This window comes from Acomys minous (genome assembly GCF_964271855.1).
Source record: "Acomys minous genome assembly, chromosome: 7".
NCBI classification, from domain to species: domain Eukaryota; kingdom Metazoa; phylum Chordata; class Mammalia; order Rodentia; family Muridae; genus Acomys; species Acomys minous.
In genome coordinates, this window is record NC_140488.1 from 24476679 (window position 1) to 24548767 (window position 72089).

Consider the following 72089-nt stretch of genomic DNA (forward strand, 5'->3'; position numbering starts at 1 on the left):
AATGATACTTAGTAAGAAGTCATCATTTTTAGAAGATGTTGAAGGGATGTAGGAATAATTGGAGGCAGAAGATGAAGGAGAAATGATGTAATTACAATACTCCTATATGAAATTTTCAAAAATAAATTAAATAATCAAATATCGCTTACTCTTCCACTTTTGGGGCTCCTACTCCTGACATGGCAAAGTTTTCAGTGTATCCTGATGCCATAGCTTTTAAGAAGGATTTAGTAGTCCTATTGGTTAAGCAATAGTCATATATTTCCAACTGTTTCTAGGTATTTATTAGTCAAAAATTCAAGAAGTATGTCTCAATTGAGAAAATCTACCATTTTCCCCATTTATGCTCCCTGCTTCCAAACTACAGGCTCTCCCATTAATGTTTTCTTTTTCCTTACTTCTCCTTTCTTTAACCATTTATCTTATTTTAACTCAAGTCTCTTCATTCAGTCAGAGTAATTCACTTTTTCTCATTTTATTTCCCATCATTACACTTAATCCCACCCTGATTACTTTATGTTATTATTGCTTTTTATCCTATATGATTTTTCTCTTTCATTACAACTTGTTCCATTCCTTTATTCAACCCATACCATTTTCCAAGTTATTCAATACAGCCTAGCCCCCTTCCTCTAGACCTCTTAACCTTCCTAATGCTGTGACCCTTAAATAAGTTCCTCGTGTTGTGGTGACTCTAACCATAAAATTATTCCGTTGCTATTCTATTTTGAGTTTTTGGTTTTTTGAGACAGGGTTTCTCTATGTAGCCCTGGCTGTTTTGCAACTCACTCTGTAGACCAGGCTGGCCTCGAACTCAGAGATCTGCTTGCCTCTGCCTCCCAAGTGCTGGGATTAAAGGCGTGCACCACCACACTCAGCTTGATTTTTTTTTTCATTTTTTATTTTTGTTTTTTAAAGAATTTGTTTAGATTACATCTCAACTGTTGTCCCCTTGTTTGTATCTTCCTGTCCCTCCCTCCCTCTTTAACCCATATTCCCCTCCCCTAGACCTGTTACAAAAGAGACCTCCTCCCCCACCATATAATCACAGCCTATCAGGTCTCATCCATATACCCTGTTTGCCTTCCCCTGAGTGCCACCAGGCCTCCCCACCAAGGGGAAGTGGTCAAATAGGGGCCACCAGAGTTCCTGTCAGAGGCAGTGCCTACTGTCCCCATAGCCATGGAGAAACTGCTGTCCATTGGCTAGATCTGATTGGGGGTTTGGCTTACTGCATACATTGTCCTTGGTTGGTACAGCAGTTTGTGCAGGCCCCAGATCCACCAGCCTTGGTGGTTACTTCTTAACTATAGTTTTGTTACTGTTGTGAATCATAATGTAAATATTTGATATGCAACCCCAACGGGGTTGCAACCCACAGGTTGAGAACCATTGATATTCCTTTATCGTCTCTTTTTTATTCATGTTATCCTTTCCTCTTTACCTTTATCACTTTTTATTCTTTTTCTCTCAACCTTTACTTCATATCTTTTCTTTTATTGCTTATCATTTCACTTATATCATCCTCTTCTATTTATCATACATCATCCTTTCCTATTATCCATGTTGTCTCATTCTCTTTTTACTCTATAACCCTTGCCCTTATATCATCCCTTTCTCTTTATTCTCCATCATTCTTCTTCTTATCTCACATCATACTTTCTCCTCTTATCTCCCTAGTACCCCTCCTTTTTACCCCTTGTCAACCCCTGAACTTTATTCTCCATCATGCCCTCCTCCTTAGCCCATATCATCCTGTCTTTATTGACCACTATTACTCTCCTTTATCCCATGCCATCTCCCTTTTACTCATCATCATGATGCCCCCTTATCCTATATCATTCCCTCCTCTTCATACACTATTATTAATTCCCTTTATCCCATGTTGTACTCTCCTTATGTCCCATCACTCCCTAATCTCACGCCATCACCTCCTGTTTGTCCACCATCTTTTCCTTTTAACCCACATCATTGTCTCCTCTTTATCCACTGATCCTGTTACCTCCTCCCCTTTATTCACCATCACACTTAACTTATGTCATCCCTTCTTCCTTATTCTTGATCACCCCCTTATCCAATGTCATCCCATCTTCTTTGTTTTCTACCATCACACCTCCTAACCCCATACCACCCCCTGTTCTTTATCCACTACAGTCTATCCCCTTTATCCCATGCCATCCTTCTCTTTATCCAAAATCACCCCTTTCCTTTATCCCATGCCATTCCTTCCTCTTTGTTACCTATCCTCCTTCCCTATTATGCCATATCATTCTTCTTCTTTATTCTATCATCCTTGTTATGCAATGTCACCCCTTCTTCATTATTCTCCATCCTCCTTCCTCATTGCCCCATATCAGCCCTCTTCTTTAGCCACTATTCGTGTATCACTTTTATTCCATGCCACCCGTCCTCTTTATCCACCATTATCTTTCCTTTTTATCCCATGGCATCAACTCTTCTTTATCCACCATCACTCTTTCCCCTTATACCATGTCATCTTTTCTTCTTTATTACCATCATTATTTTCCATTACGCTATGTCATCCCCTCTTCTTTACTCCCTGACATCCCTATTATTCAATGGCCTCCCCCTTATTTATTCATCCTCATCTCTCTCCGTTATCTTATGCCATATCCTCTTTATTTCCTATCACGCTTATCCCTTATCCCACATCCTCTTTATTTCATTTCATACCTTCATTATCCCCATCACTCTCTTTATCCCTTCTTATCTCGTGTCATCCACTCCTCCTTTGTATGCCACATCCTTTCTCCCTTTTATATCATGTCACTTCTTTTTCTTTCATTTCATATAAACCCCTCCCCTTTATTCCTCTTTACTCTCTCATTTCCCCCCTTCAGATCTCCTTTTGGAGCTTCCAAACTCACCTCCCCCAAATTCTGAGAAGTGAATAAAAGACACTGTATACCATGAATATGCTGCTGTCACAATACAGATGTTTATTAATGACGAAATGCCAGAGAAGTTTTAACAATCACAAATCTTCGAGCTCTGTGGTTGTTACCCATTTATGATCAATTTCTATCCCTCAATACAATACATTCTTCGTTCTAAGGACCTTAGCCACTGTTATCCATTAATATCAGTTATAATTTGGATGTCATACATAACCCATATCTGTGTTTTACCAAAGCAAGTCCCACAAATTTGTACCGTCCTGCATAGAGAAACTACAGAGACGATAAATAAGAGCATTTGTAATCAGTGACTTTAACTACTTGGAACTATGAGTCTGTGCCTAACTAGTTGTTTTGTTGGCAATGGGGGCATGAACATCATCTGTCTTTAAAACAGGTCCAGGACTGAAATCTCATTTTTCCCCTAACTTTGACCCCAGGGACAGTTAGGCTGACACTTGAGGTTTCCCTGTTGGCATGTCCTGAGCAAAATTGCACAGAATTTTGGGAGTGGCTGTTTGATGAGCCATTGGTCTAAATAATTTGAGGGGGTGTGTGTGAAAATCCTGAGGAGGTGGAGTTGCTGCGGGGACACGGCTATGGGCTATGAGTTGGTGTGACACAGTTTAGCATTAATTGTTTGTCAGCTGTCAGTAGGCTGACCTAACATTCTAACATGCCTCTTGAGGGCCTTTCCAGTGAGCTCTCCGGAGGAGGGTAGGAAAGTCAGGAAAAACATGCAATTCCCTTGGGGGGAGGGAAAGCACCTCGAGATTTGTGAGCTTCTCTGGGACAGATGTTTACCACAAATGTAACACCAATTAAAGGAAGGGGCTGTAGTGAGAGAAAGCCTGGATCAAGGGTAAAAGAGAAGGCAAGGTAGCACCAGGGAGCCTGGGCATGACACAGAAACATTTCTGCTTTTACCAGCTGAAGATACCAAGCATCCCCAGTAATGGGTCTGGCAGTGTAGTTGGAATTCCTATCCTGACCCGAGCATCAGGTGAAACTCCTTCTTTACCTTAGTTCTTAGTCTTCAATACTCCTTAATGCTTCCTGTGACATTCCAGGTCTACCCCCACCGTTTCTCCCTGTCTGGCACCTTATAGAAGGGAAAACATCTAAGGAAAGAGGCTGATGCCGGGTTTGCCCTTCTTTTTCCGGGGCACACGGAACAATGGGCGTTCTTTCTCTGCATTAGGGGGGTTCCCTGCTCCTTCCTCATCATCATGGGAACGGGCAGTGCTGGGAGGCACCTCAGGATCCTCAGAGGAACCTGGAAAATAATAACAGTGTTAATTTATTATGTTTCTAGACTTCATACTTTTTCCACACTGCCCAAGGCACTAAGACCTAGTTTTGAGTTTCAAATATAATATGAAGGGAAAAAAAAGCAGAGTAGGAAAATCAACCCCATCTAACATGTAAGAAAACTTGAGCCTAATAGTAGAACAAAGAGTTTTCAATCTAGGAGCATTGTAGATGGTGGCATAAGGTTTGGGTTAGAAAACGCAAAGATTGAGGTAGAAACCTCATGTTCAAAGCAAATAGACTATGCCACCATGGATCTGGGTGAAAGGGTGAACTCCTAACCAGCACCAGCACCACGCTACAAGTAGTCTGGTTAACTTTTCCAAGTAAATGAGTTAACAGTTGGAGCTGGAAGCTTACAACACTCATGCTGTGGATGGCAGAAAGCAGGTGCTATTCTTTAGTGACTCTTGGAAGGACTTGTAGCCCATGACTGGGCCAGGCAGAGTCTTGTTTTGGTTTTTGTTGTGGTTTTGGTTTTGGTTTTGGTTGTTTGCTTTAACAGGGAAAGTACTATCTGCACCATCTTTTTGGAACCAAATTGCCTTTTGATTCTGAGCTTCCATAGTGTTGGGATCTCTGGCTCAGGGACATCTTCTACATTAAGGATCCCATCAAAATTAACAGCCACCTCTTGTGGAGGATCTGGAATTTCACTAAGAATGGAGACATCTTCCATTTCTGGAGCCTCACTGCTAATTTCACCTCCATCAGAAGCACTCATTTGGTCTTTCTTCAAATCTTGGATCTTGCTGTGAATTTGAACACCCTCAGGCTCAGGCACTCACTACACTAAAAATCAAGTCTGCCTCAAGATCAGAGGCTTTGGTTTGTTTCTTTGTTTTCCCAGAGTTCTGGTTTCAACCAACATTGAGGGTTTCATCATGTCCTTGTATTTCTCCATCATCTTAGGCTTCTTCATTGTTTGAGACATTTACATTATTATCTATGATTTCATTAATGTCTGGGGATTCATCCTTACCTGGGATTTCATCAACATCAGAGTCAGCATCCTCGTTGTTTGGAATTACATCAAGATAGGGAACCTCTGCAAGATCCAAATTGTCCTCGCCTTCAAACTCTGGTCCTTCTTCAAAGTCATAGTTCAGGTCTTCTCCAAGGTTCAACATATCATGCACATCTGGCTCTTCCTCTGGATCTGGAACCACATCAAGATGAGGTAATTCTTCAAAGTTTGGGATCTCAGTGGATTCTGAGATTTTATCATTAAGTCCTAGAATATCCTCAAGGGAAGGTCGATTATCAAAATTTAAGGTGTCATCACCAACCTCACCATCCTCATCCTCATCCTCACCACCATCTTCTTTCTCAAACTCTGGTATGCCCTCAAGATGTAGGCCATTAATATCAAGGTCATGTGGGATTTCAAGACTTTGGACTTCCCCCAAACTCCTCATTCACTGAAATATTTAAGTAGTAACTCTTCATTTATAGACCTATCCTTCTCAGAGGATTCGTTTCCCTCAAGGGGGCTTATTTCAGCAAGGACCTAGCTCTCTGGAGAGGCCTGGCTTTCTGCAAGGCTCTGACCTTTTGCAGGGGTCTGCTCTCTAAAAGGGAACTGACCTTCGTCAAAGGGCTGGCTCTGAGCAAGGATAGCAGCCTGGGCTTCAGCTGAGTTATCCACTGGATCAGAAAGTAAAGCATCTTCTTCCATCTTTATGCGAGCACTCCTAAATGGGAAGGAATTTGAAAAAGTTAATATGTTTGCCCCAGAGTTGGTTAATATCAAGATGGTATGAAACTGTAAGCCCTATAGGCTAAACATAAACAAGCCAGGAAATTAAAAACCACACTCACTGGATCTTCCTCAGATTCCGGCGTCTGATAAAGTCCAGGGCTTCAGGGCTGGACTTCCACACTCGCTTAGCAACCTGCTTCTGAATACGATGAGGCACCTGCAAATAAAAGTCGTAAGCTTAATTACATATCCCTTTTATTTACATTCATCTTTATTAGGTATTCAGGACTGAAGACACTGTGACCTGTAAATGTGGGAGGGATTTCTAGAATAGACTTGGTCACCCACATGGAACTCCCCCTTATTTTGTGAACAGAAGGGGAATGTATGCAATAAGTGTATTCCAAAAAAAAATCCAACTTACCTGGAAGAGAATATCCCAGTTGTCAATCATCGCACGGACCACATTGACAGATGCGACATAATGATCGATCCCCAGTCTCGTCTTCCTGGATTCCCTCTTGGCCAGCTTTCCTTTCTTCAGGAGAGAAGTTCCAAACACCAAGGCTAAGTTGGTAGAAGTCATTCGGTTCCCTGGAACCTAAGTCAAGAAGTATGATTAATCTTGAGGTGGTACTACAAGCTGTATTGTTGGTTTCCCTCTTTACCCACTTTACAACCAACTTGTTTTTACTACCCTTTCCCACAAAATTTTTTTTACCAGCTCTCCGTCAATGCCGATGGAGTCTTCACAGTTCTCAGTGATTTTATGCAGGGCCTGCAGCAGACGCTCAAGGGTATCACTGTGGCAGGGTGGCATCAGGTAGACCAGCAGCTGCAAGGCAGAAACCTGATCCTGGGGCTTCAGAGCTAGAGGAAGAAAAATAGGGAGAGTTTAGAGGGCTAGCCTTGGCAGCAGCCTGATATCAAAGAAGGCATAGATCTGTTTCATGGTTGCTGGCGACTCTAGAAAAAGTACCCAGGCAGCATGCTTTTACTTCCTCCCTAAACATCTGACTGAGATCAGGGTCTCTGAAAGCAAGAAATGCCCTTCTCAACCTCAAAATCAAAATCAAATCTCTATAAAGCCAAGGTTCTTCTTTGCTTTAAGAGGGACATTCAACAACTTCTAGAAGCTTAAGATAAATTTCCAAGTAACAGATTTATAAGGGAACAGCAAGAGACAGGAAAAAAAAAAACAACCTGGAGAGGATTTTATTAATTTTTAATTTTTTTTCATTAACAGATAATGACTGTGTTCTCTGGAGAGGTATGTTTCATATTCTGATGTACATTCTACCCTATATTATTGAGGTTCTGTAGCCTGAGCTCTCTCATTATAGCCTCTAGATTTCCTTCTTTTTCTTGTCCCAACAATGGATGACAGAAGACTCACTCGCAGTCAGGAGGAAGGACATGTACAGATCATCAGGCAGCAGAGAGTCCTTCATTTCATGAAAAAACTCCTTCAGGAGTGCAGCCACATCATGGACATTCACACTGTCATCCAGCACAATATCCAGACCCTTGTCAAATAACTCACGGAGCTGAAAGAGAGGAAAGAAGATGTGAAATGTCTGCTTTGTTCACCATAGGCCAGTTTTGAACAGTCCTTCATGTGTAGTGGTCTCTAAAGAAGACCTTACTCCCCCTCCCCCACCAATCACCACAGTACCCTATGTGTATAAGAGGGCCCTTATTTCTATCTTCTTTTTCTTATCTAAAGAAACAAACATGTAAATACAGCCAGTTTACCTCAAGCACTTTCTGCACAGAGTACTCAATGGTGAAAATCCCCACGGAGCTTAAGCCTGAAAGAAAACACAAGAGATCCTAAGGATCTATGACTTCTGTCCCCCAGTTATGTTTCCCTTGTTTTCCCTTAACAACTGCATTCCAACTTTCACTGGTATTGGGGGAATGTTATTTAAGCCCTCCATCCCATAGCTTCTCTCTCTCTCTCTCTCTCTCTCTCTCTCTCTCTCTCTCTCTCTCTCTGTCTCTCTCTCGCTCTGCTCTCCTTCCCTTCTTCCCTCCCTCCCTCTCTATTTCCCTCTTCTCTTCAGTTCCCTCCTCCCTTGATTTAACCATTGTGGCGTCCTTACCATGCTTCTCAATGAATTTGCAGCAAGTCTCAACAACCTGAGGGATTTGTTGAGCAATTGGATTGAGGCTCATCTTCCTTTTGGATCCCAAAAGTCGCTGCCCAATAGGAAAGGAAACCTGTGAGAGCTGCAGGGTTTGCAGCAGCAGGGCCCCATCCTCCAGTTCAGCCAGGCTATCCACAGATACTGCACCCTGTGGAAAAAATCCAGACTATCTTGAAATGGAGGAGAAGACCATTAAGTCCTTCCAAAGCGCTGAGTGACATTCAAAACCTGACAGTCTCCCTGTGGTATGACAAGCCCACCCCTCTATTTCTGTTCAGTCCCCACACTGTAAGGGCATAGGCCTTGACCCCTCTCCACAAAGGTCACCTTCCTGAAACCTCTAAGACTGCACTCACCCGACGCCCACGGCGAGTGAACTCTCTGGGCAAGGTGGGCTCATTCCTCCTGCGACTGAAAAAGCGCCTCATGCGTCCAAACATCCTTCGCACTACATTTCCCCGGCGACGACGACGACCTGCAGTGGAACCTGTGGCATCTTCAACCTGCATTGAGGCTGTCAGTTCAAGGTGCTTGCGGCGGGTAAGCTCATTCACCAGCACCTCTTCCAGGCGGATGCCAAAAGTCTTGAGAGATGCGGCTGGAAAAGAATGAGCAACATCAAAGACCTAACCCGGAGGCTGCATGGGCTTATAGCACTCTTAGCAATCCTCTATAAACAACCCCACCCCCTCCAGGTCTGTAGCGCCTGTCCTAGGAGAGTGAGACCCTGCAGTAAGTTACATAAAAATGACTTCCTGCCACTCAACTACCAATGTAGCTCAAGGTCCCATCCCTGCTTATGCCTTGCCAGTGCAGGACCACCTTGAAGCAATGAGAAAGATTTCTTCAGGTTGATCTGTCTGGGGTGGGGGTGGGGGTGGGCGTGGGGCATCTACGGGAAGCTAAGGCAGGTCTGGGAGGACCACCCCAAAAGCCAGAGCTATTCCTCTATTTCCTCTAGGGGGTTACTGGGGAGAGGGGAGTCTTCGGGGGCAATCAGCATTGGCTGTCTCCACTTCCCAGGACCATGCTACCAGAGGGGAATTAGTATTTTATTTCTTTTCTAAGGAAAAGAAAAATGTCCCCTCACCCCTCTCTTGTCCTCTCAGAATCAGAAACCACTTCTCCAGGGTGTTTGGACGGTCAACGGGTAGAGCTATGAAAAGGAAAAAAGAAAAGGTATAGACACTCACATACATATAGAAAGTGATAAGTGACTAAAACATCTGCAATGCATTGATATGCAGCCAGGGATGGGGGAAGGGGGAGGGAGAGCTCTGTCCAGGCCAAGAAAAGTGTTTTGCTTTTGCCAGGCCTCAGTTTCTCTTATCTGACAACAAGACTAGTCCTACCTAGCACAGGCAAGATTCCAAGAATTTAACCTAACCAGTTTAATGCACTGGACGGACGCATCTTGCTATGAACCAGTAATTTTTCAGCACACTTAAAACGTCTTATTCAAAAGCTCAGAAGCGCTCTGCTCATGCAACAGGCGAGGGGAGGGGCTCTGCCTGCAGCGCCACCGCAGCTGAGGGTCGTCAAGTTACTGCGGAGGCACTCAAGCGCGGATTTGCCTTGGGCTCCCTGTGCTGCGGTGAAAGAAACTGCAACACCTGGCTGTCTCTCTCCGCCCCAAATCCCGCAGTGGAGATCCCAGCGGGGTCTCCTTGCCCTTAGCTTCACTCAGTTCGGGCTGCACCAGAGGTCTGCTCCTGGGGAACCTGGGTCCCACCACTGCACTTCCCAGTCTTAAGGGAGCGCCTCTGGAGCAGTGCGAAAATCTCCCACCTCCCCTAAACTCCACAGCCAAATCTGTGCGCGCACCCCTAAGATCTCCCAAAGCGCTGGAACCCGGTCCTGTGCCTGGTCCCCTAGTTTCCCCGCAGCCCGGAGCGCACCTCCCGCCGCCAAACCCCAAAGCCTAAAGCCCGCACTGCCCTCCCGCTTTTTGCCCGGGTTGGCGCGTCTCTCTCTGCCTCTTTCTTATTATCTCTATCTCTCTCAGTCATGCAGTCTCTTCCTGTCCCGGTCCTCTTTTTAGAGTTTCCCTTTGAGCCTTAGTCCCTCTTTGCCCAATTCTCCCACCACACCTGATGAGCCCCGTTTCTTCACCTGTCCTAAGTCCTACTGTGCTTACCGTCCCCTCAAAACCCCAGGCTTCTACTCAACTCAACTAATCTTTCACCTTTTCGGAAATTCAACAAACAGTACTTAACTCCTGCTTCCTCCGTTCCTGGGGCACCGGGAGATTAGTCGGGTTCTAAGAATCCCTCTCATCCTCTTGGACCTCCAACCTGCCCAATTCCGCTCGGGGGTCTACTCGCTGGTAGGCGAGGACGCCACACTTCGGGTATAGCTCACCTCTGTCCGGCTTGAATTCAGAGAGGAAATGTCTGGCCAGGAGTTCTTGGTAAGCAGTCTCTTGCAGCTTCAGGCGCTCCAGCTCCGAGAGGCTGTGTATGGATACCATGTCCATCCTGCGGTCCGGGTTCTGTCCTGGGGCTCCTCCCAGGACGCTCACTAAATAAATGAAGGCAGACAACAGCAGCAGAAGGGGCATGATTCTGGGACATCGTGTCCTTGCTGCCTTCAGAATAGGAATGCAGCCACCCATTCTGGAATGGATGATTATCAAGGCTGCATCATCCAATTGTCACTGGACCTGGTGGAGGGAACTGGGGGGGGGGGGGGTTAAAGAGGGAGGGAAAACTGGGAGGAGGTGGCTTCACCCTCAAGCAGAGCAGCCTCTCTGCTTGCTTATTCAGGGGAGAAGAAAAAAAAAACTCGAAAAAACCCAGCTCTGAATAGACAGTCCAGAAAAGAGGGGGAAAAAAACTAACAAAAATTAAAGAAAATGGTTTTTAAAACTAAACAACCTTAGTTTTTTTTTCTTTCATGATAATGCTCTAAGCTATCTGAATTAGGTAAAAAGGAGGCATCTGTCCAAGCCAGGAGCACTGTGAATTTAAATAACTCTTTCAGAAGGCAAACTGGACACATGGATCTGGAGCCAAAATTTGTCCCTAGGCCTTTTGACCTAGTAATTCCCCTTCTAGGAATCTATCCTAATGAAATCTTGCTACAGACAGGAAACTTCACATATAAATGAACTAATAACAAAAACCAGCCCAGAACTTAGTTATAGAGATTATGTAATAAATAGTATGGAGAACGATGCAATCATGCATTGATGTTTATAAAGAGATCTTCAACAAGTACAAAATACAGAAATTATTATTGCATATATGTGAAGAAAAGCATGAATAAAACACTGAAAGAAACACATCCAAATTCTAACAAATAGTCTTTAGTGGTAGTAGTATTTTGTTTGTTTTTACTTTTTATCATTTACTAAACTTTATTATACTGCATTTCTCAGAGAAAAAGGCAACTTTTATGAAAACAAATAAACTTCATCTCTAGACCATTCCTAGTCCATAAAATTAGTAATCACAGTGAAGTTTGTCTTAATGTAATGACAAAAGTGTTTTATATGGCCTTCCTCCATTATCCTACCTGATACTGTGCTCAGGCTGCACATCCCTCAGTGGAGACCTCCCTGGACCCCACATAAGCATCTTTTATCACATCCTTTGCTGCTCACTTCTTTCAGCAATTCATTAAAAGAAAAGAAGAGATCTGTATTAACTGTCCACTTTAAAGCAGATAGTAAATATTCAAGGGATGGACAAGATAATACTGTTCCTTTCATAAAAGATTTAATAGTGCAGTGAAAGACATACACAGGTTAGCAACAGTTTACAAAGTCTTTTGATATGTCAGCTGCTAACAGTATAAAAAAAGTACTGTGATAACAGAAAAGAGAAAATATCTAAGTCTGCCTGGAGACAGGGTCAGATGGAGGGGTGAGACAGAGAGACAGAGACAGAGGTAACAGCTTGTGCAAAGACAAAGAGAGGAAAGAAGGTTGTTATCTACTTAAAGCAATATACAGAAATTGGAAGAAAAAATATGAAAGGCCCCATAATACCATGTTAAAGAGGTAGACTTTTTTTCCTCCAGACAATAGGGCATTATTATTGGGTTTTAGGCAGGGAGTGATAGAGTCATGGCTGTACTTTTGAAAAATCACATAAAGCCATGAAATCCCTGCTTTGAGTAGAAAGCCTGAAGCAGGTAGATCTGCTAAGGGTCAAAGGGCTGGGGACATATATCAGACATCCTACATGGAAATGTCAAGATTTGGGGAAATTAATTTTAATGGAAAGGAAATGTTTAGGATAACTTCCAAGTTCATGGTTTGTGTGGATGTGTTTATGCTAGTTTCTGCCAGAAAAGGTAATTTGGGACATGGGAAAATAATCCTTTTGACAAAAGGAAGCAATTTTATACCATTTTCTAAGCTTTACTTGTAAAGGTTTACAAATATGTTCTTCTGAGAGGAGCTTAAAATTCAAAGATCAGTAATATGGCTGTGACAGAGAAGAGGTAGGAAAAAGATTTATTATGCAACGTCTAAATAAATGAGCAATACTGTATAAAAAGAAAATACACTTCTCCTTGAGTTTTACCAACAAAATTCTTTTACCCACTTACCTTAATGGCAAGCCATAGATACAAGAAATACTTGCTATGTAACTAAGGTACAGCATGAGAAAAATGAGGGCTTTTTCTGTGGCTTTTAGATGAAGCCAAGATGAAAGCCCATAGATTCTAAAGCTCCTTCAATTCCAAAGCACATACCCTGAACTCAAAGTGAACACCAAAGCCCAACCACCAAATAACAACCACAAAGTGACTATGCTAACCAAAAGCATATACATTTAAGTGCAGTTCCACACTGAACTTCTAGCAAGCCCCATTTACAATACCAAGTCTAAAATCCAGCAGCGGGGGTCTCATCTTGACACACAGTCTAGCTTCAACTTAAAATGTCTCACATCACAGGCCCCCTTCCTCTTATCCCAATCCAAACATCTTTGTACCTGTCTTGGAGTTTCAGCTATTTTTTTTTCTTGTAGTTTACCAGAGCTGTTCACCCAAAGAGCAGAGCTGCTTCTTTCCCCAAAAATACAGGAGAGAAATAAATCCCTCCCCTCCTCAAAAAAAAAAAAAAAGATAAGAACAGTGAAATCTCAAATCGTCAGCAGCAGCACAAAAATGAGAGAGAGAGAGAGAGAGAGAGAGAGAGAGAGAGAGAGAGAGAGAGAGAAGCTTTTCAGAGATGAGTCAGCCTAGATGCTTACAATTCTGAGGGAAATCAAAGGCCTTACAATAAACTGTTTGTCATTGCCTCCCTGTTTGAACATAGAAGGCTGAACTTAACAAGTCATAGGCTGCAGTACTGCCAACAAAATTGACTCCATCTTGCATACCTTCAACCCTTTCAGATTACCAGTAGACCCCCAGACTCTAGCAGAGCTAGAAAGACTAGAATGCCCAAAGAACAGCACACAGGGAGCATAAGGAGGGGATAAATGTGTTTCAGCACTAAGAGACAGGCACAAAAAATGTTCTTTAGGTTTAACCAATCGATTTGTCGCCAGGCCTGACTTTCCAAGATGGACACAAAAGAAGGCTCACCACAAGGAACAAAGGGCCAAGAGACCTCTCTTGCTCCAATGCCTTCCCTTCCCCACTTCAGCATGCCATGGCACTAGCTTGAAATGACTATGAGATTAAGAGAGAGAGAGAGAGAGAGAGAGAGAGAGAGAGAGAGAGAGAGAGAGAGAGATTCAAAGAGGAAGGTGAAAGCAAATCAGCTGAATTTTATTCTAGAATTCAAGGTATTTGCAAAAGTAATTTCTGTATACAAGCAATGCTGTTGGCAATAAAACTAGAGCCAAAACCCAGCTTTATTATTTCTCAGCTATATAAGCATAGGAAAACCAGTTGAATTCTGAGCCTTGGTGACCTGATCTGTAAAATAGGAAAATAACATGGCTTCCATTTCCACAGTTGCATTGTAAATGAATACCATGTATATAATAAGTAGCACTGGTTTTTAATAAGCATGTAATATCAAAGGTTCTTTGCAGTGGGCCCAAATCAATCTAAACCTATCAGGATGCAAAAGCAATTACATAAAATAGAAATTTATATCAATACATTGATTAATCTACTTGTTAAATTTTTACTAAGTTCAAACTAAATTAGCACACATGAAGAGATCTGGGAATCTATTAGAAAAAGCTCTGTCTTCTTCACTCTTCAATTTCAAGCACTTTTAATCATCTTACAAGAGTCAGAAAAACTAACTGCATAATTAAATATTTTAAATGCTGTTATTCAGATTAGTAAAAAGCAGATTATGTCCCCAAATGTATTTCTCTTTCAAACCATCCAGTTTGACCATGTTACCAGCAAAAGAACATATAATATCAGTTACATTAGTAATGGAGTTCAGAAATTAGCAGGTACCAAGGAGGATCTGAATAAGACAGAGGGATAAATCAAGTATTGAGCAGGGCAAAGAGGATAAGCACTCTTTGGGTGGCGTCTAGCCCGTTCCCCATGTCCTCCTGAAATGCATGGCACAGATGGGAAAACAAATTAACTCTGGAAAGGTCAACCACTGCAACATGGAGAGGACTGAAATGCTCTCAGATAACAATGCACAGCCTTCACAATGTGGGGCCCTAATTTACTCCATTGCTCCCATCAAATAGTGAGCATTGGTCTAGCTCTCACCAGTAAACATGGGTTAAAAAAAAATCCAGGACCATACTGATGCTGTGGTTGGAATATATTAATTAGGCACCTCGTGGTATCATTAGAATGTTCCTCCAAGCCACTGAAAGTTCCTTGGAGATTGTAGAATTGATAGAGCATGGTTCTGGGTGCCCAGAAGGTATCTCCTCTACGTCATCCAAATGTGTACAGGCAGTGGCAATGGGTAAAAACATCCCCATTAATATATTACAAACTGGGAAAGAGATGCAGGGCTGTAGCTAAACACATATGGGCAGCAATTTGGTCTGCTGACACATTACCTCATCCATCTCAAGCATTAATGAGTTAGCCTTTAAGTTGTTATCCCGTAACCTCCGTTTCAGTGAAGGATGCAGATGCAGTGAGCAAAATGACTCATTTTAGCCTATGCAGTGGTGATGCCCCAAGGCAATTAATTCTGAGGACAGTGTTCTTCAGTCTACACTGTCAGCCCATCATACCATGACAGAAGCTCACAAACTGGAGGTAGTACTGTTAAAGTATCTCAAGAAAATCCCTGGGCCTAAAATTCTGCTCCAAGAACAGTGTACTATGAGGGTTGGAGTTAAACTTAGTTGTCACCTCATCCAAAACTTCTTCTGCATTTCAGAAAATGGAGGCTCGGAGAGAAACAGGGCTTTTTCCAAGGCAACACAGCAATTTAATAACAGAGACTGGACATGAAGTCATTTCTCCGTGTCAGGGCATTTTTCTACTACCCCATCTACCAATTCTCAATAGGTGCAAGACATTTGCATTGCTAGCCAATGCACTCCCAAGAATGCATATATAATCAAGTCTAATTCCATAAAGCCAGAAGAAATCAGATAGAAGGTAGGCAGCCACCAGAATTTATAGCATCTTTGTACAATAAGTATAATCATCATTCCATAGAATGTGGCATACTCTTTTTCAATGTTATGGCCTAAAGAAACAACTCCAGCTTAAGGTGGTGAAAGGCAACCTTTATGCTATAAACATCCCAAAGGATAGTGTAAACAAGGCAAGGCAACATCAAACATAAGATGTACATTTTCTCAGTGTCATCTGCAGTATGTGTCAGGGTACATAATAGTGCTACCATCGCAAGTTGTGTCACCTTTTCCCTCTTTTAGTTGCTATTTCTATTAAATGGTGGCAGAAGACATAAAAAATAAGGTGTTCTATCAAGGGGTGGTAAAAAAAAATAATTAATGCTTAATTTGCCGTGTGCTTCTCATTTTCTCAAAAGCTTTCTATATATCCTTTATGTCTAGATCCTGGCACACAGTAGGTGTTTAATAAATTTAATAGGTGTTTAATAATTGGGTGAATCATAGGATTATAAAGTCTAAGGGTTTGCAAGAACATAAAGCTCTTATAATTAAAACAGCTATCCATGATTCATGAACTAATGACTCATGCCACTTTCTGCGCACAACAACCGCTGGAAAGGAGCTGGGTTGGGATTATCTCCTCTTTACAGACAACAACAAACTAGAGCTCTTTAGAGCTTGTGGCTTAACTCAAGTTATAGAAAAAACATGGAAGACATGGGGATAAAGGTTCTCTCTCTCTCTCTCTCTCTCTCTCTCTCTCTCTCTCTCTCTCTCTCTCTCTCTCTCACTCACTCACTGTGTGTGTGTGTGTGTGTGTGTGTGTGTGTGTGTGTGTGTGTGTTTCACACTGGAAGCTGGCGTTTATATCCCAGCCTTACATGTTCAAACACCAAATATATGTCTTAGAGCAAAGTGCCTCACTTTTGTGAGTCTCACTCAAATCTATGCCCTTTTAATATAACAAACAGTACATCTTGAGGGTACATATCCAAAGGTAGAACGGGAGGAAAGAATCCTCTAAAGGGTACATTTATCCCAGAGTGAGGAGCCCCTCTCTCTGGAATAAGAAAAACCCTTCAAGTCAACTTGGCAAAGACTGCTAGGCTGAAGCACTTTCAGCTGAAAATGGGGAAGGGAGGGAGCCAGCTAATTCTTCACTGGGCCTTCCTTGATGGGAGAAGCAGTATATGGGGGGGCATTAGTTTAGTTTGTGAATTGTAAGGAAAGCTAACTGTGCCACGGAAGGAATTGAGTACCCACTAGTGGCTGGCTCAGCACCAAACATAAGCCAGAGCTGCTAGAGAGAAAGGAAAGGCTATCTGTATGTCAGGCCCCAGCTCCTCCCCTCGGGATCTTATAGTCTAGTTGAAGATCACATAAGTGTCACAGGACTGAAAGAGAGGGATCATCATACTTCTGTTTTTCCTCACTAATTTAAATCCATTTCCTCTCCCTTGTTCCTTTAAGGACTATCAAGAACTGACTATATCTCTAGGCCCACTCGCACTGGACAGACTTTTACTCAAGTGTAGGTTTTCAGTCCATACTGAGTAAATTCCAGAACATTCTTCATAGATAATCATTCTCCTTCTCTCCTCACCCTCCGTCTCTGTTCTACTTAAGAGCAGCCATATACACACAGTCACATCCCCACACTCTTCCACACATTTACGTAAGCACTTCTCCCCACTATAATAGAGAAAGGAGAATCAATTAAATGGAACAGCATCAACCATTTGTCTTTCCAGAACATATCTGTGGCTTCTACACAGGGTACATGAGAACGGCAACACCAGTAAAAAAAAAACAACCCCCCCAGACTACCTGAGTGACTATCATAGGGAATTGTGGCTGTGGGAGATGTTTTTCCCTGTAGTTTTCATGACTAGGATTGACATTTAAAAACTACCTTCACATAACCATATTTCTAAAGTACCAATATCGAACTACGCATTCTTTCTCTCAAAAGTAGACCACTTTTTTCAAAAAGCCTTAGACCAAGAGTCAGGAGGCCTGCAATAGTGGCTGCACAGCATGGTGCCCTTGGGCAAATCAGTGCGCACCTCCAAGTCCAAAACTCAACTGGCATAATTTATCATCTTGTTTCTCTAAACAGCACGGTAGAGACAGAAGCCTCTGGCTGCAGAGTCCTTGATTAGTCTAAGTAGGGACATAAGGAACTCCAGGACAGAGGGTTGTAGTGTTGGTGCCATACCTCCTACTCAAAAGAGAGACCTCCCTTCATCCCTCAGTAGGTCCATGGGGCCCAGAATGTCAAAGGTGAAGATACTAAGGTGGGCTCCTTCCAAGTCTTAATATGAGCTGGGTTCCAGCAGCAGGCTCTTGATCCAGGAAGCAAGGGAGGGTTTCAGCACAAACTCTGAACCCTGGAATGGAGGAGTCGGTCTCAACAGGTGGCAGCCACAGAGATGGTTTCTGCTGCTGCACCTGCCCTGCTTCTATTTAGTTCCTGGAAGCATTTACTCTGCAAAGGTAAACGGAAACCCTGCAGCGCACAAAACTACTCTCTGCTGCTGGCCCCCCAGTGAGAACTGGAAAAAAAGAATCCTACTTTCCTCTGAACTCTCCCTTGGTGCCCTTCCCCCAAAAACCCTGCCAAAAGGTTCACCGTGCTCTCCTCTCCCTCCTACAGGGACGGCACCCACCCACCCCCATCCCTCCCCCGCTCTCGCCACCCCACGGAGGGCTGCACTGGGACTTTGGATGCCTAAGCCCTGCTCTACCTCTTGGCGACTCTCCTGGAACATGAAGCTTGGATACCTGCAAGTTAACAGGCAATGCTGCCGCTGCTAGTCCTAAGAAAAGCTGCAGGCACGCTCTCTCTCTCAGTTCTGCCACTCCAATTTCCCCACCCTGTGTACAGCTTTTGGCGGTGGAGTAGGGGGCTGATTCATAGCAGTTTTCTACACAGCAGCCAGCTCCATGCCGTAGGCATACCTGTTTGCTGAATCCCCGAGGCTGCACCCACTGTTTTTTCCAAGTACTCCTCAATCTTCTCTCCTCTTATTCAAAACAATCTCACCTTTAAGATTCAACCCTAAGGGTCCCCAACATTCCAAATGCCCCCATCTCCTGGCTGTGCTCCACAGTCTCACATTACAAATGAGGGAAAAGCATATATAGGGTTCAAAAGGTTAAGAGATGTACGCCCCCCCCCCAAACACTGAGCTAATTAGTTCCAGGGCCAAGGTGAGGGTCTACACCTCTTGGTTCCCAGTTTGTCACTCTACTTGATACAGCACATATGTTGGCTCCTATGATCAGGGAACATCCTTCGTAGATCCTTTGCGTGCAAGGGAGGCTTAAAGACCAACACCTTACACATCTTGCCTTACTCTTTCAGCTGCATGATTCCCACTCTTGTCCAAGGCCTAGGTTCTAAAAATGTCAGCTTTTCAAACTTCAGTGACCTAGAGAAGCAAACACTAGCCATGTTCAAAAAGTCTTCCACCCACCTGCATGGCAATGATCTCAGTCGCCTCCACGACCTTGTTACTATCATCTTCATCCTTTTTTATTATTTTTGCATATCTAGATACCTGGGGAAGCCACATGACCATGTATCAAATTCTTTTTCCCAAACTGCCCTCTTCTAATCTGTAACCTACCAATCATATCTACAAATCAACATTACATCAGGCAACAGCTTATTACTGACAAGAATAAAGTATATCCAATATTCTCTTCTGATACACCAAAAGCAATGTGGTGCTATGATGCAAGTTCTCAAATGAGAGCAACTTCCAATACACAATGGCTTCCCCTTGTGACTCTCTTGCTTCCTTTCTTGGGTCAAGCCAATGGAGAACAGGAGAACATGGTTGTTAAAAGGTTAAAAAAAATCAAGTAGGTTACAGAATATTAAAGACTATGTATGAGGCAAGCGAGATAGAAGGGAGCAGCAGAATCCAGGCCAAGGAGAGGAGGATGAAAGGAGAAAGGAAAAGTTAGAGAGCAGCTGCTCTTCTGAGCATACATGGCTACAGAGAAGGTCCAGGAAGATTTGGCCTTACTTCCCCAAAGGCTAAAAGTAAGACAGGACATGACTCTGAAGAATCCAGCTTAGAAAAGGGATCAAGCAGTTTAGTGGCAAATTTCTCTTCAGAGGGGTGGTGCGAAGGGGGATGAGAGAGGATACAGTAGAGCAATGGAAACAGAGAGGTGTGAGGGAGGGAGGGAGGGAGGGAGGGAGGGAGGGAGGGAGGGAGGGAGGGGGAGAGCACGCACTTCTGTCTTTGGCTGCATATGCACGCTGTTTGGGGTTCAGGTATCACCATCACTGCCACCAGGATGATCTTCAGCTCTCCCCCTGCTCCCCTGAAATGATATAAACCTTACCCCACTCAGAAGTACAATTGGAATGCTCAGGATGAGTTTGCTTTCCATTCAAGGAGAGGCTGCCTGGGTGCTTCCCCTTTATGCATTCCAGAGCACCAGACCAGAGGATGGAGGAAAGGAGGGAGGGAGCACTTGAGGCTGGTCCAATTGTCCCTGGCATATTCATCCTCATTTCTCATTTTCATTCTCTCTCTCTCTCTCTCTCTCTCTCTCTCTCTCTCTCTCTCTCTCTCTCTCTCGTTTTCTGCAGCCCCTCCTTCTGTCCCTGCCATAATTGTTCTTCTTCCTGCAGCACCCTGCAGACAATTCCCTTCCTTCTTGTGATAAGGGGCTGATACCAGGGTACCTCTTTCTACTAGTGCTTGTTCTGGGTGGTAGTGGGGACTAGACTCAGGGTCTTGGTCAAACTAGATAGTCATATCACCACTGAGTCACACATACACCCTTTTATGGTGCTTGCCTTTTGACCTGGAAGTTTAGACTGGCATGCCAGAGAAAGACTAATATTTTGGTGAGGAAAATGTGTTACTAGAGATGGAAAAAAAATCCACTTAGGTAACCAGTAACATTTTAGTGTTGGAAGGCAGCAGGGAGGCATGATTTGAACCTGAATTCATAGGAAACCAATTTAGGCAGAGGACTGGTAAGTTGCTGGCTTAAACTGCAATGATTGCCATGGTCACTCAAATACACAGGGATGGTTTGAGATATTAAACACATCCATCAGCAAATGTTACTCAGCCTCAGTTTCCTCAGCTGCAAACTAGGAGAATCGATGTTTACCTTCACAATGCTTTGTAGAAAAGCGAGCAGATAACATCTGCAAATACTGAACACTTACCTTAGTACTGAAACCCCAGAGGAAAAAGAACTTTCCCAGGATCACCAAACAAACAGTAGAGTCAGATGTGAACCCAGCTCTTTATACAGCCCTGGCCCTAGGAGAACTGCTTTCCGTTCTATTTTCTCCTCTGAGAAAGCTGCCAGGACTCTCCTTGGGGACTTGGTGGAGGGAGAAGTAAGGAGTTGACTTTGTGCATATAAATGTGCACACCACTGAGTCTCAGCCTCGGGGCACTAAGGCTCAGGCTCCTGTCTGATTCCCCCTTCTCATCACCATTCAGGCAGTCTCTCTGTGCTGTCTTGGACTGATCCATTGCAACTTCAGCACTACCTCTGCTGCCCAGCTCCTAGGTGGTGACTCACCCTTTGGCTGGCTAAGGCCTCTGCCATCCAGGAAAGTGGCTTTCTCCTTAATTAATTGAAAAAGCTACAGCTGCATTGAGAACAAAGCCCGACAAAGCCATCTTTCCTGGCAGACTTGGAGACGGAAGGCTTTGAGGGGGAATCAAATAGCCCATTGCCCAAAGCCACCACCCTCTATCCCTACAGTGCCTGTAGTGCCACCATTCAAGTCCTTCTTCTGTGCTCTTTAAAATATTTTTGAACCTCCGAGTTGCCAAGCCAATTTACCCAGGACCTCTCTCTTCTGCATTACATTTGGGCTGTGTGTCTAGCACTATGTTAGGCATTGGCAGGATATAAAGTAACAGGAGACATCCCTAGTACCCAATGAGTGTTGGCTGCAAATTTATGAACATGAGTGTACCACTTTGGTAAGGGGGACCTGTACGAGAGGGGTAGAAAGTTCCTGTTATTGGTAGAGATGATAGGTGGGAGGACACCCTGCCTGTCTCTTATGGGTAGGAACGAACATCACTAAGTCATCCACGCAGGTGTTGCCCTTCAACACAGAACATTGCTTGAGAAACAGAAGGTTGGCTGAATCCCTCGCCAACCTCTGCCTCCCTGGTCTGGTTTAGGAGCATCAGCTAATGGCCAAGTTCCTCAAACCTGTCTTGATTTCTATCTCCGAGCCCACATATCCTTGTATTTTTTTATAAGACTCCCAGAAGGAATGAGATGTCTTTTATGTGACAACTCCCCAACTACCTTGTGACTTCAGCCAGGGATTTGCCAATGTAGTCATCTGCAAAGTGGTTAGCATGGGAATCGAACCATTGCCCACTTGGAAACCCACGTGCTTTGCACAGAACCTTCTGCAGCTTGACTCTGGGTAGTGGGAAAGTGTAACTTCTCTTCCTCCATTTCCCTTGCCTGAGGTCCATCTCCACAGAAGGAGAATGCAAGCAAAAGACAGGAGTCTAAATAGTCACGTCTGTGGAGAAACATGAAATGACTGATTACAGCAGCATGGGACCTTGGAGTTTCTCCTAGGACGCTAGTGTAAATTACCATCAACTACTCTGCCGCCCCCTGCCGCTGGTGCCTCCAGGTCCAAGGTTGCTGTGTGCACAGAGCGCAGGGCTTGAGTGCTAAGGAAAAGTAAAAAGAAAAGAAAAGAAAAAAACCAAATAGCTCTCTGGCTGCCTGAGAGCAAACACAGGCTCATGCTAGGCTGCAAATAGCCCGGTTAGATTTGCTGACATAAAAGGAAAATGCGGGGGATGGGGTGGGCAGCGTCCTACTGTGTGTCCAGTGCAGCCCACAGTCAGTGATTTCTAATTGACACTGCCTTTTGTGTAGTAAATCTGTTGTTGTGCAAACTAATGAGCTCTCCATTAAGAAAAGTCTTCGAGCTAGAAGCTAGGGGTTTCGCAAAAAAGCTTCTATGCAAATCTCAACTCTTTACTTTTTTAAACCAATAAAGCCCCCCACACTCCTCAGACCACCTCTTTCCGGCTTGGAGAAAGAAGTAGCACACCCTGGGGGAGGGGCAGAGGTCAAACAGATGGGACAGGGGGAGGGTACTGGGAGGAGGAGCCTCCAGCGGGGTCGACCACAATCTGAGTCAGGGTCTTTGCTGAGTGCTCGCGCCTGCTCGAGAAATCCCTGGACTTGCCTGTTTTCCTGGGTTCCGACTGGACCATACCTGGACCCATCTCACTGTCTTGGCCCGGGACACAGGGGCAGCACCCTCAGGTCAAAGGGAAAATACCCTCTGTGCCTGCTCCTCCGTGCACGCCCATCCTCCCTCCTTTCTTCCCTGCCTCCACTCCTCGCCCCCCTTCTCTTCCGCCTTGAGAGGAGGGGGCGGGCTGAGTGTGTATGTATGCATGCATGTACCTGTGTGTGAGCGCGCGCCCGGGTATGGCAAGTCTGTGTGTTCCTGAGTGGCTAGGCGTCTGTGTGCGATTGGGGGGTGGGGGCGGGGTGGGGTGCATGTTTTAACCCAAGTGCTTGGTGTCCTATCTTTGCTCTCTGACATGAGAAGGCATGTGTTTGTGCTGTTTGTGTGTGCATGGTTGTAGGATGTATGATTCTGCCTGACCGTAGAGTGACTATGAGGGTGCGGTCTGGATGTAAGTGTGTTCAATGTATAATTCTGCCGGGGTCTGTGATTCTGCTTTAGAGAGTGTATGTAAGTTAACAGAGTGTGTGCCTGCTGAAGCTTGTGTGCATTTGTATATTTAATGTGTGCTTGCACTTAGATGTAGTGTGTCAATGTGATTTTACAGGTAGTGTTTATTGTGATATGTAGTGTGTGTATTTGTGTGTAAGGCAACTCTGTAAGAGTACTCGGGTGCTGGGGGGCAAAGGTTTGTGCATGTGATGGTTTTATGTGAATTTTAATTGATATGTTCAAGTGTATGGTTTGGGTGTGTGTATTCAGTTTATATGCTTGTACAGAGGACTGAATTTGTTGTGTCTTGAAGGGGAGTGTATGGGTGCAGTGTGTGAAAGCAAAAGGTTATTTAAAAGAACCCAGTGATCTTTTGTGTTGTGGTGTGGTGGTGGTGCTGGTGTGTCTGTGTCTGTGTCTGTGTCTGTGTGTGTGTGTGTGTGTGTGTGTGTGTGTGTGTGTGTGTGTGTGTATACATCGCACCAAGATTGGGACAACGAAGGAGGTATGGACTGGCAAGCCCAGGGTTTGATCTCCTTGCTGGAGGTCTGCTGTTCTTCTACTGCTGTGCCTGCCAGGTTGCCTGAGGCAGGGTGTGAACTTCTCTGCTGCTTAGAGAACGAAGAAGAAGAGGGCTTCGCACGCACGAGATTTGGCCAGGTAGGGCACCTAATGCAAGGTGCAGGGGCTAGTGGGAGGAATATGGAAAAATTGTTCATCAGTGACCCATGTCACCACCACCCCACCCCACCAGGAGGTCCCAGTTTGTCTCCAGCTGAGCACAACTATTTGTCCACGGCCTGGATGTTTCACACTTCTTTGACTTTGTGTGGGCAGATTCAGTTGCCTGGAAGCCCTTTCCCCCTGGACCTAATGACAAACTCTTAATTCTTTTTTTTTTTTTCAAGATTTAACTCAAAAATCACAAAACTTTCTCTGCTTTTTTCTACCCCTCCTTCCTAGTTGAGGGCTCCCTCCTCTGAACTAAAGCACAATTACACACTTCATACTTCTTGTGACATGAGCATCCAGAACTGCAGTTATTGGACCTTCTTTTCAAGTGTGAGGCTGCTACAGAGAACATCTGGTATATAGGAGGAATGATAATCATCCTAGTACTGTTTTCATTTATTAAGCGCTTCCTGTGTACCGGGCATGGTGCTATGTACCAGACATGATGCTAAGTGCCATTATATGTATTATCCCTTCCAAGCCTCACAATGAGGCTGTGAGGAAGATAGAGGTATAATTATCACTATTTTACACCCCAGAAATCAGGCTTAGAGTAGTTACGTCATTTTCCCAATGTCATGCAGATCATAGGAGGTAGAGCTGGTATTTGAACTCAGGTCTGTCACACTCCCTAAAATCATTCTCCTGTAGCAGGCAGCTTCAATAAAAGTCCTCCGATTTCCTGCTAGACAGTGACGTCTTTATGATACAGTATCATTTCCCAGGGCGTCTTTCTTTTGAATTTACTGACAGTCCCAAGAATACTCAGCACAATTACTTTGTCTGCCTCTAAGACCGCTGAAGCCTTCTCCATCTAATTGCACCTCATCAGCTCCAGGTCTGGGAGCTCTCCTTAGGCTGGTGCTGAGAGAAAATCAAAAATGAGGGGTTTTGTCCTGCTCATAGCATTGCAGAATTGAAAATGGATGGGTGAGGGGATAGAGGTGAGGGACAAGGAAGGAGTAAGGGTCTGTTTTGTAGCTCCAGGCCTGCTTTTATAGCACCCCCAACAGAAGCTGCTATAAAGTGAATTCCAAGCCAACCAGACCTCTACATATCAAAGTGCATATAGAAAAACAAGTAGAACTCCCCTCCAAATAATTACTGGATGGGAGATATTTTGTGTTATTCATGCTGGGGGGGGGGCATTGTGCTTGCCTAACGAGGCTCATGCTGCTCAAATGCCTTCCAAGCGACTTCATGTGAGAAATTCTAATTAAAACAATACATTGCATTTGGGAGAACACATTTATGGGGGACGTGGTGTCAGCCTAGTCAGGGGCAAAGGGTGGATGGAAGCCTTAGCTCCCAGCTGAGCCCCCCCAGGGAACCAGCCTGGACTGCTGCAAGAGGTTAGGCAGTGGAGAGAGAGGAACAATTCGCTGGTGGTGAGTCACTTCGCCACTTTTCAGGGGGGAAAGTGAGAAACACGATTTAAATTGCCACTGTTATTATTGTGCTTTTTCAACTGGCACAAATGAGCCTAGTGTATGGATGAAAAGCAGTAGGAGCATCCATAAAGCTGCCCCCAGCTGGGCCTGGGTCAGCATCTCATCTTGGGTGGGGTGGGGCCTGGAAAAGCATTGCTTAAGTATTAGGTACACAGAAAGGCTTCTTTAGGGGTGAAAAGACTAGAAGTGGACACAAACCACCTGAAACCTTTGATTTCGCTAGACTTACTTCTATACAAGGAGCAGACTCACTTTGGTATCTCCTCTGGCACTCCAACCCTCCCCTTCTGAAGACACCAGCCTCATTTCTACCTCCTCACTACCAATCAGCTGCATTCTCTTCTTTCTGGAATATTTTCTTCCTGTGTCCCATTTTACACACACACACAAACACACACACACACACACACACACACACACACACACACACACACACGCACTCATGCACGCATGCACTGTATTACCTTCTAAATTCAAGTAATTCACTTGCATCCACACAGACCTTTTGGCTCAGTTTTCATGCCTGTGAAATGGGAACAAACTCTGAAGAAGCTAAAAGCTCCAGATTTGGGAGGTTTCTAAGATGTCATCTTGGGCCAGAGGATATTAACATATTTTGAGACACCCTCACCCAAGATCCATGTAAATGATGAGACAAGATGGGCCTGCCAGAACCACTGCCACCATCATAGAAATACACACACACACACACACACACACACACACACACACACACACATACAGACACACATACAACCAATTTCCTTATATTTTAAAATTGCTGTCATAAGTTTGTCTTTCTTTGGAGTATGGAAAATATGTCCCTACAGAATGAGGGCTATATGAAGTATTGTAAAGACAAACGTACCTTAATGCCTCCAGACTGATGTTCAGCATAAAGAGCAAGTTGCTTGCCTTCTTCCTAAAATATAAGGATCTACAGGCTCAAGACAATAAAATGTGAATCATACTGAGGAAAGACAACTTCATTTCCCCATGAAAATAAAGTCATTGAGCACCAGGTCTTTTATCTTTTCTGTAGGAGCTGAGAAAAACCACAGGCATTGGAGTAAGATAGCTTTAAAGTTGTATTCTAGCTAGGTCATACTTGCTGTGTGATCTTGGGGAAGGTTACCTCACTTCTCTAAGCCTCAGTTTCCCCATCTGCAAAATGTCTGCCTTAGATGAATTTCTTAGATGACTAAGGGAGATGGATCATAGAAAGCTTCAACCATATACCCGATACTCATAAATGTTCAAGAAAAGTTAAATTTATTCCCTTCTCCACATTCCCCTTTCTGGTGTAGCACAGAGCATCTTAACCAGGATGTTCAGGGTGTGGCGCCCACTGTCTAAGCTGGCAATTTTTCTCATTACTGGTTTTTCTGACATTCTTGAAACACCCCCTCCCTTCTTTTAGGGTAATGATTTGATCAACTTAATGCGGATTCAGACGAATTGAACCTTAAGTCCAATTCTCACTCTGCAGTTTCTCCTGGCAGTGTTAATGAGACCTGGTTTGAGATGTAACACTCCAAAAAGGAAAGTCTGAAACCTCTGCTACATGTTCGGACTTCCCCAAGCCCAGCTGCAGCCCCAGCCCCAGCCCCAGCCCCAATATTGCCTCCTAAATAGGTGCTATTGTGCTCAAAATTGAGGGACTATTTCTTGCCAAGATTGTCTTATGATTTTTTTTTTTTTTGGTATTTTCTCCTCATCTCTACCCCAGAAATCAAGAAGAGTTCCTAGGCTCTAGCAAATCCCAAGGCTAAGAGAAAAGTGAGAGGGGAATCGTGGCTCTCTGAGATTTATAACAGAATCAAAATTAAGTCTCTGTTGAGTACTTATTGATTTGTTCCCAGGTAAAGGAAAACTGACTTTCACCTTTGTCAAAGGCGGTGACATGGGACAAGACCCTATTAGGTGCTCCTTCCTCCCTGGTGTTATCGCCTCCCTCCAAAGACCAAAGCAAGTTATTACAAGCTAAAGTCACTTAGTGCTGAAAGTAAAGTTAAGGAGTGGAGGTGGGGAGCTGGGTGGGTAAAAGTCTAAGGAGGGTCCAAAACTATGGCAGATGAGAAAAGTACTAATATTCATGGAAGCCAGGGCTCCAAGCGGCCAGCCTTTTGATGTTCCTGGTCTTTGAAAGATACTTTCAATTCCACCCTCTCCTTTCCATGGCCTCCTCCCTCACTGACCCCTGGCACCACTCCACAAGATATTATTTCAGTTGTTCTAAGTGCATCTGTGAAGGTCCTGGAGCCTCTGCTTTGAGAGAAAAGGTGAAATGGATAATAAGTAAGAGCGAGCCAAATCATACAGAGAACATTTGCAGCAGCAGTTTAGCATAAGCCTGTGGAGCTGCCTAGGTTTTCTTATTAAGCAGGCACCTACCGGCTGCTGGGTACTGTGTGACCATCCGAAGAAGTCGCGTGGTTTCTCAGGAGGTGTGTCTGAGACGTGACAGGATCTGCCAAGGCTCATCAAACACCCCATCTACCACTTCTGCGCATGCATGTGAGAACAAATGATACTGCCAGAAGGAAACAGAAATCGTTTCCCAGTGACTCACAGCCCCAACTCTAAGGACACAGGTGGTGTTTGCACTGCACCTCCCATTGAAATGTGCACTTTTTTCACAGAAAGAAATCTATAAGCAGTCACATTGTACAAACTACAGAATTTGGACCCTAAGCAAGGCATCACCAATGATATCAGATTGACCATTTTGAAAATAGCTGCAGTATGTCTGCAGAAGCGTTTGCCATTGTGATCTCTTTTACTCTCACTTATGTTTTAAAGTTAGGTCAAAAGGGGTTGTAATTTCCTCAGTCACTGTGTAAAAATGATCAAATTATGGAACGTTTCTGGCTTTTTCTTTAAACTAGAGAGAATAATACCTTAAAGAGTTGTTCTGAAGGTAAACGGAGGTAGTTTATGTAAAGTGCCTGGTTGTTGGTAAATATTTGGAGAAGAAACAAAATATATTTCTTTTGATTCCTGAAGCATAAAAACATATAATTTCATATACAACAGTAATAAATGTTATTGTCACTAATAACCCAACAATGTAGACATGTCACTTTAAGAGAAGCGAAGTAACAGGCCGAGAACAACACTGTAGGGATCAGGCCTAAGGCTCCAACCAGCTGTGCTTTTTTTTTTTCTCACCAAGCACTAGGGGACATTTCACAATCACCATGCAGATAATGATCAGCTGGTTTGATGTAGTCATTATATTTAAACAAAAATATAAAGGAAAAATATTTAGATCGATCTGTGTATAATGAAATTTAAGTTTAGCGTACAAATTGATTGCATGTCATGGCTCTTTGATTCGCTTTTCTATGAGCCTTTAAAATTTAAAGACAAATTTTATGCAGACTTAAGAAGGGGGGGACCCAAGTACTATTTTTGTTCCTTTTCTGGAATCTACAAGTTTTTTCCCCAAAGTTCACTTGTAACAGTTATGATCATGCCATTTTCTGTGTTATTACATGTTCTTCACAGACCCCATTTTTATGGTTGTATCCTATCGAGTAGGTATGTCATGACGTCTACTTAGCCACTGCGCTATTGTTGGTCATTTAGGCTGTCTTAGTAGGTAAGTGTGAAAACAAAGGAATGATGCTGATTTCACAATTGCCATAACCACCCTCAGGGGCCTGGTGTCCTGCTATCTCAATGTGCAATGTGCTTTCTGTCATTTGATATTTAAGCTTGATACATGTCAGCTCTACTGCTAGAGCCTGGGGTACATTTGCAAATGAATTGTTTCTGCCAGTTCTCATCACGCAGATTCTGCGTTTCATCTCGTGGTAAGCAGAGTGTGGTTGAACCTGGTAAGCCTAGCTCTAGCCTGATACCCTCCCCCACCCCCATCCCCTACCCCCCGCCTACATGAGGAAATGTCTTGAGGTGTTAAGAAGTCATTCACATAGGAATTTTTGGGGAAGTGGTGTTCTTAGTGAATTGCATATTTATCTGACCCCCCCCCCTGGCCAGCAGAGTGGTATGTCTCATTAGCAATTTTTCCCTTGTTCTGGAAAATGATCTTGCTCTAGCCAGCTCGGCAAGTTGATTAGGTATCATCTCCAAGAAAAGGTTAAATTTGTATGTGAAGTGGACACGAGGGTCACTTCAGCTTCAGCGTTTTGGCTTCTGTATAGAAGTCCTATTATCTGAGGCCAAACCTTATGTGAAGTGTAAACTGGGAAGAAAATTTCAAGTGGGTCAATGGTGCTGTCTCTTTCCTTGAGAAAGGAGGCCTTTCTGCCGCCTACCCATGTCTCCCAGATCGTAGTGATAGCCTTACCAAATACTATCATATACTTGTCCATTGACACTACCAGCCTCCAAAGATTTCTCTGACAAAGGAGCTATTTAGAATAACTCCCACATTCTTCTCAATCTGTGGCCATGTATCTCTTAACACCTCTGATGTCTAAGGATTTTTAAAAGGCATTTGGAAAGAGGAGCCAAGAGCAATTATAATGTCACAGAACATCAATAGTTATTCCATTCCCAAAGTTACTCTTCGTGGTGCACAGTGTTTCCCAATGGGAATGCAATAGAATATACACTCTTACCTGGTCAAAACTTGTACCGTAGCCTTTATTTTATATTTAAGAGTGATGTTGTACAACATGAATGAGACCATGAATGTAAGGCTAAGCTCAAGGGCCTAGTATTTAGGTAACCCTTTATATTTATTAACTGTCAGTGCATGGATAAATAGACCTGGTGTAGGCAACGCTGTGCTATAGTAGTATTTGTTGGACACATCTCACCAGCTGTAAATGCAACAACAAACACAAAGTCTTATACTTCTTTTAAACGCTGACTAAACAGTGAATGGGCACTGTGAAAAGAACTTGTGTTTACTTAATTTTTTAAGTAGCTTTACTTGAAAATAATTGCAATATGAACAATCTGTCAGTTGTGTAGAACTTGCATGAGATGCATGGTGGCACACGTGTGTATGATGTGAGGAGTATTGTGTTTTGTGTTCAATGAGGAATTGTGTGATGCATGTATAGTACACTTACATTTGTTTATGGCTTTCTGTAGAAGTGTGCATGGGTTTGGGATGCGTATGGATACACATATCTATGACTATGTACATGTATGCTTTGGGAGCGGTGTAGGCTTCCAGAAGAGGGTCAGTCAGCTATTCAGGGCTCTATTTACAGGGCACAGCTGGAAATCCTCATTTGGTCTGGTCGTTGGCGTTTATAACTTGGAGCATGTTCAAAGAGGAGCAGCTAGATTCGGACCCTGCCACATGTTCAGCCAATGAAGAAACTGGGGAGATTAGAACGATAAAAACTGGACTAAGTGGTAGAGTGGAGAGAGCTGGCTACGTTCTGTTCCAGAGTCACAAGTAGAAACTCCCACGACGTAAGTTACTGTTTGACTCTGATAGACCTTGGTGTTTTGTGATGGGAGTGAGATTCCTTGTGTGAATCCCGATAAGGAAGAGCCTTCATAACCTTGGTATCATTGGGGTTACACAACAGCCTCCAAGGGTGTTCAAGACCAAAGGCTTTAAAAGGCGTAAGACTCCTTCTTCCTTTACTCCCTTCCTTGTGCCCTCCATCCGCTCCACTCTTTATACATCTGTCCCTTTTACTCTTCCTCCTTCATCTTACTATAGCCTACTTTGGCCTCAAACTTACTATTTAGCATAGGTGTACCTCCTGCTGAAGCATCCCTAGTTCTGGCATTAACAAGCTAATGGCCCTATACCCAGCTTTTTCTTTTCTTTTCCTTTCCTTTCTTTTCCTTCCTTCCTTCCTTTCTCTCACCATGATTGCACATTTTAAAGATATAAAAAAGAAAGAAATATGTAACCTTCAGTAGATGCAGATCATTTAAGTTCAGAGAGCTTATAACCTGTCAGACTGTATACTTGAACAGGCTAAGCTGCTTCAGTCTCTCAGCAGGAAATGGGACTACTGGGATGGTTGTCAGCACTGTGCGGCTGCAGTTGGCAAGAACTAAAATCAGATCTCTGATGAATTAAGTTTCTGAGGTCCCTCCTCTTGCTGGCTCCCTTCCCTTGCCTGTGAGGGGGTAGAAGAAAGAAGAGACAACTCCAGGTTTGGTCTATGGCTGGTGACCAATGACGCATTCTCACCAATATAGATTTTGGAGTTGGAGACTATGGAAAAACAGGTGGCTCTGGTGGCAGGTGGCAGCCTGAAGGGGGTGGGGCTTGTCAAAGGGAAGTGAAGGACAGTGTAGATTGGGGGCTCAGGGCTCGGGGAGGGGGGTGCCCCTGGGGAATTTTCAAAATAATGCATCAGCTTCCTGAAATTAAAAAAAAAAAAGAAGCTTCCCAAATCTATTTTATAGAGGGCATTCCAGGAGGCTGAAATGGGATCCACAAACTTACACAGAAGCTGTGAAGTTTGCACATTTATGCCGTGCCTCCCCGCCATTCCATGATGATAAGAGAACCAAGCACTGATAAATACCCAAGGAAAGGCCCAGAATAAAAACCCCAGGCCTTCACTACTGACTGAGCACTTTGGGGCAATGAGCAGTTAGCAGAGCCTAAGCTGTCCCAGATTGGCTGCCAACTCCACGGATGACCTTGAGCAGGCCTTTTCCTTGTCTGTGCTTCAAAGTCTTTATCGCTTAAATGGAGGAGTTGAATTAGACAGCGAAAAGGGTCCAGGGCGGCTATTCCTCAGCTGAGATTGGGACAAGGGGACAGGCTTTAAGACAAATGGAAACCCCACCTCCAAGTCAGGGTCCCTGGGTTCTAGATGCCCTGCAAGAGAAGGTCCTCCTAAGGCCTTTAGAGCCCTGGGCTGCAGGACTGCTTGCTGGCCGGGAGGCTCTGGCTGTCCCCACCTTAGGAAAGAGCCAGCGACTCCTCCCCCCAAGCTTGCCTGTGTCCTGCGGAGCCATTAGTGCGATTGCTCTGAGTTCCCGGCAAAAGCTGGTGATTTATGCTGGTCCTCGACGGGGCAGTCCCTCCAGCCAAAAACAATTAGCTAAAAGCCAGCGGGAAAGAAGGGGAGGCGGGTGCCGCGGGGAGGAGGTGTAGAAACAAGCCCTAGGGCAACCAGCCGGAGCTGCAGCCCCTGGCAGCCCCCAGCTGAGCTCCCCAGCCCTGCTACAAGGTGGGCCTCACTCACCACGGCGGGGGCGGGGCTCAAAGGCCGATGCGAAAAGGCAGTCCAGCATCCACGCCATAACCAGTGCTGAGGTGCCCGGCAGCCTCGCAGCTAGCCTCCGTGCAATAGCCCCGCAAGGGCTGCTCTAAGTAGCCCCTGGTGACCACGCCCTGGGCCGCACCCTGCACCCAGCTCTGAGAATCCTGGTCACCGGACACCTCAAGCATGTCACAAAGGGGGCAGGGCCTCATGGGAGGCCCCCTCCCGCCAGAGGGGAGGGCCTCTGGCCCTGCAGCCCCTTCCCCCCACGCAGAGGGAGTCCAAGACACAGCTCCTGTCTAAAGAAACTATGACTCCGCGGGTACCCTCTGGGAGCTCACATTTTGAGGGGTGAAAGGCATCTTAGCCCGGGTGTGCCCAGATATGATGAGGGCCTTCCCTTCTCCAGCCCCAGTTGCCCTTGATGGAGTATTTAAACTCAGGTTCGTTTCCAGAAGCTCCTCCGTTTGAGGACAACATGGCGCACCTGTACCAGGAAACCTCAGATCTCTATCCCGCCCCCTAGAACTCCCATGTTTTAGCGGAGGTCATCTCAGCTGTCAGGAAGCCCAGTCTCAGCGGAAATTAGCCCTGCTCCCCAAAACCCTGAATCTACATGAGGCCTTAATCTTTAAGAACACTACCATTCCTGTCCACCACTCCCCTCACCCATTTTAAGAGACTCCTCACCTCAGCAAGTGTAGCCCCAACTCTGATATGATTTTAAAGCTCTGATTCCTTGTAGAGGACCCAGAACGTAAATAGGAGCGATGACTCTTTCCCCACAGAAGAATCTGAGAGGAATTTTATTGCCCTGGCCTTGAGCTTTTTCTCAGGAAAGCGAGCGATGTTCTCCTGCCTGAGACATTCTGTTTTAAGGGGTTTGATTCCTAGCTGCCCTAGAAATACGCAGAGTCAGGAATTTTTGTTTTAAGGGGTTTGACTCCTACCTGCCCTAGAAATAGAGTCCAGTGCTCATAAATGTGTGGTGCCGCCAGTTGCCTCAAACAGTTTGGCCTGTGCTTCTGTCAGACACTGTTATAGGAGGGGCACCAACATTTATTTTTAGAAAGAGTTTGATGTTTGATATTTCAGTGAGTGGTGGTATTGTGTTGGATTTCTCTGCACGTCTCTTAAGGCTTTGCATTTTTTTATTTTTATATACATATGCAAGGCATGCCCTGTAGTGGGCTCCGCATCTGGGACTCCTGGCTATAGTAAACAAGCTCTACCCTCCTCCCCCCATCCTGAGATAGACATAGCCACTAGAGGCGGGCCACACTGGGCCAGAAGGGCTTCTAAAAGCAGTTTCCTTTCCCCCTTAAAGTCCAAAGACCCACATTAATTTCTCCATTGCTAGATGTACAGATGTGACTCTGTGCCTGTGTTTTTATAAGGAAAATAGTCTCCCAACAGCTTGTCTGTGGGGCTGAAGAGTGGAAGCTGAGATTTCAGGTCCTTTGAGGGGAGTCCTTATTACATTTGCTTGGCTAACCACGATATTCGTGATAATGTGGCAAAAGGGGTGCATAAAAAGAAAAAAAAAATCACCTGGACTCAGCCACGCAATTCTCAGCAAAGGAGAGCTATAGGTAGAATTTTCAGGGTTTCCACTCATTTTCCTTTCTTTCTGGGCAACATGGTACCCCTCATCTTTTGTGCCTTTTTCTAAAAGAGTTCCAATTTCCCATATCTTGCCAAAGCAATCAAAGATAGCAAATAGTCACCATACCTGCCCCTGTACCAATTTCTGCTGTGCAAATACTAAGTCACCCAAGCCAAACGAGTGTGACACCTAGAAAAATCTCACCCTCAGGTTCTGGATATTGACCTTACCTCTCTTGAGTTTATCCAGCACCAGCCTCTGTGTACTCTCAGTAGACTCCTATTTTTAAAAACCTCACCTAGAAGAATTTTTGTTTGACTTGCTCATGACAAAAAGGCTATCTGCCTGCCTGTTCCCTTTCTAGGTCTTTGGTAACTGAAAAGCTTGTTTTCAGAATATTTCTAACTGATACCCCTTCTTTTTTTCTCTCTCTATTGCTTTAAGAAGTGTGATGTGGTCAAGGAAAAATGTCAGAACACTCACAAACCTGGATGGGAAACCCAGCTGTGCTATGCTTTACATGTGTAGGTCAACATCTTGGGTTTTTTTTTCATATGTAAAATGTGGATGTTAATAGGTGATAGCAAGCTTCAGGCAAACCAAAGCATCCACACTTTTGGAAGTGGGGGAGGAAGAGAACTATGGAGTTCATAATTCTAAAAAGAAAATAATAAAGTTCCATTTGAAAAATCGCTACTTTAATGAAATGTCACATAATAGGGCATGTATTCATCAATCAATCTCTTAATTCATTCAACAAATATTTACCAAATATCTTCTAGGTGCCATAGCTATTCAGGCAAATAATGCTGGTTCACTGGATGAATTATTATGCAATTAATTTTAAATATATTACTGGAAGCTTATATGATAATCTGAAAATACACTTATGATAGTGTTAAACGAAAATAAGTCAGGATACAAACTATGTGAACACCATAATCAAGACAGTGCAAATAAACAATAAGTCTATATGTAGAAAAATAAGGCTGAAAAGAAACACGCCAGAATCTTAATCATGGTTGTATTTAAGCATTGCAATTATGGACAATTTTAACTGTTTTATTATTTTTGTATTGTAGCATTTTCCAATTTTTCTTTAATAAAAACATTATCCTCTAGAGTTAGAAAACTGTACTTATAAAAAACCAAATAATAATATCTGTATTAAACAAAGAACTAAGCCAGATACACTAATTATTTGGGAGTATAGCTTGGGATTGTGCTAGTGGTGACTGGGAAAAAGTTGAAGAAGTTGGTTTATGAGTAAAATGCAGGGCTTACTTCCTATACCAAGGCATATATCCAGCTAGGACATACTTCCTAGTGCACAGGAGTCCTCAGTAGCCCCATGAAAGTGTCGGGAACCTACTCACATAGACCTGAAATACCTTGTTCCTAGGATACACTGAGCATCTTCTCCCTTGCCCTGGTGTTTCAAGGCCTAAAGCGTGAATCTTAACTTGATTCTTTTTAAAAATTAATTTATTCATATTACATCTCAATTGTTATCCCATCCTTTGTATTATCCCATTCCTCCCTCCCTCCTGCTTTCACCCTATTTCCCTCCCCTAGGTCTATGACTGAGGGGGACCTCCTCCCCCTCTATGTGGTCATAGGCTATCAAGTCTCATCTTGGTAGCCTGCTTATCCTTTCTCTGAGTGCCACCAGGCCTCCCCTCCAAGGGGAAGTGGTCAAATATGGGACACCAGAGTTCACGTCAGAATCAATCCCCACTCTCCACTCTACTGTGGAGAATTTCCTGTTCATTGGATAGATCTGAGTAGAGTTTTGATGTTTACTGCATGCATTGTCCTTGGTTGGTACAGTAGTTTGAGCAGAACCCCTGGGCCCAGATCCACCCTTCATGATTTTCTTCTTGTAGGTTTCTGAACATTTACACTATGGAATACTACTCAACTATAAAAACACAAGGAAATCCAAAACTTTGTGGACAAATGGATGGAACTAGAAATGATCATAATGAGTGAGTTAACCCAGAAGCAGAAAGACTCACATGGTATATACTCACTTATATCTGGACACTAGCCCAAAAGGCATGTCCCATGATAGTCTTCACTTACCAGGAGATTGGGATAGATGTGAGGACATCCTATTGGGACTCTAGGTGAGAGAAGTATGAGAGAATGGGGAAACAGAAGGATCCAGAGGGTCCTAGAAACCTACAAGATTAACTTGACTCTTAACTAAGTCTTCTAGTGTATGAATACAATAAGAGCCATGAACTCAGATCCTAATTTAGGTCATAGTTACTGGGAGGTGATGAAGTTATTCTATGGATTCATTGACCTTGAAAAGGAAAGCTTCTGACCTTTCCCCTGAAGCACAAAGTACTCCTTACCCAAGCAAAGCAATGATTGATGATTAAGTGCAACTGTAAGACTCAAAGGCCTTTAGAACTTGCCAGTGTCCATTGCTTCTCTGGGTATGGTGCTTGGGGAAAGAACCATCCATTGGGATGTGCTACAACAATGCACACTCACTTCTTGCTCTCACTCCAGTTTCTGGCCTGGTATGATGCCACACACACACCTGTAATCCCAGCCCCTCAGCAGATCAAAGCATGGGAATCACAGATGGCAGGCCAGTTAACAACAGGTGACGCTCTATTTCAAAATAAGAATGCTCTTAGCATGTGAGACACACTAGATTCAATCCTTGGGAAATCTTCCTTACAAAAAACAAGTAAGCATACAAACGAAAACATTCTGGGCATAGTTATGGAGGAGGAAAATATTTCACAGGTTATTCATGGGGGGATTTTACAGTCAATAAAACTGGAAAAACTGTTACACCAAGGAAATAAATCTGTCCCTGCACATCCTCTACAACTCTCTTCCCATTGCATCTAAGCTACAACAAACATTGGAGCAGTTGTCTGGGAAAACTAATCACTTCAGTTCAACTCTACTTCCTTTTTGGGGAAATGGATAAATGAATATGTACCATATGAGATGGACCAAGTCTTAAAGCATAATTTTTATAGCGAGGCTATATTTAAAAGGAGCGTACGCCACACAGCTCACCTGTTTGAATTTTCTGAGAATCCTTGTATATTGGCACTGCCTAGTCAGGTTCTTCATTTAAACATCCTATGTGTTCAGCTCTTTGCGTTAAAGAAGAAGAAGGTGAAGTAATGTTGAAAGAGCAGAGTAATTGAAGTTATGGCCTCTGAATGAGGCGGACATACTACACTTTAGGACCAGGTGAGTAAATGTGAGCATGGCTGCTTCCCTGAGCTTCTGTGAAATGGAGGATGAGTCTTAGTTGCTTCCCCATTGTCCTGATCCCTTGGGAGAGATAAGTTTCCCCTATCTATGGGTCTATGAAAAGAATGGTAGATTAGCAACCCTTCCTCCCAACATATCCTGTTTGGAAAAGACCTGTCAGAATGTCTATATTGTGTGCATGGCACGCATACATATTCAATAAAGGAAATCCAAGTAACAAGGACCTCAAGCTCCCGTCCCCCTTGTCTTCTGCTTGGGAAGGCTCTCTGGGTTCATGGTGAGCCCATGAAATCATGAAGTAACGTTGTGGGTCTTGAGCCTGAGGTGGTCGTGTCTTTCATATCCCTTAGGTAAAATTGTACAAGGAAAACTGGACTTTTTTCCCCAGCTGTTTAATAGCATTCTAGGATATACTGCTTCCATGGAATTTCCATTCTATGGTTTTATTACTTCCAAACAAAAGCCTGACAAAGTCCTCTACTCACCTTTGTAATATAGAAATGGAGAGATTTTTTTTCTTGTGTTTTTAAGTTACAAAAGTGAGGTAAACTAAGTGATTAGTCTAAAGTCACCCCAGGGAAGAAAGAAGAGTAGGGACTAGTCTCCAGTTCTCTCCCCCCCACCCCCACCCCCACCCCCACCCCCACCCCCACCCCCACCTCCACCCCCACCCCCAGCTCATTCTTTGTCAGTACTCCTTGCTAGATGCCAGGAGCTGTCTGTCAGTGTGCTGACACCACTCAAGAAAATGCAAGTTTAATCCTGACATCAGAAAGACAGAGCAACGATTACACTTCAGTCCCCAAGGAGGCAGAGAAATTGCTTTTAGTTGACAAGCGCATCTCCCACACACATACCCCTCGATTGAATGAAAAGATAAAAACCAAGTTAAAAATCCTAAATGTTCACTTAATTTTGTAAAGCATTTTGTTCTTTCAATGGGAGGGTGGGCAGGATGAAAGAATTTTCCAACTCTGTAAGTCTCAACAGGGTGGGGCGAGGAGGTTAGTACAAACTAAGGAGATACAGAAAATGTCACAAAGAAGAAAAAGTGGGGAGGTGAGCCTTTCTTTTTTGCCACAATTGATAAGAGCAAATGGCATTACATAAAAGGAATCAAATAGAACAACAGTATATACTACAAAAGATACAAGGAATTGAAATTTTTTTATCTAGAAAATTTTGTGACTTTCAGTGTTTGGGGAATGAACAAAGGGAGCATACATTTCAATGTGTTACCAGAGTTCTCCAGACTTGTGGCCAAAGATGCCTGACCTTCACTAGCTCTGAAGCTCATCTCTGTATGTCAGTGGCCCCGTAGATATTTAAGCAGCTTACAGAGGCCTCTCGTCTCTAATTTTGCATCTGAAATTCATACAGCTTTGGAAGCTTGGAAAGCTGGTGTAGGAGAGATTAGCACAACTCATGATGTATAGATGAAGAGACTAAAGAGCAAGTAATATAAGTGACTTGTCCAAGGTCACTGCCTTTTATTTTAAGCCTTTGTTTGGACTGCTGTTTGCGTCTCCTTCTCTAGCGACTGCCTGCCTTGAATACATTATACATATGAAAAACGAACTCTATACTTTTTAGCACCCTTTGAACTGTATATACCTCCAATGTCAGATACTGGACACATTCAAAAGCCTTACAAAGCTTGACAATCTTTCCAGCTACAGATGCCCCTATTTCTAGATGTGTCCCTAAATGTTTAGGAGCAGAGTCCAAATGTAACATACTTCCCAGTAAGGTGGAAGGGAGTGTTTTCAATTTCTATTTACTTTTAACTGACACACAGTAACATAAACATGTAGTTATTTTCAGAGTATCATGTGATATTTTGATATACATGTGCATTGTAATATTTAAATCCCAGCCTCTGGTAACAATCACTTTGCTTTCAACTTTTATGAAATCAACATTTTAACAGTCTAAACAATTATTTGTTGTGCCATCATCTCGCCATCCAAATACTTGAAAATGCACAGCTGACAGGAACCTTCTTTTTGAAGCAGCTGCCTCGATTGCCTAGGTTGAAGTCTAAGTGCCAATAACCCATTCAACCCCCACAGCACTCTATCAGGATGGCCCAGCCCCAAGGGCAGAATTGGCACAGCAGAAGAGAAAAGGCTAGAGAGAATCTCTGAGGACTGTTTCTTAGTTGGAACTTGAATAGTGGTAGATGTCACCAAGTACTAAGTTACCGTTTGGGAGTGAAAGATTTGGTGACAAGTCAGCAAAACCGAAGTCCTGGAGAAGGTATCCTCAAAGAAATTCTAACTAGAGTTGAAAAAAAATTTTAGTGGTTGTTTATTTTTTCAATTTCAGGATTTGTTAAGGCTAAGAGTGTCATTAGAGATAATCTAGTATAACTTCACACCCCAGGGGCCATCACAGAAATCTAGAAAAGGAAAGTGACTTACCCACCTTCATCTAGCAAGCTCGTAGATAAAATGAGACTAGGAGCCAGATGCCCAACCTTCTAGCGCAGGGCTCATTTTGCAGCACCACACTGCCGTCCCACCTTGAGTTCCTCAGTTCTCGAAAGGTCATCTCTCCACCTCAGGGCTTGCTCTCTTCAGACAAGCATAGCACTAGGGGGATTTGCAGGCAGTGACAGTCCCTGCTGCTGGGAGCAGAGCCAGGCGCCTGAAGATGGCACCTGTCACATCCCATTGGAATGAATGACCTCCCTCTGAAACTGAGCTGGGGCCAGGAGGAATCTGGGAGCGGCACCTTGAGAGAAGTCAGGGCTGGCCTGTGTGGCTGGTGTACCATGGGTATTCAAGGCAGAGGAGGTCATAGCAAATGCCCTGAGCACTGTTTTCTGGGAAGTTTTCTACTTCTCTTGGACCCTTGTGATTTATTCATTGCTTTAGGGGCAGCAACTCTGGTTCATTGGTTTAACTGCCACTACCCTTAAGGGGTGGGATAGGGGCTGTCTGCCTGCTGTTTTCCCTGGGTCGATTGCCTACAAGCTTGGTTCACGGGACAGTTTAGCTGGACTCTCGTATGTTTGTTGGAATTAATGGTATTCGACTGTATATCATGAGAAACCACATCAGTAACTGCCAGTGGAGGTGGATGAAGCAAGCAGGAGGAAGGGATGGAGAAGAAGGGAGAAACACAAAAAGAGAAGGAAGAATGGGGAGAGGAAATGTGATGAAGGGATTTTTTTTACACTCCAACCACTGGCATTTTAGGGTCTGTGGCTTCTCTCAATTTTAATAATCCCATCCATTTATTACCATTTGTTAGTGCAAATAGGCTTTTCTCTATTATAATTCAATTCTGAGATAACTGAAGCCTTTAAGAGAGATGCAGGACTCACTCGTGAGGTATTTGCTCTTCTCTCCTTGTATCTCGACATTCTGTGCACCCCAGAAATTAGTGTGTGAACATACCAGAGAACTGGTCCAATAGCAAAACAAAAGATGCTAAGGACAACTGTTCTAAGATTTTCTTTGTATCTGTCACCTACCTGAGGCCCCCATACCTACCTTCTGGTACCTAACACCACCTCTTACTCTCAAGCTTCCAGGTATTATTATTGTCCCACTGTTCTACCTTCTAGATCCCAGGAGATTTTTTTAGACAAGAAAATAAGAAACAAGTTAGGACGGTGCCACTAAAGAAGACCATGCTGGAGAAGAAGAGCCATAACTGGGCCAAATGAAGTGGCATAAAGGCCAGAATGCTGTGCGTAGGTCAAAGAGCTGAAGAGCTAGTTAAATGTAGGAATATCATTTTCTTTCCTTTAAGGGACAGTGCATTTAGCTAGATCACAGGACTCTAGGCTCACAATGCCTTACATGAGAGAAATAGTTAAGTCGTCTCTAAGTGATATGGGCCCTGACTAATTTTGCTGTTGCTGTTGCTGCTGTTGTTTTTTGTTTGGCTGGTTGGTTGGGTTTTATCTGTTTGTTTTGGGACGGAGTTTCTGTGTGTAGCTCTGGCTGTCCTTGAACTCACTCTTTAGACCAGGCTGTTCTGGAACTCACAAAGATCCTCTTGCCTTTGCCTCCCAAATGCTAGAGTTAGAGGCATATGCCATCACCCCTGGCAACCTGACTATTTTAAACTGGGTCTCTGGGTGGAAATTTCAGATATGAGGAAAAGAAGAGACTATGTGATGTGCTTTGGAACATGTACTGTAGGCTTCCACAGCCACAGTGGAACACGCTTCGTGGTCTAGTACTCCAAAATTGGGACCATACCTTGCTACCACCATCCTAGGAAAACAGAGGGATTCACCAAATTATCCTTCAAGTCACACTTTGCTGTAATCAAAGCTTGTCGTTGGGGATGGGGATATTAGTGACTAGGACCAAATTCAAGGACTAAAGACACAAGCTGTGTTTTTGATCCTTCATCCTCATCCCATAGAAAGGAGGGGTCCTTTCTGAGTCCAGCCTTCAGCATGGCTGTTCTGAAGCTCAGATACGTTGATATTCTCATCTCAATCATCAAGAACCTCTCACTTTCTTGTACCTTTTAGCCTCCCCTCTCACAGACTCCTACCCTTTGCCTATGTATAGGTCAACCCTCTCCATAAGCTGCATTTTCTGGCCTTTTAAATCCTATTTCTTGGTCTGGGTAACTTTTATAATGTCTGGTTTCTGCTGTCTACTCACTATTTTACCTATTCCTATCTTCTCCAGCTGCTGAAAGCCTTTATAGTTGCTTCCAAATTCTAGATGCAGTAACTCCTCATCAGTTCACAGTTCACTCAGCCATGTGGCACTCTTTCCTACCCCTGGTCTCTTTCTACTTATGTAACAAAAGTCCCCCTTCTCCTAGAAGAACATCCCAGCTCTTGTCTCTAAGAACGCCCATCAAGCATCCTGTCTTATGCCTGTTTTTACATTTTCTCTGTTCCTGTAAGCTTTTTTTTTTTTTTCATCATACTCCATGAAGACATTGACATATTCCTGGACAAAACAACCTTCTTTTTTTCCCCTTCAGTCTCAATCCAGCTCTTATTCAGCCTTCTCCCAGCCTCAGTCCCAAATGCCTAGCAGCATTCTTCATACGCCACATTTTTTGTGTTCAAAGTAAGATTGCTTTTATCACTACACACACACACACACACTCACACACAAGCACACACTCATGCACGCATGTACATACGTACATTTTACCCTTTTCAGTGTGGTTGCCAGTGCTCTTTTGGAAACCTAATCCAAGAGGACATATTTCCATCCTAAATTTGACTTGCCTCCTCTGTAAAATCCTGTACTGTGAATCTGTATTCATGAAAACTCTCTTTTACCTTGTCTCTGAAAACAATGCAAATTTTCCCCTCCACCTCCAGAGCCTTCTCTGGTACTCTAAATGAATCATCCCTTAGAGTCCTGTCCCTAATGCTCGAATCTTATATGGCTCATCTCTCTGTTGGCCTTTGTCTCTCTACGTCATTCCCAGTACCTGAAATAATGCACTAAATAGAGCAGACAATTAATATTTACCTAATTCACTAGATGTTGCAGGATATTTGATCCCATTGCGAACCCCAAGATTGTGAACTGTAAAAACCTACTTCTTGTTTGGTGTGGTTCAGTCATAACACACACCTTTAATCCAAGATCTTTCTGTACACAAGATTTAATAAAGTTAGCCATAGGCCAAGAGGCAGAGCAAGTAACCAGATAACAGGGATTTACAGAAAGGAGGGACATCAAGAAAAGTGTATTTTAGACAGTGTGGAGAAGAAGAAAAGGCTCTTTGGCTTTTAGCTTTTGGATTTTTCCACCTGGGCTTCTGGGTAAGCTAGCAAACCTTTTACTCCTGGGCTGTCAAATGAGCTAGTGAGCTTTTGGTCTTGAGCTCTTGGCTTTTGGCTTTTTTGGCTTTGGGGGGCTTTGAGTGTTGAGCTTTTGGTTTTTGGCTTTTTCCTTTGGGACTTGAGCTGAGTAAGAAAGTCAGCTGGGTGCTTTCTCTGCCTCTCTGAGCTAGTAGGTTTTCTCCCCAGCATCTGGCTCCTGAATCTTCATTTGGTAAAATCAAACATTTTGGGGTTTTCTTTTTTCTTTAAAGAACAACTAGCATTTGATAATTGTGTGGTGCCTGATATATAACAAATGTTTCATGAAGGTTATTATTGGAGTTTCACAGTTTACAAGTAGTTCCTATATATTTATTTGACTCCATACTCATAATATCCCTGTGCAGGTGGTTTTGTCTTATTCCCATTTGGTTTTTTGCTGATGAAAGTGGTGGGATAGAACAGGCATTTATTTTCAGCTCCTTCTACACCAAGTGTTTTCATACTCAATTTAATTAAATTTTCAGAAAACACTGTGAAGTAGGTGTTCTTAGTTACATTCTACAGATGGGAAAACTGAAACTCAGAAGGGAGTCCAAGATCACAAGGAACATATAATTTTCCTCCTCTGCTATTTCATTGTTCTGTAAATTTGATCATAGTAAATCTAGTGAGCAATACTGATGAGGCATACAGAAGGTATTATAAAATGATATCATAATTATTATTTACATATATTAATTTTTGGTTTTCATCTCTGTGAAATTTACTGTCAGGCATATAAAGAGCTGAAAGGTAAAATAAAACGTTTGTGTTTCCAAACCATCCTTGCCTTTCTCCTTGCATATTACAGTTGTAGGAACCAATGAACAAGCACCTCCCATGCACCAAGCATTATGCTTAGAGCCTTCCGTGTGTACTTTCATTTAATCATGTTCATATTCTTATGAGGTAGGGGCTATTATAAGCCTCAATATATGCATAAGATAATTACACCTCATAGGAGTTAAATACTTGTTCAAGACCCCTAGTTAATTTGAAATTTTTCAGTTAGATTTGTCTTGTTCCAAAGTTAATATTCTTTCAATGAAACTAGCCTGCCTTTCTACAAGGATGGGGAAAACAAGGATCAGAGTGACTATATTTCCCTCCGGGTGCTCAGGTCTTTGTCAAAGGGACAGCTTTGTATTGTCAACAGTCTTCATATGCTTGTGGTCCAAGTCTTCAACCGTATCTTCAGCCCTTCAAACTCTACTTAGATGCCCCACAGAGAGTTCTTACTAAATATGTGACAATAGATGAGCATGGTCTCTTCACTTGAAAGAACTATTAATAAACAATTATGTTTTGACAAAACCCTTATCTTCAAAAGAGTTGATCCCTTGGTCCCAGACAAAGGGGGAAAGACTATGTGCTAAAATTCTGCATGCAGATGGACTCTGGGGATGTTTCTTTCCATCTAAATGTGCCAACTTCTAGCAGCCATACTCCATACAATAACTTCTAAAGATTGTGTTGCTATTATTATTAGGAATATTAACAACCTTACACTTGTACAGGGAACTTCCATTTACACAAAAGACTCCTGCACAAGATTCTGTGATTTTCACCTTGTGCTCTCTTTCAATCCTTTTTGGATTGAAAACAGCTCCCTGTCCAGTCTAGGGGAATGGAACCCAGCCTGAGGAAACATAGACACCTAAGACCAGAGAAGAAGAATTTTATCCAAGTCAATTTGAGGTCAGCAATTGATCCTGTTGCACATTTAAGATCACAAATGTGTTCGAGGTCTTAAATGCAGCTCCTCAGTCTTCTTCCTTCCCCTTGCCAATTTCCAGAGCATGCAGCACCTCGAAGCCTTAGCTTCTCCTGCCATCAGAATTCACCCTTACTAGTCCCTTCCCCGACACATGGTTCAGGGACACCTTAGAAGCTGGCTCATCAATTATCTCTTCCCTGCCTCCAGACCAATTTTCTCATGCATTTGTATGAGTCTGCTTAGCATCCCGCAAAGAGGTAGGCCATAGCAACAAACATATCTAACACTCGTGGAGTTTTTACTATCAGCCAGGCACTGTAGTACTCATTCTGCATGTATAATTTTTGTTTGGCCGCGTAATAGTCCTATGAAGAAAAGGTATTAAGATCCCAATTTCATAAAGAAGGGCATTGAAGCTCTGAGTGACTAACCAACCCGCCAAAGACCACACAGCTAGCTAATAATACAGAGTCAAGATTCCAGTCTGTGAGTGTCCATAAACCACTAGTATGCTGTCTCTTGCTACTTTCCTCCTTTTTTATGCACAAACAGTAAGATTCATAGATTGGAAGGCCATGTAGCAGTCAGAGGGAGCAGTCTCAAGAAGTCAGAAAATAATTTTCCTCTCATTTTCTACCAGTATCAAGTTGTAGGACTCTAGGGAGTCACTTGAAGTCCCCTGTTTCTGAATCTGCAAATAGCGTCTAGTGTGTGAGATACAAGAAAGCTGAGCCAAGAAAGGTTAATCTCCTCCAAATTTATAGAGCTTAAAAGCACCACACAAATGCAAAGTGCTCCGTATCATAATCCTTAACATTATTATTCCAGCCTATTCATCTACCAATGAACCTGGGATAGAGACCTGGCTCTGTCCCTGGATTCTGGTGCCATTTATGTGCCAAGACAAATGGTCTCAGGGAGTAGTGGGTGATCCATTATCCGGATATGGATTATTTCTCAGGAGTAAATCGTTAGCCCTGTCAGGTGCTGATGAATTCTCCCACTGCACGTGGGGGCTCAGCGCTCTGCAAGGGACGTGAAGGGAATGTAAGCAGTGACTAGTGTCGAACAGTAACTGTGCAGGTGGGGTCATTGGGGGCAGGAGATAAGCATGGACAGATTAGGTTCCCTGGAGCAGCACCAATCCCACCCACCTGTGAGAAGATAGATAATGAGCTAACCCACCCACAGCTCAGGCCCTGGTGTGCACAAGTAATTCCTGACCTCTCCTGACGTCTAGATCATGGTAAAGGAGGAACTAAAGCACAAAAGAGCCCGGCATTCTGACATGCCAGAAACTCCTCAAAGAGAGAGGAAAGGAATGGACAGTGGCAAGAGAAGCCTAGGTAAAGGAATAGAGGAAAACAGGGCTAAAATAAAGAGCAAGCAAAGAGATGAGAAAAACAAAAGGAACCCACAGAAAAATCATGAAGAATACAACGACTACAGTGAAAGGAACAGCCAGAAAGAAGACTCGAGAGAATAAGAAGGAAAACAGAAGGGAAAAATAAAAACAGTCAGGAAGAATTTCTGTAATGATAGTGGAGTAGGGGCAGAATATGAATCTCTATGTGAAAATACAAGTCTGGAGGAAAAGCAAATACCAGAAGAAGAGAAAGGTGAGGAATAAACTAGAAAAAAAATGAGAAAAGGGTAAATAGAATCATCAAAGACAAAAAGGCAATAAAAAGAAAAGGCATGGAGATAAGAGATGATAAAAACAATAAATGAAATCTGAGAAATGTGGAAAAAGAAACATCTTTAGAGGGATGAGAAATGTGCCCCCCCCTTGTGTCTTTTTCCCCTCTTTGATTGCAGGACACATGCAATTTCAATGTGGTGGCCAGGGTTAACCTTAAAAAATGGTTAGCTATCCACATTTAGAGGGCTGTCTCCCTTTCTGATGGAGAGACGACTGAACAGTTAAGAGTACTTGCTTGTTCTTGCAGAGGATCCATGTTCAGTTCCCAACACCCACATGTCAGCTCACAGCTATCTGTAACTCCAGTTACAGACTATCTGATGTTCTCTTCTGGTCTCCATGGGCTCCAGGAATGAATGTGGTTCGTATACATCCATGCAGGCAAAATACTCATACACAAGCTCATTCATTCTGAGGCAGATAAGTACAAAAGATATCAATCCAGGTATTTAGGTGCCAAGAGAAGCAAGCCAATCCAATCACAAGGGTGGGCTCAGGCAGAAAACTGAGAAGAAACGGAGATACACTACCACGGAAGGTGACAGAGATACAGGAGAAGATGGCCATATGAAGACACAGACAACCTGCATAGGAGAAAGCTCATCCTTAGCTCAACTCCTCGCCTCTGCCTTCAGGAAGTTTTCTGATGTCAGACATTTGCTTCTTCCTATCTACTTCCCTCAGAATTTTCCTCTAAGCTTCTTAACAGTTAGTAACAGTGTGATCTATTTAAGTAAACTCACTCCTGCTAACAGTCTGTTAGCTAATGTGTCACCCTTCCTTGGGAACAGATGTCCCCTCCACCAGTTTGAATGACTCTCCAAAAGGCCTCTTCAAGTATGGGCGTAAGTGGTAGAATTTCCAGCCCCATGGCTAAGACCGAGTTGTAACGCATCTTAGCTTCTCCTCTAAGACTAAGGCCTTCTCCACTGTACGTCACAGTTCTCTACAGTTTCTGTATGATGAGGAGGCCAAACTATGGGATCCATAGCCCAGACAAAATAACAGAAGTGTCCTACATCTCCTTATCTAAAAGGTGTTTCTTGAAAAAGAAAAGTTTAAAAACCTCAGGGTTAAACAGGGCCAGATGAATTCTAAGGCCCACCCTCGCCTTGACATTCTGGGATTCTCTGACTAAGAACTAAATTCATTCCAATCTAAAACTTCAGCAACTGGACAAAAGTTGATTGAATTTTTTGGACAAATACGGTGTCGCTGTCTGCCCCATTAAATATTTTTTTCTGTGGCCCTGGTTTATTGATTTTGTTCAATAGCAATATTTCTTGGCACCGCTTCCATTACTGACTGGTGGACCCCTGATAAAGTGAAACACGTAGCCTCCAAAGCCCTTTCCAGATAAGCTGCAGATGGTGATTTATGTGTCTGTCCATCTGGCATGTACTGACACACAGACTATGCCACCCTTTCTGGCTAGTGCTCGGCACATGAAAGAGTGAGGCAACTGAATTTTAAAGGGAAACTATTTTATGGGGGGGAAATCAGGGGACTCTAAAGGCTTTGAATTGTTATAGTCGGCTGTGAACATAGAGAAGCAATGTGTACAGCTCTAATTTGATGATGTACCATCACTTAGAGAGTCTGCCTTCTTAAATCTCATTCACTCATTCACTCACTCCTTTAGGCATTCATTCATTCTTCTCAGAATGGCTTTTACTGTGCCAAGCTCTGTACTTGAGCTGGGAACAAAACTTAAAACCTCATCTGGGAATCCAAATTATGGTAGAGTGAAGGGGAGCAGTAGTTGAGGTAATGCTTCTTAACATCAACAAACTTAGGCTATGGATAAATATTTATGAGAAGAAATAATTTGGTAAGAATATTATTGTATGTGCCTACTTTTAATTATTCCCCTAGGCAAAAATAGTTGAATCAGAGGCCCCTTTTTTGTATGCAGTATTTGACTCACAGAGTTCTCATAATTAGTTCAGGTGATTGCTTTTGTAAGTATAGCATAAAAAAGTACAAGTTAGCTGAATAAATATTTTTTAATCTTAATTGTTCAGTCTTGGTGACAGGGTTTCATTTGTTGGTAACTGTTTGGGAACATTGTTTTGGGAGACCGGACATTTAATGAAAGATAAGGGAACATATGCTTTCTTTGAGACTGCCATGACATTAACCCCGTCATTCCCAAATAGTGAGAGGTTTCGGCACATTGTTGAACATTCATGTATCCAAAACCATATACCAAGCACCTTTGCTGACTCACATACTTGGTTAAGTTTCTGATATGCCTCGGCCTGTGAAAGGCTTATGTACTAATACATAAGCTGCGGGCCTTATAATCAGTGCTTTAAGATGTGGAGGAAAGGAACTTAGAAGAACCAAAACTAAATGATGAGGTAAACTGAGCTAAAAGACAAGAGCAGCTGGAGAGACTCAAAACGGCATGGAAATTTTTGGTGGCTTATGGTGACAGGGGTCTGAAAGACAACCCTATATACATCATGTTGGGGCTGAAGATAAGCAAGCCTCTTTCCTCTACATCCTTCTTGTAAAACAGTAGGATGTGTTTTTATGAACCAGACAGCAATACAGCAAGCAGGTCACTCTGTGGCTGAGATTAGCCCAGCAACTTGCTTCACTTTTAACTGCTTCAATTTAGGATAAAATAGATCCACTCCCTTTGTAAAAACAAAGCAACCAGAGCAAAACTCCTATCCTCTAATTCTCTTCCCTTGAAAATCACTTTCTTTTCCTTTCTAACACCTCTATCTAACAGAATTCTTTCATGGAGGTGAGAGGATTCAAGTGTTACTGCATACTAAGGTGGCTTTCAAATGATTCACATTCCAAAGGAGCCATAATGATTTCCAAGATAATTGGTTGTAGAAATAAGTCCTTCTAAAAAGCCAGCAATAGAATGTTCGTGATGCCACGGGATGATTCAGAGCATTTGGCCTTAATTACTTTGATTGTCCGCCAGGATTTAATATATGAATATTACATTGCGATCTTCAATTTAATTTCTTGTGTAAATGGATTGTGGCAGAATCCTGTAGTCCTGGAACTGGCACATAACTCAGCGTGGGAGACACTATCTTAACTCATCTCATTACTCAAGCCATTTGTTGTCCTTCAGGCTTTGACAGTCAGGAGATGGGAAAGTAGCAGAGGTGATGCGATCTCTCAACCTGGGTCCAGACAGACATGAGCCACCGTCTCTACTGATTATGTTGTTACACAGACAGAGACAGCACTTACTTTCAGAAGGGAAACAGAAGCCCACTCGAGTCAATGCGCAGCTGTGTACCCTGGGCTTTCTTAACATAGTGGAGTGGAAAAACCTGTGACATGCGTGCAAGAGACCTTAGATCTAGTCTTAACATTCACGTTGAAATATGATCTTGGTCGAGTCCTTTAATTCCTCAGAGCTTCCTATTCCTCATTATTCAAGAGAAAACTATGTGACCACCAAGCAGATTTTCCCCCTAGGAGGAACACTTTGTGGCAAATCTGAAGTCTTGGCACCACGACTGGACAAAGTTCATTGTTACACATCCTGTAAATAAAAAGCCACCCAGTAAGAGAAGGCAAGGTTTGAAGGAAGAGAGAAAGATCAAGTGGAGGGAAGGAGACATTTGAAAAGGAAAGGAAAGTAGAGGAAACAACTCTGCAGCCATAGCGTAGAAAGGTATCCCTCTTCCTCTGTGTCTGGGTGAGCTTGCAAAGTGATTAGCAAAATGGGCATCATTTGGGCTCAGGAAGTCTGATGGAAATTAGGGGTGGTGGGTATGGCACCCAACAAGAATTAACTGAGAAGTCACTGTGCTAGGAAGTTATCTGTGGTTGAGGCAGGCGCTTGCTATCATATATTTATATCAAAGAGTGTCCATATAAAATCTATAAAGAACTCCTGAAATTACTAAGGAAAAGAGCAATACACTAGAAGAAAGATGGATGGCAGGCTTAAATAAGAACTGCGTAGAAGAGAATGTAGAAAAAGCCACTGAGTATATGAAAAGATGCTCAACCTTATTAGTCACTAGAGAGCTGCACATTAAAACCACGTGAGATACCACTGTACACCCACCAGAATGATTAAAATTTCAAAATTTGAAAACAGTGTTGATAGGGGTTTGGCACAATAAAAGGGTGTAAATTGGTGCACACTTTGGAAAACCGGCAGCAGCTACCAAAATGGAACATGTGCATATGTTATGACTCAGTTATCCCACTTCTAACAAATACAGGCCCATGTGCACCAAAAGAAAAACAAAAATATTCAGAGGGATGTTAGTCCAGCTAGCTCCAAACTGGAAGTATCTAGCATTTTATTATTACTAAAATGGATAAATCAACAGTGGCATAGTCACAAAAGGAATATTATACAACAAGAAAGAACAATAGAAGTTTCATGCTACAGCATACGTGAATCTTACAAATATAACATTGAATAAAAACTCCACATACCAAGAAGTACATACCAAATGATTGCATAAAGGTCAGTGACTGGAAAACTTATAATGTTTAAGGATGTAAGGTGTATGAGTATAAAAAGCAATAAACCCTTCATATAAAATGAATAGTTTACTTATTAGAAGAGAATAAAGGGATTAAGGTTAGGGAAACAGGCACAATTTGGGAATCCGGGATGCTGATGTTCTCTTTCTGTTATGTTTGAAGCAGGGCCTTGCTATACACTTCTAGGCTGGCTGGTCTTGAAGCCAATTAGTAGCCTAGGCTGTTCTCAAATACACCAAGACTTCCTGTACCATGATGAACAGAAGACATATTCTGCTTTTCAGTTGGGTAACAGATAACACCAATCTCTCAATAAACCATGCACTGGTGACTTATGAGTTTCTTCTTGTGTAGTGTATTTTAAGAGAAATCTTTAAAACAGAGTAAGAAAAATTCAAAGACATCAAAGACACCTTTGTCTCAGGCTGCTCATCCTCTCACACTCCTGGATTCAAGGCTCTTTTTGTGTCTCTGTATTTACCTACAGTGATATTTCATCTTTAAAGCCAGCCTGAACCAAACCTTATCTAATAGCTGTCAGCCAACTGATGTCAGTAATACCATGTACCTGCTATTGTCTAGAATCCTACTGTTATCCCCTATTCCTAAGTTATTCTTGCCCTGTTGAACCTCTGTCTTCCTCCCAAATATGTTGCATCTTCTCTTTGCAGTCCTCTTCATGCCCTTTGGAGCAATGGGTTAGGGACCAAACTAGATTTCTTTTCCTGAACTTCAGTAAGCTCTCCTCTCTAAAGACTTCAATGCCTACTCTTTGCACTCTGAAGCTTCTTCTGTCTCTGTCCAACTTCAGTAGACTCTCCACCACTTCCTCATCCTGAGATCTATGGTATTAAGTACCTTAGAGCCTGATGCATTTCAGAGTTGTGATATTGAAGGGTGTTACCAAGATAAGCATTTGCTTTTTATCATATAATACATTTAGCCTATAGTGACATAGTTCATATAATCAAACATGTTCACGTTTTTGTTATGAAGTACATGAATATTCATGCTGAGTGGGATGAAAACACAATTATTTTCAGGCAACAATGGGAATAAATCTTGGGATAAGTTCAAATGAGTTTTAGTGTCAGATTTTGAAGTTATTTTAGTTTTTAGTACTTTGTGTTTTAAAAGATTGAAATTAGCCATGCTCATGAAATCCCAACATTTTGGAGGCTGAGGCAAGAAGATTGTCATGAGTTTGAGGCCAGCCTGGTCTACCTAGCAAGGGCCCAGCCAGCCTGAGATACAAAGTGAGACCCTGTTTTTAAAAAATAAAAAATAAGAAGAAAGGAAAAGAAATTGTATGATGGTGTCTGTGGTACAGGCCTATAATCCCAGTACTCAGGGAGGCACAGACAGGGGGATCTCTGTGAGTTCAAGGCCAGCCTGATCTACAAAGTGAGTCCAGGGCAGCCAAGGATACACAAAGAAACCCTGTTTTGGAAAAAAATCTAGTAGGAACACCCTGTTGTTGTTTTTTTAAACAGATACAAGGATGGAAGTACAGATGGTAAAATACAGTCATTACGTGTGATTATCTTCCCAAATAAATGAGAAATGCACATTAAATGAATTTTTATATATCCCAGAGTGCCCAGTTGTGAGTAATAAAATTTCCTTGCTGGCAAGAATAACACTAGTGCAGAAATCCACCCCATGTAAGTGTTACCAGATCATAAATGCCCTGTCATGGACCTCATGGCCACCTTGTACTCAATCAGTAGCCACTCATGAAAAATACAGGTCTTTTGCCTTACTGTAGGTAATGTAGTCCTAACTAGAAGAGAAACGTTGCCATACCAGGTACCTGGGACTATTTTGTTGGGTGTAGTGGGAAAGGAAAGAATGAGCTGCATGCCATAACACTTTCAGGTTGATTTGTTTAAATATTATTGTTCTCATCCAGGCTCTGCAATGGAATTAAGTCATAGTCAGGTTAGAACTCCATGACAATAGAGTTCAGTGAGCTCATGTTCACCATAGAGGTAGATGTTTACTTCCAGCTAGCTGGGGAATAAGAGTGTTGTGTTCTATAGCTTGAGTATGTTCCACAGACAAAACAAGGCTTCCAAAAGAGATTGATAAGGGAGTAGAGCATAAATCAAAGTTAAATCAGCATGCTTTTCCACACAGGAGATACCAAGGAAACATAAGAAACCCCAGTAAGAGAAGATGATACAACCATTCTCAGAACGGTGCCTGGAAGGGAAAGCCACCTGGGAAGATAAATTTTAAAAGTTAGAAAATTGAGCTTCATTCAGACCTTTGGGACACAAGGCTGTTTGCTTCTAGAGGGCAGAAACTGTAAATCATAAGTTTGGTATCTCTCACAGCAATGCCTCAAGCTCTTCAACCTTAAAATAAGAAAGAGAACAGGACTTATCTGAGCCCCACCACCTCTTCCTGCTCTACTTCATCTCTTCTTGCTCTACTTTTGAGGCCTAACAAATATGTGATGCCTTTTAAAATTATGTATATATTATTTTTCATATGAGCAATACCTATTCCTTGTTAAAAATTTTAAGCAACCGGATAAATATATGAAAGCTTAAAGTCACTTGTCATTCCATTTTCTACACCTTTCAGTGTATTTCCTCCTTGCTTGCTTTCCTTTCCAGTTCTTTCATAAAATTGTGATCATAGAGTTTTGTGATTTGAGTTATACTCTCAAGTATACGAAGGAGGCCATTTCTCATGTTAACACTAGAGCTAGTGCTATTTGAAAGTCCACCAGACACAGTGGTCATACTTAAGTATAGAATGTGTACCTTGCTTTTATGGAATTTAGTCTGAGTAGGAAGATGAGACAGATATACATGAGCCAGTAGCAAGAAATACAAAAATGAAATATAATATAATCAAATGTCATTTGGGAAGATAGACAGGAAAGACAGTGGGGATCCAAAGGCAGGAGATACTGGTGTGGCTGGAGAAGAAGAAAGCTCATGGACAAGAAAAGACTTCAACTGTCCTTAAAGGATAAACAGGGAAAATGAGAAAAGAGAAGCATTGAGGAAACTGCAGCAAGGGAAAGCTACACTGAAAAAGTGAAAAGCCTTTTACCCTTTTAGCTGGTAGTGATAGAAGCCTAACCGTGGCCAGTTTTGGAACTCTCAGATTTCTTACTTGAAGAGGTTTGGGAAATAGATGCATAAAACAAGAGTCACTTATGCTAATAAGACAATAGCTTAGGCTCGGACCTTCTGCTATTTAGAAATTGTCTCTTTGCTGCACATTGAATGGTGATGGCTCGCAGTCATAACGTGACTGGCCAGAGTGCCCCACTGGACAATTTTTTTAGGTAGGTTAGCTGGTTACACGACTCCAGAGCCTTGATCACAGTCAATTCACTATTGTTTCTTGGTAATCACAAGAAGAGAATGAGAGAAAGCCTAGGGCACACGCTCATTTCTCCTACTAAAGACACAGTTAAAGGTGGGGGAAAGTAAGTAAGCTACACCTGTACTCTGAAGACCTCCCCCAGTGGAACTGAAATTCCCTAGGGGCCAGAAAATCAATGGTATGGGGAAAACTAGAAAGGTATATGAAATACTACAATTCGTTCATTTGTGATGTATCCAAATGTCCTTTCTTGTGTCAAGAGACCTGCCACTAAGAAGCAATATGCCTTTCAGAAAATTGCATTACGTCTCAGAGTGCACCTCAGTTCTCTAACCCATTTGTAAAATGGAAACTATACCAAAGTTCCTTTTGACACCAAAATCCTATGGACCTATGACTTTTTTGAACCATTACTTCCTTTCCAGTTTTAGGAATCCCCTATGACAATGCAAATAACTCTGAGAAAAGGCTACATCTTACCCTGTGTTGCCAGTCACCACCATACCTGGGAATCGAAGTCCTTTAGGAAATGGGACAAGAAGAGCAAGCAGGCCCAGCCTGAGGGGAGAGGCACAGAAAGGAGAAGTGGGTGGATTCTTAGGACATCACCAGTTATGCAGAGGGAGGATCTTGACACCTCCTCCTTTTTCTGCCTCTCCCCTAAGTGCCCAGCAGCAGGCTGTGCTTGGTTGCATGCCTACGTAGGTGCCTGCTCAGCACAGGATGACCTGGCTGCCAGCATACTATTTATTCTAAGCCAATGAGAGGACCTTGAGGTGAATGATCTTGAGACCAATCATAGGTGGACGTATCTCTTTAATGGCTAGAGATATTTTCTCTTTGGCTCCTTTTCATTGGTTCAGGCTAACAGAAGTCTCTCTGGACTGTCAGGCAATGCCAAGCCATCAGCCAATGGGAGTGCATTTAGCTGTGGGATCTTGTTTTTGTCTGGAACTTAAGGTAGCCCTGCCTCAAGGGCTGTCTTCATCTGTCTCTTCATTGTCATCCCTGACTGAGAGCTTCTGCCAAGAACACAGGAGACATAAGCAGTTTCACCTAACTGAGGCAGCCTGGTAAGAGGTAGGCATACTTGGGGGCCAGGGGCTGTGTGTTTGCACAGCCCCTGCAGGTGAGTGCAGGCATATCAGCAAAGGAAAAAAAGAAGGAGCTAGCACTGGTGGGAGTGAATACTGTGATGCTAAAGGCAGATCTTTGACAGGTTACATTGTTATTACTTCCTTCCCACAAGTTATAAATATTCAACGGGCCTATTCAAAACACGAGAGTGTCTTCTGTGTTCTTCTTAACCTGTATGCCCACAGTGAGAGGATTCCTAAGAGAGCCAAAGGTGTGCTAGCTCCTACTTAGGACCTGCATACCTCATTTTAAGGTGTCTACAGTACCCAGTGAGAGAAACTGGGGTAGCTGGGCTCCAAAGGCAGATTGATTTCACAGTCTTCTCTTCTAAAATCCTAGCTTACTTTGGGTGCCTCTGGTTATGCTTCAGAGAATGCTAGGACTATGGCCTCTAGTGTAAGTTACTCTACAGGAGTAATTTGGATCTCTGACCACTGACATAATTCTTAGCGCCATGCTAGACCAAACATGTAATTTTAGTAGCTTTCCAAGCAGTGGGTAACAGAGTACGCAAGGGCAATGAAAAGCCTTCCATGTTTCTAGAGAGACTCAGTCATTCAGGAAACATTTTCTGAGTGTTTTCTGTGAGACAGGCACTATACTAGACACTAAGTGGACAGAAAAATCACACCCATGGACTTTTGGTAAGTGTTAGCAGGCCAGTGCCAAGGGAAGTGTATGTTTTAGATCATCTTTAAATTTTTTAGAGATTGTCTTGTAGTAATCAAAGATTTTGAAATACCCTAAGACTGAGCTTTGGTTAAAAACTGGCCAGAGAAGTGTTTTCAATATTAAGGTGCTCCCGATTTAAACTTTGTTTCAGAAAATAATTTGCCACAGATTTTCTGTAAGATAATGGAGGAGTTCTCAGTTCTCTCCTCCTTATAATAAGGAATTAGACACAAGGCAGTGAGGTCCTTTCCTAATCTACCAGGCGGTCTAAAAGAATTTAGTCATTAGTATGAATTTAACTAGCCATGCTTTTCCTCCATGGGCTTAGCCTCATTTGATGTGTTGTCTCCCCTTGTATAAGGAAGTGCTTTGTCACGGAGTAAAGAGGGGGTATTTGTAAAAGAAGGATGAGGAAGAAAGGAAATGTAATGAACTTCCGCAGGAATCTCCACATCCTTTTTCCTCAGGCTACAGGACCCTGCAATCAGTTGAAGCTAATTCCAACAGATTGTTTAGGTGCTAATGAAAAAAAAAACAAATAAAAAATCTGATTGGGGGGCTTATAATGCTTAGGCACCAAGGAACTATTGCAACAGCATTAAGGGGCCAGTAAAATCTCTGAGCAGCTATTTGCTAGGATCAGGACACCAGGTTTACAACAGCATCTTTGTTCATTGCTCTTCCCCTGCCTGATTCAGGGACCTTTTATAGCCCAGATGTTCGTCTTACTGGACCCTGATATTCTGAATGATGCAAGGTCAGGAAAAGTGAGAGTGATTCAGAACTGCATGTCATTCCTTAAGTAATTGTAAAAGGCGTCTAATCAATGTGAGTTCCCTGTCTGAACATAGTAGCTAAGAGAGGTAAACCAAAATAAGCAGTCAAGGGGAAGTGGGAAGGGATGAGCTCAGTGAATCCAATCAGTGATCCATACTAATGTTTCTTATATGAGCACACTGACTGGTAGCTCTCCAGGTGCCAAATGGCATCTGGGAAACATTACTCCATCCCCCAATTGACGTAATAATTAGATTGCATAAATGGTTCCTCTGAGCTCACTGCCAGCCCAAGAGACAAATGTGATTGGTGAGCCAATTAATCTCCCCACATCTCACCCCTCCCCATCGAAGTTTCAACCTGTGTCAGCGATTATGCTGTGGAGGTCGCAAGCCACCCAAATAAGTGAAAACTGGCAAAGATGAGTGTTATGAGTGGGTTATATATACCAGGCTACTTACTGCAGGGTTTGTATTGTAGGGACCTTGGAATGTACATGAACAGAACCACAGATGGACATAGCACAAGGAGCCAAAATAATAGGAAAAAAAGTTAGTGGCTTCTTCAGCAAGATTTTGCTTTTCTCTGTCCCAGCTCACCCTCGGGCAAACTAAAGGACTAAGGACAACATGGCAAAGGAATGCCCTGATCATTCGGTATAGATCCTTATGGCAGCCTGAATAATGCCCCTTTCTCCCAAATCGAAATCTTGAGACGGGAAGATTATCTTGAATTGTCCAGGTTAGTCCTTACGAGAACAAGTCAGAGGGAAGTTGCGGCTGAAGAGGAGAAGGCAATGTGATTGTAGAGGCAGAGCTTGGAGTGATGGAGCCACAAACCAAGGCACGCCAGCCTCCACCAGAAGCTACATGAGGCAATGAATATATTCCCCCTGGACCTTTCAGAGGGAAGTTAGCTTTGCAAATACTCGGCTAAATTTACAATTGATTTCTGGCCTCCAGACGGAGATAATATATATTCATTGTGTTAAGTCATGTAGTTGGTGGGAATTTGTGGGTACTGCCCTATAAAAAACTAATACATTCTTCCCTCACTATGTCTCATGGCAAATACAAGCACAGTTTCTACTGTTGTGTAAAGAGCATCAAAATCATTTTAAACTAACTTGGTTAAATTTGAAAATTTAAAAATACATCTCAATGACCTTTTATACATTTGAACTAGGCATTCTAAAGCTTTGCAATATACAATCTATTGTGGAGCTCCACAACCTCAAAATCCTTCTTTGGTCCAGATAGTCGGCCTACCATGATGCAACACTGAGTGTTATAAATTCAGAATTCACAAACACTTTAACATTTCTATATTTGCGACAGTTTTTCTTGCTGCTGCATGTGTAAGCTCCTATTTTCCATTAGTCCTTTTGCATGAATTTATATATCTAATTACCTCCAGCCACCAGGCAGGCCTTGGGGGGACAGGGAAGGACACTGAGCAGGTAGAGAAATACAGTAAATATGTCTAAATTGAAACCACAATTGGGATCAAATCAAATCTCTTTTAGTAATAACACTAAGTAGGGCCTTTAGGAAAACAAGTCATGGCAGAAGTAACTTAATTTACTCTCTTGATAAGGTTACAAGGCTTGTAGATCAGGAGAATGCTGTAGACAGAATGCATCTGGACTTTAACAAGGCCTTTGACTTGAGCTCCTGTGAGGCCTTTGTAGATCAGGTGAAGAAATACAGACTGCAGGTGAGACTCCAGAGCCAGCAGGTGGCTGTTAATAATGTGGATCATGATCTCTGGTGACAAGGCATAGATCTCTGTATGAGTCCCAGTCCAGTCACCATTCTTATCCATCAGCTCATGTGAAAAGCAGGACAGATGTCGTGCTGTTTAAGGGTGAGGCAGAAGCAGAAAGACTCACACGGTATATACTCACTTATAATTGGGCACTAGCCCAAAAGGCACGTCCCACAAAAGTCTTCACTTACCAGGAGATTGGGATAGATGTGAGGCCATCCTACTGAGACTATAGGTAACAGAAATATAGGAGATGGGGAAATAAAGGGACCCAGAGGGTCCTAGAAACCTACAAGAAGAACATCGTCATGGGTGGATCAAGGCGCTGGGGGGGGTCTGCTCAAACTATTGCACTAACCAAGGACAATACAAGCAATAAACATCAAACCCCTACTCTGATCTAGCAAATGGACAGGACATTCTCCACAGTTATGTGGAGAGTGGGGACTGACTCTGACATGAACTCTGGTGCCCCTATTTGACCACCTCCCCTTGGTGGGGAGGCCTGGTGGCACTCAAAGAAAGAATAAGCAGCCTACCAAGATGAGACTTGATATCCTATGACCATATAGTGGAGGAGGAGGTCTCCCTTGGTCATAGACCTATGGGAGGGGAATAGGGTGAAAGTGGGAAGGAGTGAAGAATGGGAGGATACAAGTGATGGGATAACAATTGAGTTGTAATCTGAATAAATTAATAAAAATTAAAATTTAAAAATTAAAAGAAAAGGATGAGGATGCTGGGAGCCCAAAGGACTTAGAAATTCACATGTACAAACACAAGTTTATATACGGAGCAGCTTCCAAGGTACAGCAGGAAGGGCCATCAGCAGGCAGACTTGCAGGGGGCAAAATTAAATTAATGTTCCTCCCCAGAAAGAGGAGAAAGTGAACCGCATACCCATCTGATTACACTGTGTTCTTCAGGCCACACTGAGGTTCAGTTCCTGAAAGGATTATTTTTCAGTCTCTCAGATTTAAAAAGATCATGTTCAAAGATTGGAGGAAAAGGGGAGATCTTTGATTAAAAGATACAACTGTTGGCTTAGACAAGAGGCTTAAGTTTTAGAGGTCTAGTGCACGGCGCGGTGAGTTAATAGGGTATAATTAAGATGGCTGAAAGGGGTTTTACTGAGATGATGGCTGTGTTAACCAACTTGAGCTTGTCATTTTAAATGTATATACATATCAGAAGATCATGCTGTCCACTGAAGTATATACTGCTTATTTGTCAAATATGCCTTAATAGAAGCAGAATGGAAAAGAATTCACCAAGTATATGCATTAAAAATTGAGAACCACAATTCCTTCACCCCTTGTCCTGTTGGAATAGTAAATCTTCTTCCACACATGTTTTCTAAGCAATTATTTATCATATATAATCTTTAACACAAATGAAGCACATATATGAAGCATTATATATATATATATATATATATATATATATATATATATATATATATATATTGGACATTGTTCAGTGTCAGTGATCACGAAAGCATTTTCCACATGCCCAGTACAAGTCTAAAAGTATTTCAAGTTTTCCTATATCTACAACTCATGATAACAGCATAAGATGAACCCAGCTATCCTTCACATTGCCGAGAAAAGAATGTCCCAAAGCTCACACACCTTTCTTGATGCTGAAATAGCAAGAATCATAAAATGCATACATACATGTGTACATAATAATGTAATAGATGGTAAATGTGCAGATCTCTAAAACAAGACTCCATTGCTTCAGAATAGCCACTATTGCTGAGATGCACTGAGATGGGTAGAGTTTGGGAGGAGGAAATATATGTCACTGTATAATGTGAGTTATTTAGAATCAAATGATTCTAAGAATTTCATATATTTTGTTTTAAACATATCCATTCCTTCTCTTCCCATCTCCAGCATCTCCACCCTTACCTTCCTACTCATCAAACTGCTATTGTTCTCCTTTTCCCCCACAGAGTCCAGTTTGTCTTCCTTATTGTTGGAAGTGGAGCCTCTTTAGCATGGTACACTTACAAGTCATAACCTTTAAAAAAAACTGACTCTCTTTCTCTCTCCTTTCCCCAACAGTTGTCAAATGCCAATAGCTCCTCAGCTAGGGGTAAAAGTTCGGTGCCCAGCTCCTCGGCTTCATGCTGGGATTTTTTTCCTGGCATGCCAGTCATGTGCATGCTGTCACAACCACAGTAAGTTCATATGTACAGCTGCCCTGTTACATTTGACAACACCGTTTCCTTGAAGTCTTCTTAAACTCTTTCTGCTTCCTCTTTCTAAAACTTCCCTGAGCCTTTTGCGGGAAGAGCATAATATAGATGTTCCACTGAGAGCTGGGAAGAAAAGAATGAGGTGATTTTATTAGTAGAATATAGTGGCTGGTATAGGCAAAACTCCTCCAATCAATACATCCTTTTCTTTCTCGTGTAATATTTGAAGATCTAAAGCATTGGGGGTTAGATTTTAGCATGAATCTGAATTGCTTTGGATGTTTTTCAAATGCAAGTTCTCAGACCTTAGCTAAAATGCTTCTACATACAACACATTGAGAAATACTACTGTCTGATGAAATTAATCTTTGGTGCAAAAAATTGGGAAGCAGGGTAATAACAATAATAGTTATAAGCTCAGTTTTAGGCATGAATATGTGGAGGAAAGAAACATCTTTCCTCCTCCCCTCAGGCTACCTAATTATTATAACTGTCTTCACAACAGTACTTAATGAAGTACTTCCCTGGGTGTTCGGGGATCTAAGTTCCCAGGGGACTAAGCCACCAGTTACCGTGGCACCATTGTAGCTTCCTCCATGAAGACCTGTACTATCACCAAAAGTATAGGATTACCATAGGTTAAAAACAACAACAACAAACTTCTAGGGAGTTCTGTCCATAGAGATTGGAACTCTTACTACTGGAATCGCTCCCTTGGAAATGATTAGTTTCTAATCCAAACAACAATCAAAAACCAAGAATTAGCCCAATATAAAACATGGGGAGTGGGAGGGGGAAGTGTTGTCGTTTTAAATAGCCTGACAATTCAGAATGACTTGCTCATTCTCAAGTCATATTTATGACCTTCAAGGCCTAAGACCCATGCAGGTTATTGTTTCAGGGCCACCTGGCACTTTAAAACAGGAAAAAGTACCAGGTAGGAAAGGATGGGGAGGTTGAGCATTATCAGATCGCTCAGCAGGGAAGTTCTAGGAAACGTTGCTCTCTAGTGATTGGGAAGGAACCTTCCAAAAAGGAACCAGAGCCCCCTCTTACTAATTCAGTCTAAGGCCCTACACTTGAGACTCTCTTCATCAATCACATAGTGTGCGTTCCAAACTCCCTTTACCTTTAGAATCACAAAGTCTCCTCAGTTCAGCTACAAAAGGCCTAAAGGGCACTACTAGAAATACAGACAAATTGGAAGGCTACAGGAATTGGGGAAAACCTTTGCCTTCTAGTAGAGGAGGGCGCTATACAGTTCACACTGCAGAGGAAGCTCTACTGCTACATGTAATTTTATGTCTGGCAGTATTAAGTAGCTCAAATTTTACAGAAAATGGGTCTAAAAGGAAAGATAGGTACAGTATTGAGTTAGCCTTGAGAGGCTGTTTGTGAATGAAATGTGTTTTCTTTTCTATACTTAAGCTTTCCTCTCCCCTCAGATATTATACGATGCGCATCATATGTTGTAGTAAACAATGTAAAAGAACAATACAGATCAGCCCCAAATTCAAGTCCCAGCTTTATCCCTTGTACAAGGTGCTTTGCATTCTGAGACTCAGTTTCCAAAACTCTCCTCATGGTCCTAAGAACGAGTGACTAAAGATCCTGGTAGATATGAAAAGAGACGACAGAAAAGGCAAAGGTCAATATGGAGATGCATTTCTGACTCTAGCTGATGTGGTCTTACAAAGCAGAGATGCTGTTTTCTGATCTTAGGGATGGTGGCTATGCAAATACTTTGCATGTTGTCAAGGGTTCTTAGGGAAATGACAAGAGTTATACAAGTTATTTCTTCTGTATATGCCTGAGCATATATGCACACACACCTTTCCCAACGTACTTAAAAATCCACTTTGTGTTAATTTTCTCTCCTCCTGCACTGAATTATTGCCCTGATGATATTATTATCAACTTGATGCAGGGTATTCTCTGTACTTATTACTAACCAAGATAACTACATTGGGCTACCTTTTCTAAGCTTTCTTCCCATAGATTGTTATGCCATTAACAAGTATTATGTATGTAACTCAGAGTCATATCCTGGAGCTCTGCAACAGTGAACACAGTGATTAAAAACAATCTGTTCAATAATGACAGTATCTGAATCATATTATTCCAAGCCAAATTAATTATCTCATCAATGACAGCCCCTGACCTGTGTCCACTCTATTGGTATAATAACATGTACACAGCATATTTTTTGAGTCCTGGATAGGAGGCAAAGGAGGAATGGAAACTGATGTTTACAGAACACAGAAAGGGTAAATGACAAGTCCTGGAGTCAAAAGACTCAAGTAATGTTAGTATTTCAAACCAACTGGACTGCATGCTGCACACAGTCTTTTTATATTATACCAGAGCAGTACCTCATTACTGCCTGTGTAGAAATTAAGAAACTGAAACCTAGGTTGTATTCTTTTTTTTTAAATCTTTTTTATGGAGAAGTATGGCACACTATGCAGTTAAACCTTTTGGGGAATAAATAAGACAACAAACATGGTTTTCAAAATTCAATTTAGATCCTAAGTACCAAAGATGGCAACTCAGACTTCCCTTACCTCCCCATCTCTCCCCATGCGCATGTGTGTGTGTGTGTGTGTGTGTGTGTGTGTGTGTGTGTGTGCCCGTGTGTGTGTGCATGTGTGTGTGTGCACGTGCGCACGTGTATGTTAAATGCATCAATAGCACTGGATCCTTCCACAAATCATGTATTTTCTCCTTATCATCTTACCTCATCTATTTACATCTTGTCTGTGTGAAATGTTCTTTTTCATATGGTGGGTATGATGAAGGAAAGGGCAGGGCATAGTTAAAGCCTTTATGGAACCCATAATAGCCTAAAGGAAAAATTAGAAACAAATATGCCTTACTCAGAATACATAGCAAAATAAGATTTATGCCATGAGAGAACAAGATGCTTTGACAGTCTAAAGGGAAGATCATGATCTTTTGGGAAAGACTTCATGGTATATGAGATCAATCTATGAAGACTCAGTAGACATTTAAGAAATAGGAAATTAGGTGGGGTGGAGAGCTGCCAGGAAAAGAGAGCAGGATGACGTAGCAACAGAAGGGAAACACCAGATACACTAGATGAGAGTCAGGGGATAATTTTATTTTGGTGGCGCCGGGACTGTATACAAGAAAGAAAAAAATAAAATAAGAAGATAGGCTTTGGGCTAGACTGTGGTAAGTGTCAAAAAAAAAAACTTGTAAGAACCAGAGGACCAGGATATCCGCTGTGAGCTATGGCAGGGAGCTGTATGCATGAAATCTTAACAGTGGTCACTTAAACAAGACCTGCACAGTTGACATGACAGTTTGGATGGGAGACATGTTACACACGGCCCTACCCCAAAATAAGATGCTGTGAGCAAATTAATGGCTACTGGAGAGGGACAGTCAGTCTTCTCCAGAAACAAATCCCCTGGGAAACTATCTAATCCCTGTGGTCAGCCTTAAATTAATCTACATAACAAGCAACAGGAAATGTACTCAGCAATGAGTATTTGTGTGTGTCTGTGTGTAACAATAATAATGAAGAGGTCGTTTTAAAATTCTTACTTTTTTCTATAAGAGATCTATTCAGTTTTACATGCATTGGTGTTTTGCCTGTGTATATGTCTGTGGGAGGGTGCCAGGTCCCCTGGAACTGAGTTACAGACAGTTGTGAGCTGCCATTTGGTGGTTAGGAATTGAACCCAGGTCCTTAAGAGCAGCCAGTGCCCTTAACCACTGAGCCATCTCTCCAGCCTTAATTAGGAGGTGGTAAATTCAGGATGAAATGGAGAGGCATGGGAGTAGCTGGAGCAGAGTTAGGAAGGAGTAAAGTTGTGTAGATATGGTACCCATGTATGAAAGTCTCAAAATTTTAAATTAAAAAAAAAAAACTCTCGCAGAAAGCATTCTTGACCCTTTTCATCCAGTCCTTTCTTTTCATAGATTCTGCACAGGAAATAGCTGTGCAAAATAGGTAAAAAATTTAGAAATGTTAGCATCATTCCTTACTTCTGTAAGTGGAATTGAGGGCAATGGAGATCAGTATTTTCAGAAATATCTTCCAAGTGACAGATGCTGTTGGAGACTTCCAAGGTACTTGTGGCTCAAGGAAACAGGCTCAGTGCTTGCTTGGGCATGGGCTCCAAGAGAGCACCCTAATTCTGGAGAGTTTATGCTAACTCACCTCCAAACATTTCAGCTTTTTTATTTTACTCTTCTCTTTGACACTCTCACCAAAAATTTGATCCGCTGCGGCAGGGATTTGAGGAATAAAATGCATCATTAATCAAAAATTACTCTTCCCTAAAGTAAAATATTAGCTCTGTTGTGTCGTTAATTGCATTACCAGAATGAACAGCTCATCCTCTTTACAAAGGCTTTAAGCCCTGATCACTTAATAAGTGCAGGAATTATAGTTAATCTAGCTCAAAATTTAATTATGATGAGTCATACTTCATAAAGCAAAGCAGAGAAGGGCAAAGTTTTGGTGAAGTTATGTCCCACTGACCTTGACCTCAGGCTTGCTTCCTTTTTCTAAGAGGGATATGAGAAATCCTTCCTGTTTGTGAGATAGGAGGGCCTTCCTAACAAGATCCACTATAGTCTACCTTGGGGGTCTATGAGGAAAGCCTACCTAAGTCAAATCCTACCCTGAGAAAGCCCACGGGCATTTCTCTGTACTCTGCCTTTCCAGATCTTGTCAGGACATTGTGCAGATAGGTTTCAAGAACAGAATTTCAGGGAATCCAGGCTGGGACAGGGTACTTGGGAACTGCCTGAGACCTTCAAAATCCAAGAATATGTCTACATCTAGATTCCGAGGTTCTCCAAGTTGACAAGAATCTAAAATGTCAACAGTGCTGCATCGCCTGTTTGGGGCTTCAAAATGTCCTCACCTCTCACAGAATTGAAGAAAATTTTATAAGTGTCTTGTGAATATCATTGGGCCTTTGGCCTCCTTTGTTTGGAATTTTACACTGCTAATAATGGGACTTTAAAAGGTTTTGCCTCGCTGAAAAATTATTGCTTCCCAAATTATGTTTTCACTGGTTGTTCTAATCATTTTATACATATTCAAGGTGGACTCAGATGCTTTATTTTTTCATTAATGCTTGTTAAATGTTATTTTTTTATTTAATGCATTGGTCCTTCCTCTCACATGTTTGAGGAATATTCTTTCAACCCTCCAAAACAGTAGCTGCCTTTTAGAAAATTCTTTCTCATGTGTACTATTGAGAAACAATTTTTTTCCACTGTTTACCAGTCATTTCTATTCTGACTTCCCCATGTCAAAGACTATGATGCTAATTATGGCTATTTCCTGATAGACAAATTAATAGGTCCTCTTTTATTCCACTTTGCCTCTCCTTCTAATTTATATGCTGACTTCTTTTCTGTTAGTATTTGGGGATTTAGGGGAAAATGTTTTGCTCTGAGCTTTCTGTAATGATAGGCACATCAGTCACATGCCTCTCTTCTCCATTTTAGTTATCTATTACTTTATAACAAACCACTCAAAATTTAGTGCCCCAAAAAGAGAATTTTGTTTTTATTTTTCTTATTAAGTTTGTTTAATATTTTACATATGCCTTTATATTATTACACATGTATACAATAAACTACCTACAGCAAGAAGAACCACGAAACAATCAAGAATTATACAAATGTTACATTTTTAGTGTTTTGGCTATTTTATATTTGACAGCCTTGAAGAAAACATCTTTCCTATCTTGCTGCCCCTAAAATTCTGAGGTTAAATCAATATCTATCCATATTTCATCATTATCAACATAAAATATCTATCTAGACCTAAAAACATCTTAACTCCTAAACTTTTATTTTACTCATGATTTTATGGATTAAGAATTTGGAGGCACCTTAGCTGGTGGTTTATATAAGTCATATGGAGTCAGCTGACAGCTGGGGCTAGATATCCCACTTTCTTTTTCCTTTTTTCTTTTTCATTCTTTTTTATTTTTTTAATTTACATGTTCACTTTACATCCTTATCATAGCATCCTCCCTCCTCTCCTCCCAGTCTCACCCACCCACCCTCTTCCTCCATCCCTTTCCACTTTCAATTAGACTTATTCACCTACAAATCCGTCACCTCAACTCTTGCACCTTATCCTCTTTATTTCACTCATATCTTCTCTCTTGGCCTTCACCTCTCCCTATCACTAGCATTTTATCCTTTGAGGATTTTTAAACGTATTCAAGCTTTCCAAGTTTCGGTAGTCACAGGTTAGTCATGCATTGGCTAGCTTTTGATAAGTAGGAAATGGCAATTGCCAGACCAGCTAGGAGTGATTCCAAGAACTGTTATAATATCAATTATATTATATTTCTTTGGCCAAAGCTGTCACAAGTTCAACCTGGATTCAAAGACAGAAAATATACTGCTTCTTGCTGTGGGAGTGGCATTGTTGACTTTGTTGTAGACTATGTGATATTGCAGTAACTATGTTTGAAAATCACAAACATGTGTCTTGTACAGATCTCCAGATTTCAAAGTCTAATACTACAAGAGATATATGGAAAAGATGGACAAAACTACATGAACTTCAGAGAAGAAAGCTTTGAGAAATTGGATTTAACTTAAGATAGTATTATATAATGGTTCAAAGAAGGATTTAAATTCTGAAAATCTGAATTTGAATCTTATCATATCTTACATTTATCTTATATACAAGTCTATTAATACATACTTATTAAGCACTTTTCATAAACTAAGCATTGTGCTGGAAATTAAGGGATTTGGGAATGACTAAATAATAATTAAGACTACAGAGAGCCCAAAGTATACTAAGGAAAATCAACATAAAAAAGTATTTAGAATAGACTATAATAAATGATATAATAAAAATACCATGTACTTTGGTGCCTCAGAGTAAGAAGTTGTTAACCTGGGTGTTCAGGAACTACTTCATAGAGCTGAGACTAGCATCATAAAAGTAGAAATGTGTTATGCAGAATGACAGGATCACAGAATAGCACAAGAAACTGTTGAACATTAAAGATAGAAAGAAAAATGAAAATATTAACATACTGTTAGTAATCTGTGACACAATTTTAATCAGGCTGATTAACGTAGAATCTTCAAAATAGAAAGAAAGACAGAAAAATATTGGAAGAAATAATGGCTGAATGTTTTCCCAGATAGATTCAAAAAATGTGAATCCACACGTCTACTAATTGCAACATATCCCAAGCATAATTGTAAGACTAAACTATAAAGTCTTCAACCCCCTCAGAGACTTGAGAAGGGATAAAACTTAATTAGCTGAATGAACTGGAAGTGCAGGTTAGAAGCTCCCAAAATGAAAAAAAATGACAGAGACAGTCTACTGCCTGAACAGTCACCCAAAACTCTCTATTTTGTTGGAGCATCTTCTTCAGCCTTCTGGCCCAGTATATCTGACAGACATATTTGTGGGACAGGAACTATTGAAGACTTGCTTACCCTGTCTTGGCAGAATTTGTCAATTGGCTCTGCCTGCATCGAAACTTGCCCATTTTTACAAAGAATTCTGTCTGTGGCAGAAATGAGGACATTTTTGCCCAGTGGCTTGTTTGCCACATTTGAAGCTATCTTGATAAGGAGGTTCTTTGATGCTCACCATCTTCATTGAAGTAGGCTGAGTGTTGCCAGTAGCTAACCTGTCTTGTTGTCAAAGAATCCTTAGAATAACAAAAACAGGTTTAAATGCCATATTCTGTAGGTCTCTGAGGCTTTTGGAGACCTTATCTAACTATTTTACCTTATATACATATAGACTCATATCTATCTGTTAAACCTAGGATATCTATTCTTGTGATAAAAATAGATTAGTAATTGACATGACCATGATGAAGGCAGGTCTTTATAAGAGTAAAAAGTGCTCTTAATCACTGAGCAATCTCTCCAGCCCCTTGAATAATTTCCTAAATATCAAAGTCATGCTAATATGCTCTCTGACAAGAATACAGTTAAATTAAAGATAAGTAACAAGGAGTGGAATAGCTGGGTCTTGAGGAATTCCTATTCCTATTTTTGTGAGAAAGCGCCAGATAGATTTGCACAGTGGTTGTACTAGTTTGCATTCCCACCAGCAATGAAGGAGTGTTCCTCTCTCCCCACATCCTCGCCAGCATGTGGTGTCACTTGAGTTTTTGATCTTAGCCATTCTGATGGGTGTAAGATGGAATCTCAGTGTCGTTTTGATTTACATTTCTCTGATGACTAAGGAGGACGAGCATTTCTTTAAGTGTTTCTCAGCCATTCAATAATCCTCTGTTGAGAATTCTCTGTTTAGTTCTGAGCCCCATTTCTTAATTGGGTTATTGCGTTTGGTGGCATTTAATTTCTTGAGTTCCTTATATATTTTTTATATTAGACCTTTGTCAGATGAAGGGTTGGTGAAGAACTTTTCCCAGTCTGTGGGCTGTTGCTTTGTTCTGTTGACAGTGTCTCCTGCCTTACAGAAGCTTCTCAGCCTCATGAGGTCCCATTTATTCATTGTTGACCTTAAGGCCTGTGCTGTTGGTGTTCTGTTTAGGAAGTTGTCTCCTGTGCCAATGTGTTCCAGGCTCTTCCTCACTTTTTCTTCCAACCAATTTAGTGTCTCTGGTTTTATGTTGAGGTCTTTAATCCACTTGGACTTGAGTTTTGTACATGGTGACAAATATGGGTCTAATTGCATTTTTTCTACATGTAGAAATCCAGTTAGACCAGCACCATTTGTTGAAGATGCTATCCTTTTTCCATTGAATAGATTTGGCTTCTTTGTCAAAAATCGAGTGACTATATGTGTGTGTATTCATATCTGGGTCTTCAATTCAATTCCATTGATCAACCAGAAGAAGCTCCAGCACACAACAGGGATATATGCTCTACCATGCTTATAGCAGCCTTATTCATAATAGCCAGAAACAGCCTAAGTGTCCCTCAGTAGAAGAATGGATAAAGAAATTATGGTACATTTACACTATGGAATACTACTCAGCTATTAAAAACAAGGAATTCCAGAAATTTGTGGACAAATGGATTGAACTAGAAATGATCATAATGAGTGAGTTAACCCAGAAGTAGAAAGAGTCGAATGGTATATACTCAGTTATATCTAGACACTAGCCCAAGGGGCATGTCCCATGAAAGTCTTCACTTATCAGGAAACTGGGACAGAGGGGAGGACATCCTACTGGGACTCTAGATGAGAGAAGCATGGGAGAATGGCAAAGTAGAAGGATCCAGAGGGTCCTAGAAACCTACAAGAAGAACATTATGATGGGGTGATCTGGGCCCAGGGGTCCTGCTCAAACTATGACACCAGCCAAGGACAATATGTGCAGTAAACTTCGAGCCCCTACCCAGATCTAGCCAATGGACAGGACATTCTTCACAGTTGAGTGGAGAGTGGGGACTCACTTTCACATGAACTCTGGTGCCCCATATTTGACCACATCCCCTGGATGGGGAGGCCTGGTGGCACTCAGAGGAAGGATAGCAGGCTACCAAGAAGAGACTTGATACCCTATGAGCATATACAAGGGGAGGAGGTCCCCCTCAGTCACAGACATAGGGCAGGGGAGTAGGGGGGAAGCAGGAGGGAGGAATAGGAGGATACAAGGGATGGGATAACCATTGAGATGTAAAATGAATGAATTAATTAAAAATTTTAAAAAGTAACAAAATACATTTAAACACCCCCTATGTCTAAAAAGTAGACAACACCTTATACCTCAGAGATCAAGTAAAATTTTTAAAAGAAAAGTTGATGTTTTGAACTGAATGAAATTAATAGTACCAGTAAACTATATTTGTAGCTTACTTAGAAGACAATGTATATGATGAATGCTGTATATAAAAGAAAAGATGTCTCATATAATGTTGAAAATTTCGTCCTAAGAAACTACAACACAAAGGCTAATTAAGCCAAAAGTAAAAGCAAGAAGGGAAATAATAAAAATATAAGTCAACGAACTGTAAAAAAGAAAAAAGAATGGAACACAAATCTAATTAATTTTGAGTAAATGAATGAAATTGGCTCAGGGAACAAGGGAGGGAGACACAAGTCACTACTGTGGGAAATGAGAAAGATGCTAGCACCAGACTCTGTAAGTAAGAAAGAATAATGGACTGCCTAAACATTTTATACCGATCAGTTCAGTAGTTTCAATGATATAGATAATTTTTAACAGATTTAAAGTACCTAAGCTCCCCCAGGATGAGTAATATCTTTAAATTTCCCAAATCTATTGAAGATAATGAATTTTTAGTTGAAACCCTTCCCACAAAGAAAATTCTGGTCTTGCATGGCTTAGCTGGTAAAATTTATCAAACACTGAAGAAAGAAATAATACTAATTGTACAAAAATATTTTCAGAAATAAAAGGATGAAAGAGTCAGTATACTGCAGAGATAAAGTATATACCTTTTGTCATGACACTTTTCACAATAGCCAATATGTATAATCAGCCCTGCACCAGTCAATAAGTGAATAGATGAAGAACATGGTATGTAAGCAACAGTATTATTCATCCATAAATAATGAGATCTTGTTATTTGCAGAAAAATGAATGAGACTGAAAAGCATCATGCTGAGTTAAATAATTATAAAAAAAAGTCCTGGCTGTTTCCTCTCATATATGGGGATAAAAATGAAAAGATGATCTGAAAGTACAAGAGATATTATTAGAAACCGGAAAGTGAGCCACAGGGAAGCAGGAAGAAGGGTGGGTGGACTTGATGAATGCATCATATAGTCATGCGCTGAAATGTCAAAATGAATACTATATGTATAATATTATTAATTATAATCAAAATGTAGTAAATACGAAAAAGATGAAAGAGTACATTATAACACTTCTTATTGGACAAAATTACTCTGAGAATGAAGCCAGTAAAAATCATTCCAAATAAAGAAAATGTATACATCAAAACAACTCACAAATCCCCAGTGAGTTTTGGCAAACTACCTCAGTCATATAT

At 42.1% G+C, this 72089-nt stretch overlaps 1 protein-coding gene across 5 annotated transcripts; it reads right to left on the reverse strand.

Moving 5' to 3' along the window:
* Window positions 1-2937: 2937 nt before the first annotated feature.
* ARHGAP36 (Rho GTPase activating protein 36) lies at window positions 2938-40031 on the reverse strand (the record flags this gene model as incomplete). 5 transcript variants are annotated; one of them, XM_084790409.1, is made up of 13 exons in its annotated part: window positions 2938-4194; window positions 5212-5388; window positions 5817-5923; window positions 6051-6148; window positions 6356-6532; window positions 6653-6801; window positions 7328-7478; window positions 7687-7742; window positions 8037-8229; window positions 8438-8679; window positions 9172-9237; window positions 10443-10601; window positions 39925-40031. In XM_084790409.1, 13 exons carry the CDS (start codon window positions 39932-39934, stop codon window positions 4040-4042), a joined length of 1740 nt encoding a protein of 579 aa, XP_084646535.1. In that variant the 3' UTR covers window positions 2938-4039. The 5 variants fall into 5 exon arrangements, with proteins under 5 accessions (XP_084646535.1, XP_084646533.1, XP_084646536.1 ...); XM_084790407.1 differs by lacking the exon at window positions 39925-40031 and adding an exon at window positions 32626-32757; XM_084790410.1 differs by lacking the exon at window positions 39925-40031 and adding an exon at window positions 19820-19838.
* Window positions 40032-72089: the final 32058 nt, after the last annotated feature.